The sequence below is a fragment of the Rattus rattus genome, chromosome 9 (genome assembly GCF_011064425.1).
Source record: "Rattus rattus isolate New Zealand chromosome 9, Rrattus_CSIRO_v1, whole genome shotgun sequence".
NCBI lineage: Eukaryota > Metazoa > Chordata > Mammalia > Rodentia > Muridae > Rattus > Rattus rattus.
Genome location: NC_046162.1, coordinates 87,066,130 through 87,137,644, shown reverse-complemented (window position 1 = coordinate 87,137,644; position 71,515 = coordinate 87,066,130). Strand labels below are relative to the sequence as shown.

General features: G+C 44.7%; 2 protein-coding genes and 1 pseudogene across 2 annotated transcripts; all 3 read right to left on the bottom strand.

The window, feature by feature from the left end:
• Positions 1 to 18,216: 18,216 nt before the first annotated feature.
• Positions 18,217 to 22,309, bottom strand: LOC116909909 (C-C motif chemokine 9-like). Its single transcript, XM_032913662.1, has 4 exons — positions 22,231 to 22,309; positions 19,452 to 19,508; positions 18,915 to 19,023; positions 18,217 to 18,574 (listed from the first exon to the last, which is right to left on the bottom strand). Exons 1-4 carry the CDS (start codon positions 22,304 to 22,306, stop codon positions 18,463 to 18,465), a joined length of 354 nt encoding a protein of 117 aa, XP_032769553.1. The 5' UTR covers positions 22,307 to 22,309; the 3' UTR covers positions 18,217 to 18,462.
• Positions 22,310 to 28,807: 6,498 nt separating this feature from the next.
• Positions 28,808 to 29,408, bottom strand: LOC116909364 (annotated as a pseudogene).
• A 1,864-nt stretch (positions 29,409 to 31,272) lies between these two features.
• On the bottom strand, positions 31,273 to 36,870 carry LOC116908999 (C-C motif chemokine 6). The gene is made up of 4 exons (XM_032912467.1): positions 36,750 to 36,870; positions 33,118 to 33,165; positions 32,710 to 32,818; positions 31,273 to 32,369 (listed from the first exon to the last, which is right to left on the bottom strand). Exons 1-4 carry the CDS (start codon positions 36,826 to 36,828, stop codon positions 32,255 to 32,257), a joined length of 351 nt encoding a protein of 116 aa, XP_032768358.1. The 5' UTR covers positions 36,829 to 36,870; the 3' UTR covers positions 31,273 to 32,254.
• Between the last annotated feature and the right edge of the window lie 34,645 nt (positions 36,871 to 71,515).

Sequence of the window (71,515 nt, the reverse complement as noted above, 5' to 3'; positions counted from 1 at the left end):
CCAGTTACTGCTATTGCCTCCGTCAGCATATCTCGCAGGCAGGTCGTTATTAGAGCTCACAGCGTCAGTAGCTGGGTGAGACTAATGATCACTTTTCTCCTCTGGTAGCATGGACAGCACCTTTCAGCACTATGGATGCTAGCCAGAAGAGGGGAAGCATCCAGATGAGTATCAATCCGACTTCTCCATGTTCTATGCCAAGTATGTGGTCTCCTCTGCCATGGCACCTTACTATTGTAAAGGATAACCAAGCTTGTAATGTTTGGGGGAGTCTACAGGATCGATATGCCAAACTTCTCAAAGATGTAACCTATTCCTGGCACTGGGGTTTTTAATTTGGTTGCATGTGATGCCTAGATGGGGTATTATTTCTCCTATTTTATGGTATCTCCACATAAGCTCCATATATATATATATATATATATATATATATATATATATATATATATATATATATTCTACAGTAGTAGATTTCCATGTGGATTATCAAAAGGTTTTTAGTGTTAGTTTTCCCTCACGTTAAAATAAAAGCATAACAAAATAGGAAACAAGACTTTAAATTGCTGTTGTTAAAAGTAGGTCAACAAAACACACACACACACACACATACACACATGCGCACATATATGCACATGCACACAGGTTTTCCCGCAATGCCTGCTGCTCACTTTGACTTCCAACGCCCCTCTGAAGTCTCACTGCTTCTGCATTCCAAGTTCTCAGTCATATTTTCAAAGCTGCTCTTCAGGTTCATTGCCTTTTCCTGTGGAATCATAGTTAGGCATTGTAGGTGATCGGGTCTCTGGGTCAGAAATCTAATCCAGGGAGATTGGTGAATCCAACCCTGAATAGGGTCCTACTAACATTATGCTTCTTGGAGGGTGTGTCCTATCAGATGATACAAAGTCATCCCTTGAGATCTTCACCAGCACTCAATCTGTCTCAGTTTCATGGAAGTTGATTCCTATAATCTCTCTATGCATGCCAGGTTACCCTTTATGAGAGCAAGGTTCCAAATCCATGTCCTCAGTCTAGACCAAAACCCTCAGGTCCCCAACGAGGAGAGACGGGAGGGAGAGGAGAGAAGATGTAGGTTCCTTAGTAACTGGACATGCAGACACACTTGGGGTTCTGTAATGCGTCTGCGGAAAAGAAACCAAGCATGTGGCTTTTAACCACTAGGTGGCACTACCTACCTATATTTCCAGGATTAAGTCAGACCAGTTTCCCCTAGGATTGTTGGTCCTAAGCTCCAAATCCTTCCCATTCGCCAGGACATAACTTGAAATGTTTGTGGTAATACGTCTGGACCCTGACCCCTGGCTTGCAGCATAAAGGCCTCTATGACAATGACTGCCGTGTTCCAACCCCTAGGCTTTGTGTAAATCTCGTGATAGATGTTTCCTGAGGCCTGCCAGATACCAAGGGCCTTGACTAGAAAGCTGTCAGAATGAAAAGAAATGGTTTGTCCCAACTAAGGGAGCTGGGCATCTGGGTTCAGCTGCCTTGAGCCATGCATTGAATACAGTGGATTTACTTCTCTTGTGAGTCTAAGAATGGGGACAGGCTGTGCTCTACCCTTAGGAGAACTGGGAAAATTGCCACTCAAATTCCCTGTACTCTGTGGTGCTCAAGAGAAACCCCATGCTTAGGTTCCAGAGGCAAAGACTCCTATGGTAGTCAGGAAGGGTCGAGTTCTGAGTATGTGTTCAGAGCACAGGGTGTGTGCGGTTCATGGTATTAATCTTTTCCCACCAACTTCTCACGGTTGTCATAGCCAGTGTGGGAACCTCACAGCACCCCTTGCCACTGCCTCCCCTTACCAGGGAGTGCTGCTGGCTAAGCTGCCTTTGGTGGGAAGGGCGTCTGTGAGCATGGCCCCTGTCCTGAGGAGCTTCACATATGCGAACCAATTCTGTTCTTCACAAACCTGCTCCATTTTGGATCTGGCACTTTGCACATCAATATACATTCATACTCTACATTCTCACACCTTTAAAATCCCTCGAGCCTGCAATGCTAACACTCTGAAGGCTGAGGCAGGGGGACCACTGGGCTGTGCAACAACGGTCTATCTCAAAAACCCAAACCAAAACCAACATCCTCCCTTGAACCCACATGGGCTTCTGCCTCCCCTGAAGTTTTGCTTCATTTTAGAAAAACATCTTAGTGTTGTTTCTAATGCTGGTCCAGCTTCCACAGCCCCACTTTCCTTCCCTTCCCTTTGGTTGGGTTTCTGTCAACACTGCCGCTGAATCTTCACTCATCCAGGTCACGGTGGGCTTCGAGTCACTTCCCATGACCACATCTCTCTTCTATATGTCACGGCAATGCCCATCAGATTCCAAGGTTTTGTGCCAGCCACCACCTCTCCCTTGGCTTCCAGATCAGCATACTCTCCTGATACTCTTGTCTCCCGGCCACTCTATCCTTGTGCTGACCCCACTCTCTACCACAGCATGGTCAGATGCTCCTGGGTCTTGTAATCATGATACATCCTTCTTCACTGACCCCAGGGCTCCAAACTCTCTTATTCCAGCTTGACCTTTCCTGGCCCTGCAGAATCACATAGTTCACTCTCTACTCAACATACCGATGTGGTCATCAGGAAGCCATTTTGAAATTAACAGTCTAGTTGGGACAAGTTCCTAAGCCCATCCCTAGATGGCTTCCCCCTCATTTCTATAAATTATACCAACACCCACCGTGCTTAAGGCCAAGTCTTTCTCAGTGCGCCTTACAGTTGTGCTGCTCAACCATTTCTCTAATGTGCTCACACTCTGTCTTCTACGTCATCTCTCCCTCTTTGGTTCAAGCCATCACCATCTGTAGCCTGGATTGCTGCAGGAGTCTCCTAGCTGGTCTCCAGGGTCCTCATCAACCCATCTCTGCATGATGGTCAGTGCCACTTTAGGCATGTGTGTCAGGTGATATACCTTTGGTATGGCTTTGATGATAGCTCTCCATCATTCGGGAGATAGGTTACTCTTTACTCTCGCTCCCAAGCTCCACCATGCCTGCCTTTGCTCAGCCTCCGTGCTCAGGCTGCTGCTTCCCACCATGCCCTACTCACCTCACCAAGTTAATATTCCTGCCCCAGGGCCTTTGCGCTGCCTCCAGTCTCTTCTTCCTCTGGTTTTCTCACAGGTACAACCCTCAACTCACTTAGCCCTTAGGTTAAGGTCATCTCCTCAGAAAGGCCCTGGTCATGAAGTTACCCAATCATATCCCTCGCTTCTGGGACCCGTTTGCGATTCATTTTTCCAGTTCTAGAACCCAGAACTTCCACACAATGTCTGTCAGTCTTTAAGGACTGACATCATGGTTCTCAGTTTCTAACTCCTGGCTCTGGGTGCAAGCTGTGTCCCAGATCATTTGACGCAGGATGAGAGTTATCTCCCCCGTGACCTTCCCCTGTGGGACCTCTGAGAGACCCAGGGAGCAGGGTGTCCTTGCTGGTCACTCCACAGCCTCCAGTTTCTTCCTTGGTCTTCTCATTCCTTCCCCTTAGGTCCCAGGGGCCGATGGCTTCTTCTTCTTGCTCTACTCAGGGACCCTTCTTTGGAAGTCCCTGCCCTTGTCTATACCACATCCTGGGAGGGAGTTTCTTGTCTTACGTGTGGTCACAAATGTGTTTTCTTCACAGGGTTTGTTTCACCCATGGGATCTTGTTTTAGTTTTTAAGAGAAAGGCAGTGTTTTCTATTTGCTTGTAATGCTCGCCCCAGACCTTATATGGGTTACAGCATCTCTGCTGTGCTTCAGCTCCACTTTTCAGATGAGAGCTTAAAGCCATTGCTAATAAATATGAGCTCTGGAGAGAATAAAAAGTCTTCCCACATCAACTAAAGCGATGATGATGATGATGATGATGATGATGATGATGATGATGATGAACACATCGATTAAAGCAGTTAAAGAAAACCCCACAGGTATGCTTAGAGGCCCATCTCCCAGGTGATAGATGATTCTAGATTCTATCGAGTTGACAAGGAACAGGACCTGTTCACTGACCTAGGATCTGTGCCTCACAAGAAAGTCACATTGGAATAATGAGGCCAGTTTGGCAAGCACTTACTATCTACTAGATGAAGGCAAAACACCCATACACATAAAATAGTAAATAAATATAAATCGGTTAAAATCACTGGCTTCAAACTCACATAGCCAAATTCAGATTCAAATTCCAGCTCTACAACTTTCTATGAGGCTTTCAATAAATACTAAGTCCTTCTAAGACTTCGGTTTCCTCATCTACAAAATGGACCTACCTCTTAGTGTTGAAGGGGGTAAGAAGCCATGTGAAGAGGTACTTGGTTTCTCTTGTGTTATACGAATGTTAGGCGTCAAATCAGCAGCTAAGGACATTCACTGCAAGATGAAAGCATTTATCCTCAACCCGACCTAATGAACTTTTCCTGCCCTGCATTGGGTGGAATGTGGGTCTGTGCCTCCTCTTTGAGTCTGGTGTTCCCTGCGTGCCTTCCACCTCAAGGAAGACTGAGTAAGGAGGTCAGAGCAAGACCTCACGATGGTAAAAACGGCTGATGGGAGCAACCTCACCCTAGCCTGCTCAAGGAAAGGTTATATATTTTTAAAGACAAGAATAATGAAGGCTGGAGAGATGGCTCAGTGGTTAGGAGCACTTACTGTTCTTACAGAGGACCCAGGTTCAGTTCTCAGCACCTGCATGGTGGCTCACAACCATCCATAATTCCAGATTCAGGAGAATCCAGGTGTTCCTCCTACCTCCTCACACACACACACATATACAAGCAAGCAAAACTCTCATACACATTAAATAAAGAAATCTAAGATCAAACAAGCAACAAATACTATTGGGAGAAAACAGATTCAGGAGAATTATATGATGGATAGAAAATTCAAGAGTTCTGTGAAGCTTTTAATGGGTAAAGATACAGAGGCTAGAGATGGGCTGTCTGTCTGTCTGTGGACCGGAACATATGGTAGACAAGGAACCGAGTTCACAGCAGCAGGTGAGGGAAGAGAAAGGTGCCTTTCTCAGCATCAAGAATACGTCTTAGGAGGTGTGGAGACGGATGGCCCAGTGGTTAAAGTGCTTGCTACTCAGGCATGTGTACAGGTGTTTGGATCCCTAGGACCCACATTAATGGCTGGTGGGTGTGGTGACTCACCTCTAATTCCAGCCTCAGTAGGTGGAGACAGGGGATCTCAAGAACAACCTGGCTAGCGTATCAGAATCTCCGGGTTTGATTGAGAGACCTTGCCTCAGTGAATAAAGTAGGAGGGTGGTGAGGATGATTCTCCATCTTTGCTCCTTCCCCATACACACTGGAAAAGAAGGATAAAAAGAATATGTTTTAGCTAGGCATGAGGGCACACACCTGTGATCCAAGCTCTTGGGAGGCCAAGGTACAAGGACAAGGCCTTGTCTGGGGCCAACATGGGTTACATAGAGACTTTAAGGCCAGCCTATGAAATACACATAGCAAAATCCTGTCTGATAGAGAGACAGACAGACACAGACAGAGAGAGACACACACACACAGAGACAAAGACACAGAGACACAGACAGAAAGGGGGTCTATCTACTTCCCCTAACTTTGACATTTCCCCTCAGGACCGAGACAACTCAAAGTACAGCTCTTTATTTTGGCCAGCAGCCTGCTCTTCTGCCCCTGGCTGTGACGTCTCATGGCCATGCCTCACAGGTTTCTTCCTTCCTCCCCAAAATGTATGCTTCCACAGGAGCCGATCATCAAGAACTGAGGAGCTGGGCCTGGCCACTCTTCTGATAAATTCTCGGGAGGCGTCACAGGTATGTTGGGATCCTGGATGCACTCTTGGACCCATTCCTCACCTGGGTGGGCGCAGGCGACTCCGTTCTTCTCGGTGACAGCTGTGGAGGCAGAGCTTGACTGTCATGGTTATGGAATAGGATGGGGTCTACAGTTGGCAAGCTCCTGCAACTCACATAGCTCACGCTTTCTAGAACCTTCCTCTGGCTTTCCTGAACGAGTCCCAAAGCCCTCTGAGGCCTCTAGAATTGACCATGCCTTCTCACAGACCCTTATTCACTTAGACTGGACAGTCAGGCAGTGATTTGTTGGGTAGCACAATGCTATGTGGCAGAAACAAGGGTGAGCCCAGGTCCCTGAGAGCCAAAGCCCAAACCTTAGCCACAGCCTAGACAGTTCTAGGATGGAGATTTTTTTCCCTCTGCTTCCCATTCCTGCTCCTGTTTCCCCTCCCATCTCCACAGAATGGAAATGTGTACATGATCTCTGGCAGGTGGCATTTGAGGGACTCTGTACCTTCCCACCAGTGTCTTCAGCAGTGTTTTCTTGCAGTGCTGTGGGTAGAGGGTTCACAGACTCGGGCATTCCTGACAGAATCATTGTGAGTTGAGTCAGGAAGCAGAATTGGAGACCACGGTGCTCACCCCCCTCTTCCATCAACCACATCCCACTCCTATGGTGATGAAAATGCCCAGTACAGGCACTGATGGTTGCATGATGGGTACTGGGAAGACTGCAGGGCATGTGTGCAGGGATGTGCATGTGGCCCCTTTAGCAGCAAGCGACTCAGACACATTTGCCAAGGAGCGGGGAGGAGTTGGCTCGCTTCTGTTTCCTGGTGACTGGATTAAGCAAGTAGGAACTGAGCTCATGTTACATGCCAGGCTCCATGGGGTTAAAACATGAGGAGGCTGCAAATTGCAGCCAATGAGATGGATGTAGCTTGTTATTTAACAAATTCTGACAACAGAGGAAAACACAAGCATATCCACCCATGTCTCTTACAGAGCCTGCTCAGGATGACCGTTCTCCCTTGGACTTTCCCCCTGACTCTACACTCTGATATTATAGACCAATCGGAGGACATTGTTCCCCCTGACTCTACACTCTGATATTATAGACCAATTAGAGGACATTGTTCCCCCTGACTCTACACTCTGATATTATAGACCAATTAGAGGACATTGTTCCCCCTGACTCTACACTCTGATATTATAAACCAATCAAAGGACATTGTTCCCCCTGACTCTACACTCTGATATTATAGACCAATTAGAGGACATTGTTCCCCCTGACTCTACACTCTGATATTATAGACCAATTAGAGGACAGATAAAGTGAGAAGTTAACAGTACAATTGCACGAGGTCCACTGAAGTACAGATGGGCACAAGTTGCCATGGGAACAGAATGAGGGCATCTAACCCGGTGTTGCAGTCAAACAGGAAGTCCCAGAACAGGTGGTGGGGCCTAGGAATGGTTCCCAGAGGAAGAACCATCTTGACAAGGGGCTTGCAGGATCTGGAAGGAAGCAGCTGGGGGAGGCCTGAAGGTGGTGGTGGGGGAGCTTAGCCTGTCTAGTGAGGACTGAGCGGTTGGGGTAGCCAGAACACAAGGAAGGAAGGAGTAAGAAGAGATAAAAGCGGGGTGTGGGGGAGGATGGGTCACACGCCAGTCAAGCTATGGCAGCAGCCTGAGGTCTGGGAGAATGTAAGCAGGTGGGCGCAGGCAGAAGGAGTCAGAGGAGGAGGAGAACTGGAGATCCAGAGTTCAGATCAGCTTTCGTCATTTTGCATTATTTTATTTTATTTGGTTTTTTAAGGACAGGGTTTCTTTGTGTAGCTCTGGCTGTTCTGCAACTCTCTCTGTACACCAGGCTGGCCTCGAACTCAAAGATCTTCCCACCTCTGCCTCCCCAGTGCTGGGATTAAAGGCATATGCCACCAACGCCCAGCTAAATAAAGGATTTTAATCATGGGTAATTTCTTACCTTCTCTAGGCTCTAGCTTCCTCAACCCTTAAATGGATGTAAGAAGGGATTTCTATCCTAGAATCATGATGAGAATATTCGAGAAGATGCCTGACATACAGAAAAACTCACTCAACCATGACTAGTATAATTGAGAAAAGCCCGGTGATGGTTGCTGCTGTTGCTGCTGTTCTTAACGCTCCCTAGCTACAAACCAGCTGAGGGTGCTAGCTAGGAAGTCAGGCTGGGGGCCATCCCTGCACCCCCATTCAGAACACAAATCTCTTTGAAGTGGCTGGTGACTATGCCAAGAGCTCCTCTGGACTGACCAGGCTTTTGTCAGGCCATTTTCTTTTCCTTGGAGCCTGAATCCACTTCTCTGAAGATGGCTGACTTCCCAAAAGGCCACCATTGCTTCTTCCCAACCACAACACACACACAGTTGCTGCCTAAGTGGCTACATGTAGTTCTCCTTGGTGGTCCTCGAGGCTCTGATTATCAAAGCAAGGTTTACAAGCCAGGGTCATCCTGAGAGTGTGTGGATACACTACACAGTGCGCTTGACCTCTGTTCCTCTCTGTGCTTACACCGGTGGAGCCGAGTCTATGCCTACGGCAACCTTAAAGGAAAAAGCAATGACTATGGCCACCTAGCACTGTGTGTGTATAAATGTCTTCAGTGATGACAGAGACAAGGGGTAGCAAGTGGCCAATGCTATTCTCCATAGGTTCTAAATCCATCTCTTTCTCCACAGCATCACAATGGTTCAACTCCTTTCTCATTTTCCTCAGTCTTCATTTAGTCTTAGGCGGGGGAAAGGGTGGATGGAGAAGGGAATCACAGATCCTCAAACAGCATGCCTGATCACTCCTTTGGGACTCAGTTTGGTTGTCCAATAGCTCTACAATCTATGCCAGCACTGAGAGGAAGCTAGGTTCAGACACCTCATCCCTAGGCTAAGAGCCAGGGATAGCTTTTGTCTCCTCACCCCCTGGCATTGTATGCATTCACAATGATTTCTCTTAACATTTACTTCAGTTCCCTCCCAAGTGGTTCCTTCTGATCTAAAGATATTCTAAGACAGTGGTTCTCAACCTGTGGGTCGCAAACCCTCTGGGATGTTGAATGATCCTTTTACAGGGGTTGCCTAAGACCATAGATATTTACATTTTGATTTATAACAGTAGCAAAATTACAGTTATGAAGTAGCATAAAAATGATTTATGGCTTCCGGTCTCTATCTGCTCCTAGAGCTAAGGCTGTCCTATAGCCCTTCAGACCCAAATCCTGCCCAGAGAGAACAGTCTCCCAGGAGTGCTGTCACCCCTAAGATCACAGGCTCACGGGCCCACAGGAGGGACAAGCTCCAGTCAGAGACAGCAAGACCAACTCCGGAGATAACCAGACGGCGAGAGGCAAGCACAAGAACCTAAACAACAGAAACCAAGGCTGCTTGGCATCATCAGAGCCCAGTTCTCCCACCACAGCAAGCCCTGGATATCCAACACACCGGAAAAGCAAGATTTGGATTTAAAATTACATTTCATGATGATGATAGAGGACTTTAAGAAGGACATAAATAACTCCCTTAAAGAAATACAGGAGAACGCAGGAAACACAAGGTCAAAGAGGGGAGCAGAGACTGAAGGAAAGGCCATCCAGAGACTGCGCCACCTGGGGATCCATCCTACATTCAGACACCAAACCCAGTCACTATTGCAGATGCCATGAGTGCTTGCTGACAGAAGTCTGATATGCATGTCTCCTGAGAGGCTCTGCTAGAGCCTTACTGATACAGATGAGGATGCTTGTAGTTAACCATTGGACTGAGCATGGGGACCACAATGGAGGAGTTAGAGAAAGGACTGAAGGAGTTGAAGGGGTTTGCAACCCCATAGGAAGAACAACAACATTAACCAACCAGACCACCCAGAGCTCCCAGGGATTAAACCACCACCAAAGAGTACCCATGGAGGGACCCATGACTTCATCTGCATATGTAGCAGAGGATGGCATTGTTTAGCATCAATAGGAGAGAAGCCCTTGGTCCTGTGAAGGCTTGATACCCCAGTGTAGGGTAATGCCAGGGCGGTGAGGTGGGAGTGGGTAGGTGGGAGGGGGATCATCTTCATAGAGGCAGGGGGTGGGTGCGTGGGAGATGGGGAACTGGGAAAGGGGATAACATTTGAAATGTAAATACTTAAAATATACAATGAAAACAAAACAACAAATAATCATTTATGGCTGGAGGTCACCACACCATAAGGAACTGCATTAAAGGGTCGCAGCACTAGAAAGGTTGAGAACCACTGCTATAAGGAGATGGGACTTGGCGTGTGACTTGAATCACACACCTTTAGAATCTCTGCTTTAGACCAAGCCCAGATGAACTTACAAGGAGAAACTCAGGGCAGTGCCTGGGCATGAAGGGCCTCCAGGACTAATGTGACCTGACAGTGCCTTTGATATCACCCCTGCCAGCTACTCATTCTCCCTGCTCATCTCTGGCTGCCGGGGACACGTGACTCACTCTGCTGGTTGTAGAAAGCTGATGCTATGCTGAGATGGGTGGGGAAGGTGGGGGAGAGGAGGAGGAGGAGGAGGGAGGCCAAGGAGACCTTCATCTTCTCAGTGGGATAGTGCAGCACTTGAGCAGAGCTGAGGGGAACCTGAGGCCCTCCAGTCCCCCATCCACCTCAGCACAGACGATGGTAACAGTTGCTTGCCCTCTCTAAGTGTCTGTAGCCTCGGTGGGTAGTCACTCAGAGGGAGGCCATCTTCACTCTGACTGTTCAGGTCTCTGGGCTCTGACAACTTCAGAACTGGTGGAGGAGAAGAGCTAACAGACCTCTGTGATGGCTGAAAGAGAAAAGTGGTGGAGTTCAGGGCTGGTGCACAGTTGAGGGCCATAGGACTGAAATCATGTCAGACAGTGAAGGGAGGCCTCTGTAACAAGAACATTTTGATGTTCTGTCAGCTTCCTTGAATGTTCCTTCCCATTCAGTAGTGTGGTACCATGATGACCCATGGAGTCCACAGGCACTTTGAGGAGGCAAGCAAGTTGTCAAGGGCCCCAGGAGGAGGAGATTGAGAGGCTGTGCATAGATCAGAACCATTAGTTTTCCCTGTTACCAACATCTCTGTTGAGGTGGATGGGGGACTGGGGGGCCTCAGTTTACCCCCAGTGATTGACCTTTGGGGGAGGGTATAAAGCAGGGTTAGAGAGAGAGAGAGTGAGGACTGAGACAAGGGCAGGGTCTGGTGGCCGTGTGTGTGTGTGTGTGTGTGTGTGTGTGTGTGTAAGTGCACATGTGCATGCAGGCGCCCACAGAGGCCAGACGAGAGCATTCAGGGCTTTGGGATCCTCCCAGTGCAGGTGCTGCCATCCCAAACTCAAGTCCTCTAGAAGAGCAGAAAACACTGCTAACTGCTCAGCCTTAGCTCCAGCTACTGGAGCAATTTTAGCTGCAGCTAGTTAATGTCTCCTGGGGCCTGCAAGTACACGGCTATGCGGCTGTATTGGTGGAGGTTTTTGCTACCTCCGTCTGTATTTTGGTGAATGGAGGACTGGAGAGCCAGTCGTGCCCACAGAGGACACCATCTAACACCATGCATCTAGCACCTAGTTTATGAGGTCCAGAGCTTGCATTTTGCTCCTAAGTCCTGCCGATGATCTCCATAGCATTTTTGCTCTTTACTGTTCCAGGGTCCAGTCCCAAGTCAAAGGCAGCATCCAGAGATGAGGAGGAAGATGCAGCAACTTTGCTGCGGTTGGATTGTGAGGTTCAGAGGCACAGGGAGGTGTTTCAGGAGGTGATCAGTGGGAAGCAGGGGTCGAATTGGGACTGTGCAGACCCTTAGAGGGCTTGTATGAGAGCCTGAGGACCAATACACATTGCAGGTTAATGGGAGATCAAAACTAGACCAAATTCCTTGCAGGTTAAGGGTTCTGTTTGTAGTTAAAGAATAAGCCTGTTTGCTTCATGTCCTTGTAAGTTAAGATTTCTGTTTGTACTAAAGACTATACATGGACTGACCCTGGACTCTGACCTCATAGGTAGCATTGAATAGCCTAGTAAGAGCACCAGTGGAAGGGGAAGCCCTGGGTCCTGCCAAGACTGAACCCCCAGTGAACGTGATTGTTGGGGGGAGGGCGGCAATAGGGGGAGGATGGGGAGGGGAACACCCATAAAGAAGGGGAGGGGGAGGGGCTGGGGGATGTTGGCCCGGAAACCAGGAAAGGGAATAACACTCAAAATGTAAATAAGAAATACTCAAGTTGGGGGTTGGGGATTTAGCTCAGTGGTAGAGCGCTTGCCTACAAGGCGCAAGGCCCTGGGTTTGGTCCCCAGCTCCGAAAAGAAGAAAAACAAAACAAAGAAAAAAAAGAAATACTCAAGTTAATAATAAAAAAAAAGATTTCTATTTGTAATTAAGAACAAGTTCCTGTTTCTAGGATCCAATGTAAACTACAAAACATGTTTTCTGCCTACACTTGCGGCCCCATTCACATGATGTGCATTCTTACCGTCCTTCATTGCGTTCTGTAACAATGTAACAGCTGACTCATCCCTGCTAACACTATTGTCTCTCCCATAGGAAGGACCTCAAGAGGGTGACAGAGGTTGCTCTCTCAAATACCAACTTAGGGCGAGACAGCCAGTTGGCCACTCCCAGTGCACCCCAAAACACAGCTTGCTTTAATTGGACAATTATGGATTTTCAGGTTTAACATTTGCTGCCCCAAGAAGCACTTAGTCCCCAGGAGTCTCAGGGCAGTTAGTGGTAGAGGCAGTTAATGCTCTGTTATGACGGGGTTTGCATAGGTTAGACTTTCCCTTAACCTCTGTTTACTAGTGGTGAGAGGGTGTGAGGAAGCCTGGCTGTATCTTTAGTATTCTGGTCCCATTGTGACCCTTGCCTTACTTCACAAAACCTTGCCTGTTTAAGTTGGGACCAGAGGAAGATGCTTGGTAGATACAACTTGTTTAAATGGAATAAGTTTGGTTGAAAGGTGAAGAAATGAGTTATCTTTCAGATGAGAGTTTTCTTCTCAGGCGAGCATTTTCTTGGGAGAAGTGTTAAGCATCACAGTCATGCCCTAGGCACCATGATGGAGTCCTGAAGGGATGTGGGGGCAGACTTCAGTGCCAGGGACAAAGAGAACTCCTTGCTCTTGTAGGCTTCTGGGAACTGGGCAAGGTTTTCATCGTTCGACCTAGCCTATGAACTTGGAGTCCTGGAGACTCAGTGTAAGCCTTGGGGGAGGTCCAGAAGGCACCAGATAAGAGAGTTAAGTCACAGTTCAAGGTTGCCTTGGTCTGTGCATCAGGGCTTTGGGCTAGCCTGCAGCAGCATGGGTGGAAAGGGACACAGTAGGTGTCCCTCAGCTCCCTATAGAGGTGCTTTTGTAGGCCAGAGGATTGTAGGAGGCTGGATCTGTTCAGAACCCCAACTTGCTGTCTAACACGGTCATGGTCCCTACGCTTGACACACAGACTCCAAACACACCCAACTCTTCTTTTCAGCCTGTTCTGGAGCACAGACCTCCTCTCCATTCCTGCCTCCCACCCACACTCATTCATCGGCTTTCTATGTCTTGAGCACCAGCTATGGGCCAGACACATTCCTTCTCTCAGGCTGGGCCTGGTTGGCCTAGCAGGAGACTCAAATCAGAGTAGAACAAATACAGCACAACTTTTGTGTGTACACAGACGGGGAAGATTCGGATAAATATGCAGCTTGATGACTTGGGATCTGTTCATCTGGTGATCTAGTGTCCATGAGTCTGGACTCCTCCAAGTCAGATCAAATCCAGCAAACCCAGGAAATCCTTATTTAAACCCTGAAGTAGAACCTTTGGTTTCCAGCCACATCATGGAGTGAAGAAATGCTATGATACTCAGTAAAGGATTCCTTCTGGAACTCCTGTGGTGTGCTCCAAATGGTTTATAAACACCAGCCCATTTTATCTTTACAAAGGCAGCCTGGGGAGACTGAGGCTCAGAAGCAAAGCCTTTGCTTTGATAGTTTGTAAGTGAAACTGGGGTTCCAAGTCAGGCAGTTTGATGTCCATGAGTTTTAAAGAAACACAGGAGCCCCCAGGTAAGTTCTCAAATGAAAAGAAAGAAAAGAAAAAAGAATGAAAAGGGAAAGGAAGAGAGAGAGAGAGAGAGAGAGAGAGAGAGAGAGAGAGAGAGAGAGAGAGAGAGAGAGAGAGAGAACAGACCTGTCCTGGCTTGGTTTGGGTGCTCCGTAGCCATGTCTTTAGTTAGCTCTTTCAGAGCTTAGGGAATAGATACCTTTAGGGTCTTTTCCTGGATTCTGACTTTGTCATAGAGAAACTTTATTTGGAACTTTATTTGAATACCTAATAGGGATGGGCAGCTGTTTTCAATGAATGTTGATAGCCTAAAGCTCTGTTTGCAATACCTAGGGTGAAGTCCTCACTGGGGTAGAAACTCTAACTGATGTGTGATTTATGTTCCGGTGTAGCTTGTGTGCTGTGTATTAAACTGGCCATTCATTGAATGAAGCCAGGGAGCTCAGAAAGGAATGGTGATTTGTTCATGTCCACACACTGATTTGGATGCAGGACAGGTTCTACTTCTGCAGACTCTCCATCTAGTGGCCATTATCCTGATGTTTAGAGGGCCATTGTAGTTATGAAGTTGTTTCATTTCCCCTCCCCAACTTGGATAATTAGTGAAAGAAAATCTACTCCTTGTTGTTCACACAGAACCTAGCATATAGCAGGATGTCCCATTTCTGTGTGCTGTGTGTGTGTGTGGTGTATGTGTGATGTGTATATGTATATGTGGTGTGGTGTCACAGTGTGGGGTGTGAGAGTATAGGTGGTGTATGTGTGGTGTTATGCGCAGTGTGTATGGCGTGTATGTATTTATGTGTGGTGAAGTGTGTGTGTGTGTGTGTGTGTGTGTGTGGTGTGGTGTGTGTGTATGTGTGGTATATATGTAGTACAAGTGCAGTGTGTGCATACATCAATCAACAAATCAATGTTGGGGACCAAACCAAGGGCTTTATGCATTACTGGAACAGAACTCCTGCCCTAAATAATATTTTTAAAAGAAGGAATAGAGTTGAAAACACTTCAGACAGCGGAGTCAAAGCCTTCTGTAAACAGGATTATAGTGAGTGAAACATGGACCATGACTGATGTGCCACCAGCTGTATTAGTCAGGGTTCTCTAGAGTCTCAGAATTTACTGTTTGTCTCCATATACTAAGGGAATTTATTGGAATGACTTAGTCTCAGTCCAACTTACCCAACAGTGGTCAGCTGCGAATGGGAAGTCCAAGAGTCTAGTAGTTGCTCAGTTCCATGAGGCCAGTGGGTTCAGCTGGGCTTCTGTATAATCTGGAATCCTAAAGAAGTAGGCTCTGACAGATGTCCTAGCAGGCAAGTGCAAGCAGGCAAAGAAGAGTGAGTCTTCCTGCTTCCATTCTCCATATGTAGGCCTCCAGCAGTAGGTATGGCCCAGATTAAGGTGTATACGACCATGCCTGGATTTGAAACTTACTATGTCTGAGGCTGGCATTGAACTCAGAGATCTGCTTGACTTAGTCTCCTGCGATTAGAGATGTATACTACCTTTCCTGGGCCTAAGCTTTTCATGGCCACTGTGCCTCAAAATCTGAATCAAAAGTGTGTGTCATCCCATGTCGTGATCTGGGTCAGAAGCCTGTGTCTTCCAGCCTCAAGATCTGGATCACAGGTGTGCTCTCCATTCTGGATTGTAGTTCATTCCAGGTGTAGTCAGGTTGACAGCCAGGACTACTTATAACAATCCACCCCTTATCAACTCGACCTAAATCATATCTCATGTCCAAATGAAAGGTAGCCAGGTCATAAATACGCTTAATATGATGTAACTATCCCTCGTACAATCACAAAGGCATTGAGAATTTAGAATAAGTCATGCACCTTGGGAAAGATCCTTTTAGTATCTTAATTTAAATACCAACTGATAGTCTTTTAATTGATGTTAAAGAAATTGGAAGAAGGTACAAATATCTATGCATAACAAATATGCTCTTAACAAAATTCATGCCCTTTATAATCCTTGTTCCTGCAACTAGGCACTGGAATTGGTGGTGCTGATGCTGGGGGTGTAGGCTACCTGATCTGGAAGCTGGTGCCACCATTAGTGTCTCAGAGTAAGCCCTTTCTTTTTGTACTTGCCTGTGACCCTGGTACTGGGCTTGAAGCTCCAGAAGGAAGTCTAAACAGGGCCAGACAGGGAGTTGAATGTTCCTGGCTTGCATCCCACAGGGGCAAGGGAGAGAGTTTGCTTTTGTTGTCTTGTGCAGAAGGAGGAAGTTCAAGGGTAGACTCTAGCAAAATTAAATATGAGCTCAAGGAAGAGAGAAGCTGTGGGCTGCCTATCATGGGGAATGAATGCTGGCATGTGATAAGGGGACATTCCAGTATGGCAGGTTTGGTTTTAGCAGGTCTGGGCATAATTTCTCTGACTTGAATAGAAAGTTAGGAGATCTTGGAAGAACTTTTTCTAGAATGAAGTAGTTATCATGAAGTCAATGGTAAGACTGGAAACATGGAATAATATTAAAAAAAAAACACCCCAGGATTCTCTGTTGGTTAGTAGAAAAAAATTGCGAGGAGATCAAAATCTATATGAGATTTTTGATGGATCAAGTAGGCATCAAACTACAACAGTGTGATTTAAGCAAACAAAAACTAAGAAAGATTTGTTTTCTGAAATCCTAAAGAGCTTCATCCCAGACTTGCGGGGATGTTCAACATATATAAATCAACAAACATGATGATCGACTGGATAAATGGACTCAAGCTGAGAAATCACAAAGTACGATCAGAAAGTGCCTGTGACGTAATCCAACAGCTCTTCATTATTAAAGCCCCGAAGACAAGAGAAATCCAAGGAAAACATCTCAGTGTAATAAAGGAAATATACAACAAGCCTGTAGCCAATGTCATGCTAAGTGGAGATAAACTGGAAGCATTTCTACTAAAAATCAGGAAAGAGACATGGATACTTTCTCTCTATACTTCCTTTCAGTAAAGTGCTTGAAGTTTCGGCAAGAGAAGGAGACAAAATGAATTTAAATAGGAAAGGAAAAAGTCAAACTATATTCTTTGGCAGATGATATCATTTTTTCTATATATAAAAGACTCCAAAGACTACACTAAAAAAAAAACTCATAGAGCTGATAAACACTTTCAGCAAAGTGGCAGGACACAACCTGTACATACAAAAAACCAATAGTCTTCCTATAAGCAAATGACAAACACACTGAGAAAGAAATCAGGAGGAAAATCCCATTTGCAATAGCCACAAAAAATATCTTGGAAGAAACCTAACCAATAGAGCAAAAGGCCCTTACAATGAAAACTTTAAAACAAAGAAGAAAAGAAATTGAAGAAGAGTCTAGAAGATGGAAAGACCACCCATGCTCTTGGTCTGCTTTAATATTGTCACAATGGCCAGTCTATCAAAAATAATCTGCAGACTCATTGCAATCCCCACCAAAATTCCAATGCAATGCTTCACAGATTTTAAAAATAACAATCTTAAAATTCATATGGAAACACAAAATACCTTAGATAACCCAAACATCCCTGAACGATAGAGACTCTGCTGAAGGGGTTATTGTTTACAGAGCTATGTAACAGGAACGGCATGAAACCGATGTAAAAACAGGCTGATCAAACCGAATAGAATCGAGGATCCCGTCAAACAGGGAGAACCTCCAAAGACTTATAGATGAGTTTAATGGTTCCCTCTCTAGTGGGTAAAACACATCCTTGCTATGAAGTCTACATTGGAATGAGCTATGCTTTTGGAAAATTAAAAATCGTACCATGATGTCTTTTGTTTTGAAGAAAATATTCGAAGGTACATGAAAGTGAGGCACTTTTCTCCCTAACAGCCCAATTTCAGCCCATGGTCCTATGAAACTGAAGAAAAAAAGAGGCAGACAGACCTGTGGCTGCATGGACGCACTTTATTAGTGGCTTACTGATGGAGGGGTGGTGGGAAGATCAGCTGGGTCCTCACAGCGACAGGCATATTAATGGGCTAAGGCAGAATGGATTTCATCCTACTTGAATGTATCCAGGTTGTCATAAGTGACTATCAGAACCAGACATGTCCCAAAGCCCTAAGGGCCACTCTCACAGTTTATCCACTTATAATCTGCTGGGAAACTAAATAGAAGAACTTGACTTATTCTGAGGCAATTGGGATGGTTACAGCTCGAGATGGTCATGTCAAACTGAATTTATAAAAAATACTGTAAATACTACTAGTTAAAGGGCAGAATAGGACATCGGTTCTCCCTGGAATTGGAATTACAGATAGTTTGAGCTGTCATCTAAGTGGGAATTGAACCCAGGACCTCTGGAAGAGCAGCAGGTGCTCTTAACCACTGAGCCATCTCTCCAGTTCTTGCCCTTTTATCTCAATCAAATATTATGCGTAGTCATTGAGGTCAGCTTCAGACCTTCCAGGCATTTTAGAGTTTTCAGATGCCTGAGGTTAGCACAGACAAGTTTCCCCTCTGTGACGAGGCTAGGTGTGCTGCTTTAAAGTGGAACAGAAAAATAAATGTTTATCTACACCTATAAAAATGAATGCTTCGAGCCTCTTATAGGTCATCATTGGGGAAGACCAAAGAAAGTAGCTGGCAGTTTACACGCTTCTCCTCAAACAAACGTTATTGTTTGTAGATCTGTGGTTGTGAGTTTTGCTCCAATCTTTTAATGCACTTCTGAACTCTCAGCTCACTGGGGTTGGCACAGACCAAGGTCCCCTTCTTGCTGACAAAGCTGAAGAGAAAGGAGAAGAAAGATTACAAACAGAGCTCTCTAGTAAAGAGGGAAGGGGAACCCTATTCTCTGGACCCTCTGATTTTCCACTCAATGGTCTGTTCTTTCCAGAAGGTAGCTTAGCACCATCATCCCCTCTCTGGGGCATCCCCTAGACCTATGAGGTTCTCGAAGGACTCATGGAGTGACTGCTGTCTCCTTCCCTACACCCTGAAGTATCCTCCCCCTCACCTGGTGAGATCCAAGGAGGGGCCTTTTCTGGAAGTCTATCCACCAGATCATCTAAGCTTCTGGAGGCGCCCACTCCCCATAACACACAATGAGTGAGTTTGACACTTACATGATGGCTGGCTTGATGCACCCACCACTGGTTGGAAAATAATCTTTATATCTTGAACAATGGACCCGTGAGGTATAGGATAAGCAGCAGTCTGAAGAGTCTTGAAAGCCTGTAAGAAGACAAAACGTCACCCAAGGGCCAGGTCATTGGTCTCAAGAGTGCTGAGGGGGGTTAGTGGTCCCATGGGAGGTGAGAAGGCTCCGGGACTCAGGGGAGGCATCCTGCATGCATTGTCATCTCTTTCCACACCCTTGAGTCGGCCTAAGGTGGCCCACAATAGGCTGGGAGCATGTCCATAGGGGAGCCATGCACAGTCACCTATAGGCGACTTCTGCCCCCAGTTGGCAGACTTGGTGCATAGAAAAGGCGTCTCTTGGGGGGATACTAATGACCCGTCCTGATCTTCCTGGAATTTCTGGATAGCATCCTCAACCACCCCCATGACCTTTTTCTGTTCTGTCACCAGGGAGGGTGCTGCTCTGGTGGTAACCTGCAGCCATCTGGTGCTTCTCAACATCGCTGTAATGAGATATTTACCCAGGCTAAAAATCTGATGTCCTTGCTCTGCCTTCAGGACTTCTCTTGTCTCTGTCGCTGGAAGAAACAGGGGGCAGAGGTCAGCGTCAGCGGCTCAGCATCTCCACTCACCATCCTGTCCCCCATTATTATTTTTTTAAGATTTATTTATTTATTTTATATATGTCAATACACTGTCACTCTCTTCAGACACACCAGAAGAGGGCACCGGATCCCATTACAGATGGTTGTGAGCCACCATGTGGTTGCTGGGATTTGAACTCAGGACCTCTGGAAGAGCAGCCAGTGGTGTTAACCACTGAGCCATCTTTCCAGCCCCTAGCCCCCATTCTTGCCAAGGCTGAGACAGACTCCACTGGGGGATTGCCATCACACACTTGGAGTCTAAGGTCTGCCTCGAGACCCATTTCTCCCCTTTGGTGACTTGAGATTTTTTGGGGGATCTTAACAAGACAAAATGAAGCAAAACTCTTCTGATTCTGAAGCACAAACACCTTTGGTGACACAAAACCCCTTGACGTGAAATGAGGTTCCTGATAGTCTAGGTTTATACACATATCTGATTAAAGGACACACTGAAGAAAGCCATCAGGGATGTTCAGTGACACCCAGCAATGTGTCACTTCTTAAAATCCATAATAATCCTGCATCCCCAAATATATCTAAGCCCAAAGATTGTTGCTAAAGGATTGCTAAGACAAGACTGCTAACCTCTCATATCATGTCTTCAACAGTTGCATATGAATTATGTGTAGTATGACTATTTTTTTTAACATGCTTGAAGTGATGTGGGTGGTTTCCAAAGTAAATCTTAAATATCATCGCCTGTTCTTAAACACATCGAGATGCCAAATCTTTTAAAATCAGACTCCACTTTAGAGAACCTGACGTAAGTTTGAACTCAGGTAAACTAATAGGCTGGTACCTAGCATTAGTCTCCAAGTTGCCTCCCAACAAAACCTGAGCCTAGCTCGTCTCTAGGCTAATCGCCAACATAACCAGCTTTTCCAGGTTACACCCTCAACAAGACCACTGTCTCCAGGCTATTCCCCCTACTATCCTGCACCCCCAGGTTACAAGCCCACTCCCTGCCTAACGACCACCAATGCAGAGGAGTACAGAAGTTAAGTTTATGATATGGCTCCCAGCACCAGCCAATTATGTTAAAGGGCGCAGTGGTTTTCCAATTAGACGCTTGCACACGTACTTCCTGCTTGCTGCTTACTATAAAGCCTTGCCCCACAGACATTCGGGGCTCCCCCCAAACCGTCCTGCATGACAGCGGTACATTGGTGGGGCCTGAGCTAGCTGGAATAGAATAAAGACCCTGCCGTGAATTAGCATCAGATCAGCTCCTGTCTGTTTTTTATTTATTTTTTTTTGGGGGTGGGGAGGAATCACTAACATTTCCCCGGCACTATGGCATCATCACTAATCTGCCTCTCAGTTTTACCCGTTACTACTCATGTAGTCTTAAGTTATTGAAGGCTTCTCTGTTTCAGTTCTCTGGTTTGTAAAATGAGCATGGCACTAATATATACGAGACCGTGTAAAATTGGTTGTCTTCTAACTTCTTTTTTTCCACAAGAATGAATTTCCATTTGTCTGACTCCCCAGGGATGCCAGAGGAGGAAGGAATCATCTATAGCATCGAGCAGCCGCTAACTCGCAGCCGCTAACTCTGCGAACGATATTTTGTTTTCTGCGTCTTACGGTATTCTGACATACTTAAAATCTTGACCTCAGGGAGGGGTTGCCTGCTTCCTAACCAAGCATTCAAACCAACTCTTGCTGAGCCCAGTGCCCAACCACTGCCTCTATCTCAAACACCATGCTGGTATTTCCCTTGCCCTAACTCATCTTAAAGCTAGAGCCTTTAAGACCGCCCGTAGATACAAAGTCTGCTAGACTTCTTCAGTCTAGGAAGGAAGTTTTAACTGAACCCTGCACTGTGCCCTGCCCCTTTTCCAGTATTTCCAATAAAGAATCTGACACAGTTTCTCTATTTCTATGACTTATGCCTCCTGACCCAACTCCAGTATTCTCCTTGTCTCTGTGGGGCGTGATGTATGTCTTCTCCTTAGAAAAGTTGAGGAATATATTCTTTTATTTCACAGGGTCTCTCTCTGTTGAGCCCTGGTCACCTCCATAAACTAAAATCTCATAGCTTCAAATAAGACAGTGACCTCAGGTGAGCCATTGGCCTGACTGGTCCCAATGTTTTCTTTTTTCTTTTTTTTTTTTAAATGATGGTTTTATACTAACTGACATCTAATAACTCTAGCATCACAGAGTCTTGTGTATATTTCTACAAATTTATGATTTAATTATAGTTATTTTGATTTAACTAAAAAAAACTAGCTAAGATTAGCTAGGAAAAGTTATCAAATAACTCTGGCTATGAAAAAGGAAAAAAAAAATTACTTCTCCAAATGGAAACAAAGCCATCTATGTGCCAGGATCCAGACCAGTGCTTCTCACCCTGCCTAATGCTGTGACCTTTTAATATAGTTCCTCCTGTCTTGGTGATCCCCAACCATAAAATTACTTCATTGCTACTTCATAACTCTAATTTTGCTACTGTTATGAATCATAAAGTAAATACCTGTGTTTTCTGATGTGTCCTAGGAAAGCTCTGTGAAAAGATCATTCGACTCCCAAAAGGGTGGCAACGGGTGGTTAAGAACCACTGATCCAGAGGCTATAGACAGAGGCAGGTCTGTCTAGGATGGAGATTATTAAATACCCACCCCAGCCTTGCAGTTACCACAGGACTCACCATGTACGATCTGGGCCTGGATTCCAAGAGTAGCTGCAAGAATGAGGAAGGAGAGGGCAGTATGAAAGGGCTTCATCCTCCTGGTGGGCCCACTCAGCTGGCCTTCGGACTGCTTGCTGTTCCGGGCTCTGTCTTGCTATTTATAAATGTAAGAGGATCAGGAAGTCCCCGTGTTACAGCTCATAATGACCTTCTTTAGCTACATGACACCCAACATGCTAGTTCTAAGAGAGGGAACAGGGTTCAGTGTACCCTGGGAAGTGGAGGGCAAAGGTGACTTGGGGCTTTCCAAACTTTCAATCGATTCAGAGAGAATAAATATTTTCAGAAGAATTTCTCCTCCAATAAAATTCATTCGCTCCTTCAGTTCTGACCACAGAGTGGGAGTGGGGGAATTCTTCTAGACTCCTGATGAGGGTTAGCTTGGAGGACCCTGGCTTATGTCCATTTCCAGTTGACCAACAGATACAGAGAAAAGTAAATTTCTATGTCTTACTAGAGATATATAAAAGTATTATCTACTCCTTCTTTAACGATTTTTCTTTAATTTTTAAAGATTTATTTTATATTCATGCTTTGCCTGCATGTATGTATGTCTACCACATACATGCAGTGGGCTGTGGAGGTCAGAAGAGGGTGTTAAATTCCCTGCTACTGTAGTTATGAATGGTTGTGAGCCATCATGTGGGTGCTGAGAACTGAACCCAGCAAGTATTTTTAGCCACCGAGCCAACTCTCCGGCCTCTTTAGATATTTTTGATATACTTTAGTTTCAGAGGAAAAAAAATCTCTTTAGACCATCCATCAGAAGAAACATCTAAGGCTGGATGGGATGGTGTTCACCTTAATTTTAGCACTTGGGAGGCAGAGGCAGGTACCTGTGTGTGTCTGTTAGTTTGAGGCTAGCCTGGTCTACACACTGAGTTATCCAATCTCCATGAGTTTGTGAATGTTTGCTGTTGATTTGCGCTTTTATTCTGATGTGGTCAAATAGAATAAGAAGAGAGGGCTGGAGAGATAGCTCACTGATTTAGAGCACTAGTTGCTTCTGCAAGGGACCCAGGTTCAGCCTTCCTGAGATTCATTAGCCTGTTTCTATCATAGGAAGATTGCCTTTCTCCTTGAATTGGCAATACTGGTCTGGGCTGGAGGTTGATAACTTCCACGACTTGAAGGACAACATTCTAAGCTCGTCTGCTATTCTGATGGACATCTCCTGACATGTGACTCAGTGGTTCTCTCTTGATGCTTTTCACACACTTTCACTGTTTTGAGTATTTAGTAGTATAATTTTGATTATAATATGACAAGAGGAAGTTCTTTTTGGGTCTTGTCTATTTGGTGTTCTAAATGCTGTCTCTATCTGATTAGCTGTTTGCCTAATTTAGGGAAACTTTTTTTGCTATGATTTCACTGGGAACGTTTTCTATGCACTTGGAAAGGAATTCTCCACTCTTACACCACCTGTGATTCTCTTCTTCCCATGTCCCAAATAGCCTGAAAGTCCAACTCATATCTTTTCATTAATTCATCTTTGTCCTTGACATGTTCTACTCCTTGTACCTTGTCTTCAACCTCAGATATGCTGCCCCTTTCTTGACTGATTCTGCTGGCAAGACTTTCTGCAGCAGAACCTTTAATTCGACTTAATTATATTTTGGATTTCCAGTGGTTTGTTATGGTTCCTCCCACCCCCACCCCCGTTGGTTCTATACCCTTATTGACTTCCTCTTTCATCCCATGTATCAAGCTCCTTATTTAATTCAGATGTCTACGCTCTCTTGGGATGTTCCCTTCATGCATGGAGGTGGGCCAGTCGAGATGTAGATTCTTGTATTTCCTGTGGTTTATGCTGGTGTTAAATCTGTATTGGACAGGAGTGTGACATCCATCTGTAAGGTCTTCTCTTTTGCAGTTCCCATTCGTCACATGACAGAGGTTCTGCAGGCCTCATAGGTTTCCTTCTATGGTCTCGGCAGATTCTCCCATCCTCCCAAGACTTGCCAGATGGTGACACTGGGTGCTTTATGCTTTTTCTGGAGGGTGTTTTCCAAGTATGTTGGGAATGTGGGAGGAAACCACAGCACTGAGTTGGTTTAAGCGGAGGACCTATTTCCATACTTTCAAGACCTCTTGAGTATGAATCACCCTGCTGGGGGAATGCCACCTCGGGTTAGTTTAACTGTCAACTTGATATGACCTAGAATCACTGGGGAAGAGAGTCTTAAACGAGGTCTGTGGGCATGTGTAGGGGAGATTGTCTTAATTGTTCATTAAAGTGGGAAGATCCATCTGGAAAGTGATGGCCCCATTTCAGGGGCTGGACCCTGGACTGTGTAAAAGTAGAGGAAGCTAGCTGAGAATTAAACAAGCAAGGAATGAACATGCATGCATTCGTTTCTCTGTTCTTGACTGAGGATGTGCAGACGTCCCTGCTATGATGGACTGTAACTTGGACTGTAAGCTAACAATAAATCCGTTCCTCCCCCATGCTGCGTTTCCGTCAGTACATAGGTGTCCTGCACACACTTGGAGCCTCAGAGTTCTTGGGCCCTGTGGCAGTGTTCAATAGCTGGCTCTAGGATTTGATCCATCTGCCTGCCTTAGGCTCAACACTACCAAACCCTGGATTGTTTTCAGTTGAGGGATCTGTCTGTTTCTGGTCACTGAGGGTAGAGCTCTCAGCCTGAGGTGACCTCTTGGGACTTGGACCTTTAGTTTGCCCGTAGTCATCTCTCCAGCTCTCAACAACTCATTAACTTCCCTCACCTAGAGGTTGTGGCCAAGCCAAATTATGGCTCCCCAACTGGTAGGACTTCTCCCATCTCAGGCCCCCAGCATGGCTCGGTTCAAATAATAGATCTTACCTCAAGATGGCACTTGGCTGCTGCCTTCCTACTCAGGTATGTAAACAAATGATATCTCTTTCCACCACTGACCCATGCAAATGACGAATGACTGTCTCGGCAAACCTACACCTGGATTTGAGCATTCTGAGAGGAGCAGGCTTGCCCAGGGGATGGAAGCTGCTACCCTCCTCCCACTGGGGAACAACACTCTTAGGCACCATTCACCAGTTAATTCTCACACAGGGTGTTTTATTTTCTGCCCGTTTCCCACCAGGTTGCCATTCCAGGTCCTGCTTCCTCCCTCAGAGAGTCCAGACGCTGTTACACACTAAGCTGGAAGTAAGAAGTGAGACCTGAGACAGGAGGGTCTGCAGGATCCCAGCCCAAGTGGGAGTGCTGGGAGAGAGTTGGGAGGGACAGTCCCCGAGGATTTTAGTGTTATAGCTCTTTTTAGACAGTACTCAATGAAACAGCTCTCATAGATGATCTTCAGTGAAACAGCTCATGTACATACACTTTATTCAGGGTGGACCAGGGCTATTTATGAATCTTGGAAAGTGGGAAGGAGATTTCAGGCTAAATGCAAATCATTGGCTGGAACTTAAAGGACTGGGAACGCCTCATTTGCCTGGAGAGGCATTGCAGGAATCCCAGATACTGGCTGGTCAGGTTCTTATAGGGAGGGGTTGGGGAGGAAATTGAACTTGTTGGTTTGGCAAGGACTATGTCACCCTTCCTCAGGTAAAGAGTCTTGGGGTTGGGCTCCCCAAATAAGGTCAGGCAGAGAAAAGGAAGCCCCGCTGGAAAAGAGAATTCTCCATCTTCTACCAAGCTCAGAGGAGCTATCTGGACATGGACATGGACATGGACTTCGATCTTAAATAGCAGGGTTTCTCAATCTCTCTCTCTGTTTTATTTATAATAGAGAGGTGTTATAGTAGTCCTCAGCCTCTATGTTGGGAACTGTTTGATATTGAACCAGAACCCTACTGGAAGTGATTTTTGAAATGCTACTTAGCTCCCATTTTAAAAATTGGGTGGGGGCTGAATAGATGGCTCAGTGGTTAAGAGCACTGACTGCCTGTCCAGAGGTCCTGAGTTCAAATCTCAGCAACCACATGGTGGCTCACAACCATCTGTAATGAGATCCGATGCCCCCTTCTGGTGTGTCTGAAGATAGCTACAGTGTGCTTATATATAATAAATAAATATTAAAAACACAACAACAACAAAAAAAAAAAAAAAGAAAAAGAAAAAAAAAAAAAATTGGTGAGGTAGGGTGCCAGGAGGAGCAGGGCTCCCATGGCAAGTACAGGGCTAAGAAGCCATGTTACAAGGTGTGAAACGGGCTGACTCCATGACAGGCTTTAAATTGGCAGTTCAGGAGACCAGGCCTAACTTTCTGTTTTCAAGAACTGGGCAAGTCTAGGCAAGTCCAGGCCTCAGAAGCTGCCTTGCAAGGACAATGGGTCAGCAGCAGTTTCCAGAGTTCCTCAGCAACAGTTTCCAGAGTTCCCCAGAAATGGTTCTGGAATGTCCCTGGAGATAGAGCCAGCAATAGAGATCACATACCCCTCCCTGGAATTCCCCTAATATGCTTTAAATTGGGCCTGCAAACTCACTTGGGTGTCTCCATCTTGGAATGGGAGACCCCAGCATGCTGTGAAAGACCTAAGTAGAGGCCCAGAAACATACACCTAGGCAAAGAACCAGATCCCAGGGTGAAAAATATCCTGCCAGCTGCAGCTGCTGGGAGTCGCCAGTCCTGCTGCATTCTTTTCTGCATTCAGGAGATACTGTTTTCTAGCAACCCTCCCACGCAAATGATCCTTGGGAGTCTCATATCACTGTTCCTGGAAAAACCACACATTGCTCATGACTAGATGGTCAGGCCAGAGGCGTTTGTGGCCTTGACACCTAAAACAAACCAAGCACTTTAAAAGTCAACTTCCTCATAAACCTCTTACCCAATCATGCAAAGCCAAGGCTGAGCAGCCTCGGCTTGCATTTTTTTCCTTTAAAAACTTCACCCCCTTAGATCTGGGCACACTGTCCTATCCTGTGGCATCAGGAAGGTTTGTGGCCCAAGCTCAAGAGCTTGAATAAAGACTCTCATGTGCTTGCATCGGAGTTGTGGTTCCTGGTGGTCTCTTTGGGGTTTTCGCAATGTGGATACAACACCTGGACTTCTGCAGAATAAAACACTCTTTGCTTTTAGATACCATCTGAGTCCAGGGTATCATTCTTCAGTGAGTCATGGACCCTTACAGAGGGCTTGAGTACCATGGGGTTGGGGTGTTGGGTGCATAGCATGCTCGGAGATCCCAATGGAGATCTTTGAGAATTTGTATGTTTTGACCAACCAGCCCAGATTTGTTAACATAGAAACAACATTTCTCCCCCGACCCAATGCAAGTCCCTCCCTGTTTAACAGTCATCAAGTCCAGAGCTCTACAGTTTTAGAGAGCAACCCACTCTAGGGAGTTTGTCTATCATTGGAGGGACTGTCTATAGTGGGAGTCACCAGCTGGTCAAGCTTATCCTGAAAAGTCACTGGCCAGATGGTGTTTGGACGAGGGCTGCCCCAGTTGCTTCCCTGGAATCTAGTGAGACTGTGAAACTCAGTCTGATGAGCAGGGGATGAAGAATCCTCTCTCTCTCTTTTTTTTTCAGTCTCCTCCCAGATGCAAGGTGGGTTCTTTAGGCTTATAGTAAACATGGGGAACTATTGATTGTCACAGGCAGAAGCCTTGAGAAGGGGATTTAATGCAAGAATCAGTATAGTGGCTTGGTGATGGTGATGCAGAACCTGTGAGGCAAATGGGGAGGGGAAGGTCAAAGGGGGGAATGTTTTGTAACTTCTGTGTGGATAAGGACCCATGGCGGTTCATGAAGTTAGATGTTAATGGAAAAAGTCGTCTATAGGAGCCAGGAGAGGGAAGCACAGGAGATACATTGAGGGGTTGGGTTGGGTGGTTAGGGGAAGGAGGGGAAGGCTGTATATTTGATGTACCTGGGCCAAGAAAGGATAGTTTGAACCTCCCTCCCAGTTTGACTTTTCCCTTGAAGAATGCTGACATGGGTAAATATTGACTTGGAGGCAGAGACAAGCTGGCAGGAGATGTGTAGGTCAGCTATGGGGCACTTAGCAAATCCACTGGGGGTAGAGCTTATCCACAATTCCCAATCACTATTGTTTATCCCAGGGATCATCGATGGGAAGCTGAAAATGAGTTTTAAGGTTGGTGAGCGTGGTGCTACCACAACTGGAGGATTCAATGTGGCCTTCCCAATGAAACCTCCCTATGTGGAGGCCTCCTGGATGGAGGCAGTCACCTGGGTTGCAGTAAGGAAAGCAGAGGGAAGGGAAGGGGTCATTTATGTCACCTGCTTAAGGTAGCTGAGAAAGGAAACGCCATGTTAATTATGTGTCTGGAATAGGCGGTAACAGCGTGTCTGGGAAGAACAAACTGGCTTAAGCAGTCTTATTTTTATTAATTAAAGAGTAAATAATAGCTGTTGATGTAGTCCATTTGACTCGTGACAAGGGGATCTTAGATGAGTCTCTGAAGTTTAAAAGAATTTTTTTTAGATCAACACAAATGTGTATTTCAATATTCAAAATATACTCAGAAACACATTTTGCATGATAAACAGTGTACAATCTTTTAACAAAACCCCAGCAAAATGGAAACCAGGCAATATAACTTTCACCCAAGTCTTGCCAGTGGTTTCAAGAAAGCCAAACAACAAGAAGAAACCCAGACACCGTATTTTTTAGAAGTGGCTCTGGCAAAGTTTTATTAAAGGAGAACTTTGTTGTTTACCTCTCACCAGTCTGTTCTGGCATGCTTCTAATAATATCAAGGTCACCTAGGTCAATGATAGCCAGTGTGCATGCTCTGTAGTATTTTCCACACGCTGTGCCCAATTCAATGTTATTGCCACTGTAGTGATGGACACCAGTTTTAGCCCACATGGCATAGTATTCTATTTCAGACTTCCTCAAAGCTGGGCAGTTGTTGGCAAGGATAATCAACATCGCTTTGCCTTGTCTGAGCATCTTCAGAGTCTGTTTGCGCCCCAGCATCTACTTGCCACTTTTCATAACAAGATGGAGCCTAGAGTTGATCGACTCCAGAGACTTTTTCGTCTTCTTTGCAGCCACCATCTTCTTGCCTTAGGTGCGGGACAACCCCCAACCAAGATCAGATGCCAAGATCTTAAAAGAATTTTTAAAGGAAATAGACACATGTCTTTTTGTCATAGTAGAGGCCTGGAGAAGAATTCTGGGTTAAAAGCATGAACAGTCTTCTAGTTATTCCTGTTACTGGGGGGAAAACAAGCATTTAGACAGATTCAAACAAAGAAGCAGAAGCATTCTGTTTTGGACAGGCTACATTGTCCCAAGCTATGCCCCTTCAAACTGTAGCAGCAAAACTCTGCCCTTCATTTCTGCAACTTAGATCTCCCGGGTCTCCATTGGCTTTCGGAAGCAGTCCTCCCAGAGGGTTCAACTTGGTAGTCTGCATCTGGCTGTGCCATCAGCCAGATCTGGCAGGTCCCTTCTGCATAGATGCTTTGATGCCTGGTCAAAGAGAGGCGCCTGCTTCACAGCCCCACAGCTGCCTGCCCTGGCTGCGCACGCTGTCTCCCTGGTTGTACATTGGCCCCCGACTGTGAGGCACCATAGCCCAGAAGGTGGTGTCAGGATGTTTGCAACTCTAGAAAGCAGAAAGGGAGAGGGAAATAGGCATAGGTGTCTGGTGGCACCCTGCTGGTGGGACTGGGAGTCTGAACCTAAGAGCCAGAGGGCCTGGCGACTCTGTCTCAAGTCCAAAGCAAGTGGAGTGCGTGGCAGTAGGACCTTGCAGGCTGGGCTATGGAAAAAACCGTTTAACTCGGTGATCTGACTTTGTGAGGTTGCAGCCCAGGTGAGGCCTTTGTCCAGGGATCCAAACTCCTGGTGGGGACACAAACAGAGAAGGCGGAGCCAGCTGAGAGATCAGCAGGTACTCCCTCTCCTCTTGCCTGGAGAGAGGAGGGCATGGGGTTATGAGGCTCTTCCTCCATCTCCTTGGTGGGTTCTTGGAGAGTGTAGCTATGTGGCTCAAAGGAAAGAGAAGCAGGGGCTCTGTCTCCACTTTGGCAGAGATAGGGAAAGTGGCAAAAGCCATGAGGTGGTGTGGTGATTCGCCTGTGGTTATAAAGGCATCCTGTGGAGTGTTGTCTTGATGGGCCAGGGAAAAAGGGGTGGGGGAGGCCACCACGTGGCATGGCTGTTCTCCCACCACCTCTACCACCTCTTCAGAGTTCAGGGCTGCTGAGCAGGAGGGGAAGCAGATGGGGTTGAGAGCCCACATGGCTTTTTGGAGAGCTGTTGTGTCTTATTTTTGTTTTTAGTAGGAGACCTTAATAGAGCCTGTATTTTTCCAATCCAAGGGGGTGTTTTTTATGCAATGAAGTATACTCCATGATTAAAAAAAAAAAGATACACATTGTTCAATGCAGCATTTTGGGCTTCTAGGGTTTCCACAGAGGTCCAAAGACGTTAAGCCTTCCCAAAGATCTTAAGAGTTCCACTGGCCACCCTAAATGGTATTTACTGGCCGCTGTGTTACCGTTTACTGTTTTAAATTTTTGTTTTAAGAAAAAATTAGAAAGAAGGTCTTTGCCAACTCTTGTATGGGCTGTTGGCTTTCACACAGAGGTTTAAGGTCCTTATGCCAACACCAGAGAATGCTCTGGCTAGAAGATGCTGTTGAATCCACGTGGGCACCAGCTGTGGTTGGGCACCAGCTGTGGTTGGGCACCAGCTGTGGTTGGGCACCAGCTGTGGTTGGGCACCAGCTGTGACTGGGGGCACCAGCTGTGGTTGGGGGCACCAGCTGTGGTTGGGCGCCAGCTGTGACTGGGGGCACCAGCTGTGGTTGGGGGCACCAGCTGTGGTTGGGCACCAGCTGTGGTTGGGCGCCAGTGTGGTTCTGCATTCTGCTTCTTCGAGTGTCCAGGCACCAGCTGTACAGCAGCCTGGAAGGATGAAGAAGAATCCAAAAGGGTAGGGTTTGCAGGATCCTGGTTCTGATGGGAGTATGGAGGTTGGGGATGGATGGGGGAGAAGGACTTCTCTGAGGACTTTAGACAGTAGTCAGTGAAGCAGCTCTCTTAGAGGATCTTCAGCAAAACACTTTGTGCATGTACACTTTATTTGGGGTGAACCAGGCCTTGGAGTGTGGGTAGGAGTTATCGGGGTAAAATGTAAATTATTGGATGAAGTTTAAAGTATTGGGAATGCCTCATTTGCATGGAGAGCCATTCCGGGAATCCCAGGTAATTGCTGGAAAGAGGAAGTTGAACGATTTGCCGACAGCTATCTGAACTTCCTTAGGTAGAGGGTTTGGGGGTCAGGCTCCCCAGAGAAGGTCAGGTAGAGAAGAAGATGCCCTGCTGGAACAGGCATTCTTCCATTTTGCACCAAGCTCAGAGGAATATATCGGAATAAACTGTGTTTTTAAATTTTTAAAAAATTTATATCATTAGAATATTTAGAATATAATATTTAGAAATATTATATATTAGAAATGTATATCACTTAGACTATTCAGTTATATGATCCCTTTCTCCCTGCTGTATTCAAGGTGAGCGAGCGAGTGAGTGGGATACTTTCATGCTAATAGCCCGATTTCAGACTGGCCCCACAGCCCTATGAATCTGAAGAAAAGAGACAGACCCATAGCTACATGGAGTGCACTTTATTGGGGTCACTTACTGCTCTATGGTGTCAGGAAGAACAGCTGGGTCCCCACAAAGTTGGACATATGTATGGCTTAGGGCAAAAATTGATTTCATCGCAGCTGGATACACCTGGCTTAAGCTTCCATCAAAACCAGACACATTCCAAAGTCCCAAAGACTAGTAGTTTACCCATTTATAATCTGCTGAGGAACTATGCAAGAAAACCCAACAGTTACTCAAAGACACTCATGATGGTTACACCTCGAGACGGCTCTAATCATGTCAGGCTGAATCCATGTGAATACCGTGGACTACATGTGCTGCTTTAAACCTGTACAGAAGAATACGTGCTTTAAATATCTATAAAAACAAATGCTTAGTGCTTCCTAGGTGGTCACTGGGGAAGACAGAAGAATGCAGGTGGCAGTACGCCCTCCTTCTCAAGCAATGGCACTGTTCCCAGGTCTTCGGCCTAGCTTCAGGGTGTTTATGCACGTCTGAACTCTCTGATCACTGGGGTTGGCACAGACCTGCTTCCTCTTCCTGGTGACAAAGCTGGAGAAAAAGGAGAAGAAAGATTACAAACAGAGCTCTCTAGTAAAGAGGGAAGGGGAACCCTATTCTCTGGACCCTCTGATTTTCCACTCAATGGTCTGTTCTTTCCAGAAGGTAGCTTAGCACCATCATCCCCTCTCTGGGGCCCCCTCTAGACCTTTGAGGTTCTCGAAGGACTCATGGAGTGACTGCTGTCTCCTTCCCTACACCCTGAAGTATCCTCCCCCTCACCTGGTGAGATCCAAGGAGGGGCCTTTTCTGGAAGTCTATCCACCAGATCATCTAAGCTTCTGGAGGCTCCCACTCCCCATAACACACAATGAGTGAGTTTGACACTTACATGATGCCTGGCTGGGTGCACCCACCACTGGTTGGAAAATAATATATAAATCTTGAACATGGGATCTGTGAGGCATAGGAGAAGCAGCAGTCTGAAGAGTCTTGAAAGCCTGTAGGAAGAGGAATGGCCAGGCTGTTGCTCTTAAGAGTGCTGCAGGGGAGGGGTCCCATGGAGGTCGAGAAAGGTCAGAACTCAGGGGATACTTTTGCTCTTAGCAAGTGCACTCAGGTCACCCAGGTATATTTAGAGATGGCATCACTGGGGGTGAGTCCCCATACCACATGCCACTTTCTCCAGAGATGTTCAGCACCTTCAGGGCCCTTCGGTCCTGTCCTGCCATGGGGGAAGGTGAAGCTATAATGCCATATCCACCCAGCCCTTTTAAACATGTCCTATCTGGTCGCTTACCTTGGTGAATTATTGTAGGATTAAAGGGACGATCTTCTTTTACCGTATCTGGAAGAAACAGACAAGGTGAGGAAATAAATTCATGGTTGCAGCATTTTATGTGCTCCACCATTCACCACATATTCCACCCCCAGTTTTTGGTGAACAAGGTGTTTTAGTCAGGGTTTCTATTCCTGCACAAACATCATGACCAAGAAGCAAGTTGAGGAGGAAAGGGTTTTTTCAGCTTCCACTTCCACATTGCTGTTTCATCACCAAAGGAAGTCGGGACAGGAACTCAAGGAGGTCAGGAAGCAGGAGTTGATGCAGAGGCCAGGGAGGGATGTGTCGTACTGTCTCACTTCCCCTGGCTTGCTCAGCTTGCTTTCTTATAGAACCCAAGACCACCAGCCCAGGGACGGCACCACCCACAGTCGGCTGGGTCCTCCCACCTTGACCACAAGTTGAGAAAATGCCTTAAGGCTGGGTCTCATGAAGGCCTTTCCACAACTGAGGCTCCTTTTCTGTGATAACTCCAGCTGTGTCAAGTTGACACACAAAACTAGTCAGTACACTAGTATACTGCACCTGTTCAAGCCCAGGGTGGCCTTGAACTCTCTTGAATTCTACAGCATCGAACTGCAAGTGCTGAGAATACTGTGCGCACCAACATGCCCGGCTCCCCTTCTCCCATCAAGAGACAGCAGGCTCTGTTGTTGGATCTCTGTTAACCACTGGGTCTGCCTCAGGCTAGTGTGTCTTTTTATGGTGAGATTTACCCCACCCTGTGACCCTTTGAAAATATTTGAGAAATAAAAACATTCTGTAGACTCTCAAGTACTAAAAATGAGCTGTAAACTTAACATAAGTAAGTTACCTGGAAATACAGTTTGTGATAGGCCAGTTGTGTCTACATGTCTGCAATCCACAACACTCTAGAAACAAATTTCATAGCAACCCAATTGGTGGTATGATGTCCTTCATAGTGTAGTGAAGTTGTTGTTGTTGCCGCTGTTGTTTTAACAACTGTTCATCCCATCAGTATAAAGATATTGTTGTAGGAACGTCACTTTGTTACTATGTCTTCTAGATCGTATCCGGCATAGCAGACAGGAGCAAGCTTGTGTGTGTGTGTGTGTGTGTGTGTGTGTGTGTGTGTGTGTGTGTGTGTACGCAAATGGAAGACAGCTTAATCTTGTGGAAGTAGTTCTCTTCTTCAACCTTTACCTAGGTTCTGGGGATCTAACTCAGGTGGCTAAGCTTGCAAAGCAGAAATCAACTTGCCAGTCTCCTTTAAGTAATTTTTAAGTGTCCAGTTTAATAGTATCAAGTACATTCAAGCTACTGTGTAACAACCACCTCATCCACTCATAACCTCTCTAGCCTGAAAAACTGAAAGCCAGAACCCACTGAATGTTACCTTTCCTCTTCCTCCCTGTCAGCTTACTGAGCACCACTTGACTCCCTGGGTTTGATTTTTTTTTTTAAAGACAAGGCCTAAGTTACTGTGTTGCTCAAACTGACCTCAAACTCATGATCCCCACCTCAGTTTCCCAGCAGCTGGAATTACAGGCATGCACCACCGTGCCTTTTTTGTCTTTACAAGTCCGCTCCTTTGAAGTGACACATAGGAATGGAACCAGGCAGTATCTGCCCTTCCTGACTGGCATATTCCCCTGGCGATACCGGTTCCTCCGTGTTCTTCCCTTTTGCTGCACACCCCAGAATGCCTTCCCTCTTAACGGTGAGTAATATTCCTCTGTCCAAGTGTGCCTGTCACACTTTACTTACACACTCATCTACTGATGGATATGAAGTGCCTTCTCCTTCTGTGTGGTGGGAATGAAAATAATTGCAAGAAAGTCTTTCCATGTATCTGTTTTGAATCTTTGGGGCCAATACTTGGAAGTGAAATTGGTATGTGCTGTGTTAACTTATCAAAACTCTACTTATGCACTGCAAAATTCATTATAGCGCCAAAGATTCTGGATAAAGTCTTGTAAACCTGCCTTGTGATAATTAGGCAAATGCAACTCAAACAACCTTCCCTCCCTATTTCTCCCCCTCTCTTTCCCTCCCTCCTCCTTTTTCTTTTCCCCTCCCTCCTTCTTTCTCCTTTCCTTTCTCCCTCCTTCATTTCCCCCCTTTCAACTTGTAGTTAGGTTAGCATAGCTGAAAATATAGCTTTAACAGTTGATTTTTAGTGGCTGGAGAGATGGCTCAATAATTAAAGCACTATTTGCTTTTACTGAGGGCCAGAGTCCAGTTCTCAGCACCCATGTCAGGTGGCTTCTCCTGCCTGTAACTCCGGCTCCAGGGGATCCGACACCTTCTTCTGTCCTCCAAAGGCGTCTGCACACAGGCGGGCATGCACACACTCAGACACATGCATGCATGGAAACAAAATAAATCTGACTAAAATACTGGCATTCGCTTCTCACACCATAGCATAAATTAATGATTTTGGCAGTAAGGATTAAGCTATAACTCATCCAGCAATTGTTTCCATTGTTCTTAGCGGATTTCTTTTATAGAGTTGGTTTGCCATCTTTGGAGTGTCCACATGCACAGCCAAGCAAGGAAACATTTCCTGAACTCTAACTGGAACACTAGAGACTTTTTGCTGTGGTTCCCTGGACAACAATACAATGAGTATTCATTGACATTTAAGTTGTTTGAAGTCTTACAAATATCTAGTAGAGTTTTTTTTTTAACACACAGATGAAGATGTGTTAAAACACACAGATGACATCTGTGGATTTTGATGTCCACATGGGTGGGTCTAGGGTCCCAGGACACCAAGGGATGGTATAGTCAGTATGACTTACATTAAGGAGTCACGTGGATACATTGTAACATGCTTCATGTGTTCCAGGCAAAGGTTGCAAAACCCATAAAAGATCCCAATGACCATGTCTTTGTAGACTCCATTCCAGTTTCGCCCCTACCCTAACTCCACTACTTACTAGCCTTAATCTTGAGGCTATGACTTCTGATTCAGTTTCTTCACTTATAAAATGACAGCAATCATGGTAATAGAGGAAAATATAGAAGATCACTGATGGCTTACTATTTTCTCATACAAAAAAAAGGCAACTTCCCATTATTTAATATGACACCTGTCCTACAGGGCTATTAGGAGGAATCGGTGTGCCAACAGCCATGAGATAAACAGAACTGTAGCTGTCCAGCACATAAGAAGCACTAGTTAATGCATTTGTCAAGTAAAAGAATAGTACAGTTAAACGGTCCTGGGTTGAATTGATTACCTGCCTGTCTCACCTCTTCAAAATAACAGCGTTGTTAGAGGTGGTGTCTGACACTTCAACCATCATGCCTCCTGCAAATCTGCTTCTCTCCTACCTAAAATTTTACTCCTGTTCTCTTGAGAGCATATCTTAGTCCTGTATCAGCTAAAGGAACTTATCAAGCATAATTGGTTCCCCAAATGGGAGCCAGCTTCTCCGTCGAGTTTCCTCCAGGGCCTAAAGGCTACAGACAGGCAGATCTATAACCTGATAGTGTTTCTTAGGAAATTCCATCACCATGTCAAGGATAGAGTATTTCCAGGAGGGCAGTTGTCTCCTTTCCTAGCTCCACTTCTGCATTTCTCACAGACTTACCCACTGGGTGAGAGAGCTCAGTGAACTCACCTTGTATGAGCCCAGCCTGGGACCCAAGGACGGCCACAAGGATAAAGAATGAAATGGCAGTCTTGGAATGTCTCATCATCCTGGAGGACAGGCCCAGCTGGTCTGAGGATTTCTGCTCACTCCTCCCTGACTGTCTGAACTGCCCTGGTATTTATAAGCTAGGAGGTTCAGGAAGTGCCCAGGGTAGAGCTCAGAATGCTGTTCCTGGCTACATAATACACAACAGGCTAGTTCTAAAAGAGGGAACAAGATTGAAAATGCAACAGGAAGTAAAGGGTCAAGAATGCAACAGGAAATGAGTGCAGAGGTCATGGTGGGCTAGAAAAATAGGGACAATGAAGGGGGTGTTAGAGAGAAAGGTGCCCCCTACTCAAAGGTCTTCTTGATGATTAAAGCCTGTGTTGGACCACGTAGCTAGTAAGTGGTGGAATTAGGTTAGGAGCTAGCCTGGAAGAGAGTATGGAAAGACATGGTTACTTGCAATATTTTCTGGTTTTTGCAAGCTCCACCCAGAACATGTGAAGCCCGTTATAAGCTAAGAGTCAAGAATTACAGCATAATTAATATTCCCTATAGAGACAACATTCCTTGTATACAGAGATATTTTTAAAAGAATGTTAATATAGCAATGGATTATGCTACATATGTACTTATTAAATAGCAATGAGGTATGGCCCAATTCCCTTCCCAGATGTGAACATGTAATTTTCTGAGAATCTTACAAATAACACTATACATTTCATTATAGTGAAAACATCCCTCAACTTCCTTGAGGGATCCTCATGACCAAGGACGATCTCATATGAGCTGCAATCCTCCTCAATGAACCTCAAGAACCACCCTCTAATCTCATTTGCTCAAAAAGAGAAAATAAACTTCTTAGTAGCCCTTTGGGATATAACTTCCAGAGGCTACCAAAGTTATATATGTGGCTGTTGTAACTTTTTCTAAAAGTGTTTATTTTATGCATGTGAGTACAGTGTCGCTGTCTTCAGACACACCAGAGGAGGGAATCAGATCCCATTACAGATGGTTGTGATCCACCATGTGGTTGCTGGGATTTGAACTCAGGGCCTCAGGAAGAGCAGTCAGTGCTCTTCACCATGGAGCCATCTCTCCAGCCCAGTGGCCGTTGTAACTTAACTGTGGATCTCTTGGGAAGTCCATGCCTACACCTGAGTGTGTAGTGTCCATTTCCGAAGTGTCTCTATTCACATTCATATATAACTTTATGTTTAACAAAGAATCTCTTTCTAGTAAATTCCAACTCTAGGGTTGGAGAGGCAGCTTGACTGTTGTGCACAAACTGCTTCTGCAGAGGACCCCAGTTTGGTTCTCAGCACCCATAGTGGGCAGCTTGCACCCGCCTGTAACTCCAGCTGCAGAAAGACCTGACTGATGTTTCTGGCCCTTGCACATGCACATGTGTGTGGGTGCATAACCACCACACACACACACACACACACACACACACACACACACACACTAATAATTGCAAATACATCTTTATTCTTAAAACCCTCTCATGCTGCTTCAAATTGTCTGCCTTGAATTTCTTTTATATGGTCAAGCACCCTGCTTCATCTGTGCTAAGGCCTCTGGAAAGAACTCTCCAGGCAGGTACATGCGGCAGCATGGAGCTGTGCCCAGCTCATGCCCTACTGATTACTGATACCGACATCTTTTCTGGTGGTCACAAATGGACCGGCTCCCAAGCCGTGTTGGTGAATTTCCTTGTTGGCCATTTAGCTGCTCTCCTCTACCCTTTGGCTTACTGATCACTTTCCTTTCTCTCTGTTTCTGAGCTGAGACCCACACAGTGTTTGATGAGTGACATTGGCCTTGAATAGACGACTCTCCTAGGAGCTGTTTATATCCCTCTCTTGGGTCAGAAGGAACAATCATGATAGTCCAGAAGGTTACCACTATAGGGAGTGTTCCACCACGGTCTTACATGGTCTTCGCCTCTGGGAGGCCTGCCTGAGACCCTGTTGGTGTGAACTGACTCTGGTATGACACCCAGAGTCTCGAACCTCGTGTTGTATCCCATGTGATCTGGATCTGAAATGCACCAGGGAAAGCCGTTTCTGTGCGTGACAGGCTCCAGTCCCGCTCTTGAGTCTAAAAATCTTCCTATTGGTTCTCCTAACTGTTCCTTTTTTGCCTGCTTGTTTTGAGACTTGTCCCCTCAGGTGCAGGGAACTCTGTGCTCTCTTCCCCCGTGCGAGCTTGCTGGCTTGCTTTTACAGCCAAAGCTTTCTTCTCCTGGAGATGCAGATCCTTTTAATTCCAGAGTCTCACCAGAGGATGCTCTGAGGCATCTAGAGCTTGCCAATGTGCCAATAAGCAAAATTTAGACTCCATGTTTCTCATCTCAGGAGGAGGTTAAAACCCCACACCTTGGGTGTAGGCCATCTCTCTAAACTTGCACTGAGACACAGTTATAAATCCAGAGAAGATCTCCAGGGAAACCTGGGAAGAAATTATTCACCTGCACCGTCGTCCGTTAATGACTGTGAGACAGGGCACTAGGGTCTGGTCCAGGTTGGAAACTCAGTGTGATATCCCAGGACATTTCCTTTTACAGGAGCAAACAGAAAGAAGGAATATAGCTTAGTCTCAGCGTAAGTTAAGAAGTGGAGGAATATGCCTCAAAATAACATTTTACGAAAATTTATCTTTAAAGGCGCTATCTCTCCCTCTGGCTCAGCATCCAGAACAGGAAAAGGAAAGAAAAATTAAGTAAGTTCTGCACAAGCTTCGTATTTTAGTCCCTACCACTGCCTACATGAGCCCTGCCGGGTGCACTCTGTATTTTTTATTATTGAGGGGCTGCTGCTTTTGAGGTACACATTTTAGACTAGGGATTGTTTAGTGTCGTGGAGGAAATAGTCACATCAACATCCCGATGTCACCACGGCCTAACAGATGACACACATAAATGAAAGCTATGGAACCTTTGGTCTATTTTTTATGGACAGCTATCCTGTGTACCTAGGTTTTTAGATTGCTTATGTGGCACCAAATGGTCTTGGAGGATAAAATGATTGTTCAAATTCTTTTTAGCTCTTAGTATGACCAGAGTTGGAGAACAGAGTCCTGCCCTTGGCAGCAGCAGCAGCTTAACCTCACCTATTGTTGTCCTCCAGTCACCAGCTAAAGGGATGAGTAATGGTGAAAGCCAGAAAAGGGGAACTAACAGAGAGGTCCAATGTCCTCGTGTTCATCTGGGAACTGACATGAACTTTAGGTTTACGTGGAAAGGGCTTACAAACAATAGACACAAAGTTATTTGTATCTCGGTAGTCAAGGTGTGGTCTTGTTGATTTTCCTCTCTTCTGGTCCTGCAAGTGTGGTTAAAATAACTCGTTATTGCTTGGAGGGACAGATGGCTCTCAGGGGATAATTGTTCCCATTTCAGGGTGCGGCCCTACCTTATGGACGGTTGCTCTCACCTGTAGTAGCGTCTGTTACGTGTTATGCTTCCTGGAATCCAAGGCTTTGGACAATGGCTTCCCTTTGTGCTTTCAGTTTTCCTTCAGTGGTTAATATGTTTGCCTGTGAGATACTGGGAAGAAAAGGAAGGCCTTGTCCTGCCATGGGCTGCATTCTGGGCCCAAACGAAAAACTGGTGCCTTTTGACATAAGCAGTTCCTAAGGACCTCTGGCAGCAGCATTGAGATTCCTAACAAATTCATTAACTTAAATCTGATAGAACAAAAAAAAATCAAGTGTCTGGAAGGTTATAGCTTAGAGATGCATGTTTGGTAAAGAAGCTCAAAGGAGAAGGAAACGCTTTAGAGACAAACAGGAGTTTAGGTGGTAACTTTGACCTAAAATAAAAGGATTGCTCCAAAGCGAAATGGCTAGAAGTGTGCACGAAACCAGAAAGGGGAAGCACATGTGGAAGTAAGTTTAAGTAAGTCGTAAGGGAAGAACGTTTAATAAAAAGAATCTTTAAAGGTCACATTCAGGGCCACATTTGGTCAGTTGCTCTGAAGTCAGACAATGGGACCCCAAATCATCTTTTAAAATTGTCATTTGAAGTTTTCAACCACAGAGAAAACTTTTTTTTGCAGCTCACAGTGCCCAGGGGAAGCAGTTATAGTCATGGGAACATGTTCAGTTGATGCCTTTAGCCCTGGGGAACAGCACATTTCCCCAGGCAAGTAAGGACCTGCCCCTCAGAGAAACAGCAGGACAAGAGGACTCCAGTGGGCCCATGCTTGCCACAGCTGTTGTTAGCCTGAGCACTGGAAGAGATCTGGTTTTGGCAAGGGTCTAAGAAACCACCAGGGCTTCCCCTCCCCCCGCCCCTCTGCTGAGCAAGCATCTGTTGTAAGGATGTCCTACTCCCAGAGAGAAGATGAACCTTCTGAAAATGCCCAAAGTGAATTCCTCTTTAAACCACTGCAGACGATCACTGAAGGGCCTCAGTCCCTTAGCAGATAAAAATATTCATTTTTCTGGAGTCGGAGAGGTGGCTCCATAGTGGGCCTCAATTTGGTTCCCCACAACCGCCTGTAACTCTGGTTTCCAAAGTTGGACACCTTCCTCAGGAGTCTGGGGCACTTGCACTCACTTCTCTTCCCACATATAATTTTTTTTAAAAAAAATTTAAAATGTGAATTTTCTTTTCGATGCTGGGCCTTTGTTGTATTCCTCCACCGATGAGTCAGGACCCCCAAGCAAACTGTGACGTTGCATAGTAAGCAGAGACGGTGGAGATGCACCAGAGCCCAGGCACTGTTATTGTCAGCTCCAACATTGACTCCTAAGAGTCCCACGCAGGGCCGGCAAAGTGACGTAGCAAGTCAGGGCCCAAGTAGCCACCCAGGTGTAGCTTGAAGATCACGTGCGAAAGAAGAAGACCTTCTCTACAGAGATGTTTCAGATCTCCACATATGTGCCATGGAGTGCACACATGCACACATGATGATGATGATGATGATGATGATGACGATGATGATGATGATGATGATGATGATGACGACAACAATGACTCTGTAAGGTGGCTGGTGTGCTTACAAACTGTAACAACACCACAATAATTCAGGGTCACACATGGGTTCTGAAGCCTTCTACCCTGAATCCTTAAACACAGAAGCAGAGGAAATAGGCCATCCAGTGAGGAGTGAGCCAACTTACTAAAAATGGCTCGTGAGATTCCCCTAGGAGAACAAGAACCTTGTGCTCTTGACAATCATTGAGAGATTTCATGACTCACTGCCCCTCAAGAGACAGTCATTGATTGTCCTAATCATCTGTGTTGTTGAGGGGAAAACCCATCAAATTCCAGAGTCCAAAAGTGCCCTAAGAATCTATGCTTTTTCTCTGTAAGAAGCAAGGAGTTTAAGCTAAAGGACCACCTTTTCATAACCTGGGACAGAGACCGGAGCATTCCAAGAAAAAGGTTCCAAGCAGATTTCACTCGCGTGCTTCCCTGTCAAGGATATAACTGTCTTCTGATGTTGGCTGGTGCCCTTTCAGTCTAGATATGGGCCCACCCAAGCCAAGAAGGACTGAAAAGTCCAGCAAAGCTTTATTCTCTGGCCATGATTAGAGGGCTGTGTATATGCACCGGATAACTGGGCCAATGTGTCCTCGGTCCTCCAAGATTTACATGCCCAAGTTTTTTCTGTCATATTCTGCCTTAAGTTTTAAATGGTTTACAGACTTCATAATGCAAAGGCCCCGCTGTTCTCAGTGTTAACTTTAGGATCAGGTATAACAATGCATACTGTTTATATAGCCCAATGTCCCAGTAATAAATACCCTCTCTCTAGATTCCCACAGAAAAGCAATCCAGACCTGCAAGCCCAGGTCCTTCCTGTACTCCCTTCCACTTTAGACCACAGTGACTGAGACTTTAAAGAAAATTTGTGTGTGTGTGTGTGTGTGTGTGTGTGTGTGTGTGTGTGTGTGTGTGTGTGTACATGTGGGAGCTCCCAGAGGTCAGGAGAGAGAGCATTGTGCCCCCTGGATCTGGAGTTAAAGGTGGCTATGAGCCATCTCGTGTGAGTGCTGAGATCCTAGCTTCCATCCTTTGGAAAAGCACCGAGCATCCTTCACTGCTAACCTCGGCCCCTCTTGGCCCCTGGCTAGCGGAGACTTTTGAACCCTTGATGGGCAGGGTTCACATTGATGTTTAGCAGTGAAGAAATTAAGAGCATGGGTCTTTGTCAATAACCCTTAGGCTTAGAAGCTCAAATTCTCCCAAGGGGAAACTGAGGCAGGATAGATAAGGAAAATTAAGGCGATAGGGAAAAGAGAGAGTACCTCACTGTGGAGTCTGCTTGATACTTTTGCCAGCAGAGATGAAAGCATTTCAACTCCGCTAACCTTTGCTGGGAAGACTGCTTACACAGAAGCAATACTTCTGTATAGAGATACCTCAAATAAAAGTGTGCCTTCGTCCCCTGTGACCCACAGCTTTACCTTATCGGCTGTAATGCCACCCCCTTGTGCCCCAGGAACTGAGCCACTATCCCATTTAGTGGGAAAGGAGTTCCTTAGCAACGCTTTGATAGGTAACCTCAGAAGCCACCACAGCCAGGCCTCACCACTGAAGCCACGTAAGCCTGACCCACTGGAGAGGTGCACACCCACACTTGAGCGTGGTCCTATCCTTTCCCTGCATGTCCATCTTCCTGTAACAACCAGGCTTAAATCAATGTTAGACTTCTTTTTTCTCTCTGTACTTTTTTATTGAAAAATATCCATACAATATTTTTGGTCATGTTTCCCCCTCCCAATTCCTCCCAGTTCCTCTCCACCTCCCTACCTACCCAAGCAAAATATCAATAAGACAGATTGTCAAAACAAAGCAAAACGAAGCAAAAAGTTCATAAAATGCCACTGACTTTGTAAAACCTCTACTTTATAAACTCCTGCTCTGCTTCATCTTCACTCTTCCCGGAATTCTTCCTGAGGAGAGTCAAGAAGGGCAGCCCCTCCTGACTGGAACAACATTGAGAACGAAGGCTGAGACTCTGGACCCAACTCCCACAGCTTCTGAGAGGGTGGCTCGACAGTCCGTTTGGAGTCCCTCAACTATCAGGTCGGGTACAGGCAGAGTAAATGCTTTAAGGAGGGGCTGGAGAGATGGCTCAGCGGTAAAGAGCACTGACTGCTCTTCCAGAGGTCCTGAGTTCAATTCCCAGCAACCATATGGTGGCTCACAACCATCTGTAATGGGATCTGATGCCCTCTTCTGGTGTGTCTGAGGACAGCTACAGTGTACTTATACATAATAAATAAATAAATCTTTAAAAAATATTTTAAGGAGGATCTCCTTTCCAGAGGTTCACTTGGCCTCTAAACAGAGTGGTTCTTTTCACTTCTTTATGACTTGACCGATTCCAAGTTCCCAGTAGCCAGTATGCATAGGGAGCCCATTATGGGAAAACTCACTAATTTGTCGACCTGCCTGCGTGATTCTCCTCATGCTGTCCATAGTGATTATATTTAGTTTCTCCACTTGTCTATATTCCATATCTGATTCATAAACACATTTTGACACAACCCTTAAAAACATATCGAAAGAAAAACCTGTTTCTGATAACTAGAATGCCCGAGTGCCTTGCTTCCTGTCACTTACAGATTCCAATGAGTAGAGACAGGAATTTAATCCTTAAAACCGTGCTTTAGTTCACGAGGAGACCCAGCTGCTAAGATCGCCTGCTGGGCTTGCTGAGGACCGGAGTTGGTTCTCAGCACCCACATGGGGTGGTTCACACCTGCCAGGTTCCAGGGGCTCTGACTCCCTCTTCTGGTCTCCATGGATACTGCATGCATGGGCATAGACACCACCCCCCACATACATACACATAAATTAAAAAAAAATTTAATAAATGGTGCCTAATTCAGAGAGCTGACAATCTGAGAATAGTGGATTAACACCCTAAAAATATCCTGAAATAAGTATTTCTTATTGCATCATAACGTCACACTGCTCAGCACTACCTCTTCCTCTCCCTGGCAGAAGCCACCCTTGTCGCTCATCAGGATTATTGCAAAAGTGCCCTAGCTTATCTCCAGCTCTTTTCCTTCCTTTATTATCAGTGGTATGGCCACGACGATCCTGTCAAGGTCATGGATCAAAAGCATCCTACTCAGAACCCTTCAGTGGATTTTACACACAAAACAAAACAAAGCCCCCATCACTGTGGAGGGCTGGAGAGAGTGGTCAGCAGTTAAGAGGGTGCTCTTTCAGAGGACTCGGGTTCAATTCCCAGCACCAACTCACAACTGGCGGCTCACAACTGTCTGTAAGTCCTGTTCCAGGGGATGTGACACCCTCACACAGACATACACACAGTCAAAACACCAACGTATACAAAACAAAAATAAATAATTAATTAAAAAACCCTTTCATTGTAAAGCACGGGTCTTAGGACAAGCTAACGTCCCTAGTGGTTTCTGTCTTGTCTGTTACTCTCCCCAGCCTTTGCTGTGTCCTGATCATGCAGGCTGACTCCAGTCTGGTTTCCCTGGATACACCGCTTGGTTTTCTCTCCTATATCCTCAGGCATTGCTTGTCTCAACATTATTTTAGTAAGTCATTATTTAACCAAACCATCTAAAATATCAGTTCTCCTACCCAGTCACCTATTTTCCATATATATTCAACATTTCCTAACATGCTATGGGTTTTACTTCTGAAGCCTTTAACACCCACCTCTCCCACATGGCACATTGTGGTACCCCTAGTTCTCTGTACTCTAGGTTTCATTGAAAGCAGAGTACAATAACTATTCGGTGCACTTAATTTACATGGGAAGTATTTTAGGGAGCAGGGAGGGAGGACTGGACCAGTTAGGGGGATTTGTATCAGGTTGGCCTTGAACTTGTTATCCTCCTGGATATCAGCCACCCAAGTGCTGGGATTATATTCATGGGGCACCACACCTTGCTGGGTTTTTAAAGAGGATTGTGAGGTGCTGGAGAGATGGCTCAGTGGTTAAGAGCACTGACTACTCTTCCAGAGGTCCTGAGTTCAAATCCCAGCAACCACATGGTGGCTCACAGCCATCTGTAATGGGATCTGATGCCCTCTTCTGGTGTGTCTTAAGACAGATACAGTGTACTCATATACATTAAATAACTAAATCTAAAAAAAAAAAAAAAAAAGAGGATTGTGAGGTTTCACCTGGGAGAGTGAAGAGAAAGCATTTATCACCTGGGTTTTGCTCATGTGGTATTTTAAAAGAATAGCTCCAGGGACTGGGGAGATGGGAAGAAGAGCATTGCTGCCTTGTGGGAAGTCTTCTTAGATCCCTAGCATCTGTATGGGGTGTTCATAACTGCCTGTGACTCCAACTCCAGGGAATCTGATGCCTCTGATCTCCATGGGCACCTACATTCATATATGCACACACACACACACACACACACACACACACACACACACACACACACACAAATGCCAACCAACCAGAGCTTCCAGGGACTAAGCCATTACCCAAAGACTATACATGGACTGACCCTGGGCTCCAACTGCATAGGTGCATAGGTAGCAATGAATAGCCTAGTAGGGGCACCAGTGGAAGGGGAAGCCCTTGGTCCTGCCAAGGCTGGACCCCCCAGTGATGAACTGGATTCTTGTGGGAAGGGTGGTAATGGGGGGAGGATGGGGAGGGGAACACCCGTATGGAAGGGGAGGGGGAGGGGTTAGGGGGATGTTGGCCTGGAAACCGGGAAAGGGAATAACATTTGAAATGTAAATAAGAAATACCCAATTTAATAAAGATGGAAAAAATAAATTAAAATATATTTTAAGATTTATTTATTTAATATATACGAGTACACTGTAGCTGTCTTCAGACACACCAGAAGAGGGCATCAGATCCCATTACAGATGGTTGTGAGTCACCATGTGGTTGCTGGGAATTGAACTCAGGACCCCTGGAAGAGCAGTCAGTGCTCTTAACCACTGAGTCATCTCTCCAGCCCAATAGAATATTTTTTTTTCAGGTTTATGCATGGCTATAAATTCTTTGTCATATCTCTTATTGGGCAATAGAGTTTGTGTCTTTTCCCTTGAAATTGAGAAGACTTATGACCTGTTTAAGTGTCAGAGTATGTCACATGGCCTCTGAGGCTCATTCATAGAAAGCCCTAGAACATCAGCTTCTGTCACTGTCACTCAATCTTGATGCATTCTGACTAGGCAAGGAGGCTGCCTAGCTTGAATAAGTCACATGATTGGTAGACAGTAGTTCTAAATGAATATGGCCTTCAAGTCATCTCAACCTATGTTCTAAAATTAAGAGTAAGGAAGACTCTAGGTCTGTGGATCCGACATTCCGATGATAAGCCTAATGTGGCTACTGAGCACTTTGAATGGTGTCGTCTAGATCAGATTTCCCTGAAAGCGTGAATGAACTACATTCATGAAGATGTCAAAGATTTAGTACCTCACATAAAATAAAAAAATTAATAATTTTGTACTTTGATCATATACTGAAATGGTAATATCTTGGATATATTACATTAAATACAATATTATTAAAACAAATTTCATCTGTTTCCTTTTACTTTTAAAACAAGAAAGCTGATGTGGCTGATGATTTGGTAGGATGCTTGCCTATCATGTAGGAAGCCCTGGGTTTGTCATCCAGCAGCACATAAAACTGACATGGTGATCAAAAGTTCAAGGCTAGCCTCTGCTATACAGCAAGTTCCAGCCCAGTCCAGGATTCATGAGGCTTTGTCTAAACGAAACGAAACAAAATGAAATCAAACCAAACCAAACCAAACCAAACCAAACCAGCAACAATAAGACTACTATAAAAATTTAAAATTCCATGTGTGATTTGCCTTACATTTTTACTGGGCAGCACTGGTCTAGATGAATCCAGTTGCCGGTCGTTTGTCTTAAATAAGGACCCAACAATCATGAAGCAGAGACAAAGTCCATCCTGCTGTGCCTCATGGGAACTTCTTTCCCACCAAAGGGATGAGCATGAAGAAGCCATTGTTCAACACCACTGTGCTTCGGGTAGTCTGTTTCATGGAGAAGGATAACGGAGCCCCCACCTTAATTTCTCCGTACTTCTGATTTATTCACCCATGGCTGTAGGGTACGTTTGTGAAGGTTCTATATCTCAGTTTCGGAGAAGCCCTGGGACAGGAAGTAAGAGTTAGAAAGTACAGACTTAGGCAAGACATCTCTAGGAGGGTCATTGGAGTCTAAGAAGACTGATGACTGAGGCACTGGCTTTGGCCTCAATGGGAGGTGATTCATGATTTCAACCCACCCTGTTTCCCTTTGGGGTGTTACCATCTGAATTATGTCTAACCCTTCCCAAAGCCTCCATCAGCTTAGATGCATTAGTTCTGCCAGGGTCAGGGAACCCAAATTGTGTCCTTGTCTGTCCACTGCCTCCTATTCAGGTCAGGAACCAAGAACACTAATCCAGTAGAGTCTAATGCCACGAGCAAGAAAACTGCAAATAGACCACTGGGAAGAGAAGGGTTAATCTACATCACTCTTGTGTGTGCTAGAGATTGGAGATATAACATAGTATGCCAGCCTCTCTTTAGAGCATGTCCTGAATCCTCAACTACAAGCTCCCACTCTGAAATTTGCATTATTACTAAATTACCAACACTATGTGGCAAGGTGCTACCCTCCCAGCCTAACTACCGCCATCTTTGTGAGATCAGCTAGGCCTACTTGCATGACTTTATCATGATAGAGCCTGGGGACTGGAGGGCCATTGGACCTGAGTATCTAGATACTGCTCCAACCACTTGTGTGCAGCTCTGTTGACTAGAGAGGGAGATCCATCTGTGGGATTGTGGGAAAACTGTCATCCATGCTGGGTGATGGCTTTCCAGTGTGGCTCTCTTGGGGTCCCCACACTCCTGCCAGTAACCCCTTCCCCATGTTTTCTAAGTAAGCCATAGACACACATTGGTTTCTATTGGGTGGTGGAATTGTACCTCGGCTTGTCTTTGAGACCCTAGAAGCTATGCTGCAGGACTTGAAGAGATCTTACATCTTTCCTGTGAGTTGTTTACTGCAATTGTTTCATAATGTTGCCTAGCACACCCCACAACTTCTGCCTTTACAGAAATACCAAATATCCTGTCAACACGGCCCTTACCACATCCTATGACGTGACCTTGCACAGAAAACTATCTTAGAGCATTGCATAGGAATATAGGGCAAGGGTCAGAGCACACAAGTGAAAATGTCTCCACCTTGAGTAGCCTACCTTCCTTCTCAGACCTGTAGTCAATCTAGAGTTTTTCTTCTATTATTTTTCTTTCAAAAAATTTTTATTTATGAGTCAGGAGTGGTGGCACATGCCTTTAATCTCAGCACTCTGAAGGCAGAGGCAGGCAGATCTCTCTGAGTTCTAGGCCAGCCTGGTCTACAAAGAGAATTCTTTGGCTGTTTCCCATAGAAATACTGTCTTGAAAAGCAACAAACAAATAGATTTATTTATGTGTATTAGTGATATGTGTGTGTGTGTGTGTGTGTGTGTGTGTGTGTGTGTGTGCGCGCACGCGCGCGCGCTGTGTATACCTGATGCTTGTGGAGGTCAGAAGAAGACATTAGATCCCCTAGGAATGGAGTTACAGATGTTTGTGTGACAGTGAATGGGTGCTGGGAACGGAACCCAGATCCCTTGCAAGAGCAACAACTGCTCTTAAGGTCCAAACCATCTCTTTAGCTCTTATTTTACAATTAGTTTTTATTTTATTATTTTCAATCTCACCACTCATTCCTTTCTTGTTGACTCATACATTGGCTATCTGTATCCCTGACTTGTCATTGAGTCCCAGAATGCTTGTCACCAGTACAGCTCCCTGTAAAGGAAAGGAGCTGGCTGGCACGGGTCCTCCTGGTACAGGCTTCTGTTCCTTGGGTTGCCAACTCAGGTTGGCAGGGCTCCTTGGGTGAGTCAGGGATTATACAGAGGCCCAAGATGCCTGTGAAGGGTGGAGTAGGCTGTGAGTCACGCCGGATCCTCTGAGATGACGTAGGAAGAACTCTTTCTATTAGGCAGTATCTGTATTAAATAGTGACACTATTGCCTAAACAATGCTTTCATCTGTGAAGTCAAAAATCTTGGCAAGAAAAGTTCCTTTGCATTCAGATTGTTGTCCCGATCTAAGACAAAGTCTTCCCCTCTCTTGCGCCATCACCACACTCTATGACAAAGGAACCACATGCACACAGGCTTTGTACCCCCGTGCAGTGGACACATATGAGGGTCTTGGTTTTAAAACCCTTCCTTACCAACAGATAGAGCCTCACAGAGTGAAGAATTAGTCCTTTGTTCTTTTTAAATGCCTGTATTTTATGGTTCCCGGCCAATGCCATGACTCTGTCTATTCCTAATAAGAATAGAGCATTGCCATCTACTTTTAGATGGGGCCATTGCCCATGGGGCGTCCAGACTCACTACTGAAGTTGATCCTCCTGTTTCTTTTTCATGTGAGTGAAGTACTGTTCCGTTCAGTGCCTCCCTAAGCAATGCCTTTCTTGGCGCTCCCTCAGTGGTTAGATATCATGAGATTGCAGTTTCAGCCCTGTCCCAGGAATGCTTTAGGGCACTCTTTCTATCACAAACAAACCACTAGATGTTATAACTAAGTCTCTGAGAAAAGCAACCTAAAGGGGGGGGGGAGTTGCCTGGGCTCACAGTTTCATAGGCTTTAGCTGGCTTCATTCCTGTGAGTCTGTGGTGAGACAGAGCTAGAGCGTGCCCCAGAGGGGGCTGCTCACTTCATAGTGGATGGCAGGTGGAAAGCTATGAGGAATGGTCTCACATCTGCCTATCAACAAACCGTGCTTTTCAAAGACACGCCCCCAGGACTCACTCCTTCCACTTAAGCCCATCCTCCGGATCGCCATTGATCTATGAATTCTTTAATGACTGATAAGGTTAGTTCGCTCATGTCCCAGTGCATCAGTAGCTAGAGACCAGGCTTTCAACACATGAACTTTTTTTTGGGGGGAACTTCTTATACCCAATTGCCGCCCAGGCATAACAAATATGTCAGCGGGCACAAAGGACCTAGCACTCAGGGCAGTCACAGCATGGCTCAGTGTCCACACATATACTCCTGGGATGAAAAAGGAGCTACTTTTCCACATCTCCTGCACCGTGGCCATGAAAGGAAACGCCTAATGGATGGCAGGAGGGTTTCTGGGTGGTGAGGACACATTGTTATATTTTGGACTGAAGGGAGGAGCTGAAAACCTGGAGTGGAAAGGTTGTCCAAGAAGATGCCAGAGTCTCCAAAAGGCAGGTGTGCAATCTATCCTCGCACTTCAGAGGCTTGCCCTCTGGCGTGCTCTCCGCTCGTTCCTCTTTTTTTCTGCATTCCAATTTCTGCAGCAAAACTCATAAATCAGGATGTTTGATATTAAGCAATCCTTTGTGTTTTAAAATAATGTGCTAGTTTCATTGAACATGGGAACCTCCTTTTGGATTCTTGCCCTGGATCCTGTAGAGACGGGACCAGGGCCTATGAAGATAGGGTGGCTGGTAAGGAGAAGCCTTGGGCCACATCATTCCCCATTTGTCCTTACTGAAAACCTTAGCGAACAGAAATCATCCAGTGCCCTTTCTTCCCTGCTTGTGATTGTGAGTGAGCTGACTATGGCATAAGGAAAGCTTTCTTCAGTACGAAGAGGAATCATGGAGCTAACCAAGCCATCTTTCTGTTTCTCTTGCTATCTGTTAATCTGGCCTTCCTTAGAGAGAAGCAAAACAAACCCAAAAGGCTCTGACAAAGGCCCGTACTGGCTAAGCTGGCCCAGACAGGGAGATCTAGCCACCGAATCCACAGAATTTCAAGGACAGTAGATGTTCACTGGTGTTAAGCACCAGACTTCAGGGTGATTTGTTCTCCAGCCACAGCGAACTGATCATCATCTTTTGTGGCCATGGAAGATGGATTTGTCTTATCTGAAGGTTGGCAAAAGGGAGTTTTTCATTCAAGAAGTTGCTTCCTGCTTTACATTAAGAACTTGCTATAGGGGGAACCACATACCCGTTAGTAAGGATGCTTTATTCGAGTTCAAATAGACATGAAGAGGAAGCAGGAAGCCTCTGCTTCCAGAGCTGGGTAGTCTCTGTGACCAAATGACCTGTGAGAGAGAGAGAGAGAGAGAGAGAGAGAGAGAGAGAGAGAGAGAGAGAGAGAGAGAGAGGAGTATGGTGTGAGGTATGTATGGAGTGTATGTGATATATGTGTGTGTGTGTGGTATATGGGGTGTGTGTGGTGTGTGTGTAGGGTGTGTGTGGTGTGGTGTGGTGTGTGTGTGTGTGTGTGAGGTATGTGCATGTGTTGTATGTGGTATATGGTGTGTGTGTGTGTGTGTGTGTGTGTGTGTGTTGTGTGTGTATGTCATGTGGTGTATGTGTGTGTGTGTGTGTGTGTGTGTTTGAACCTCCATTTATAAACATTTAGGAGGCAATCACCACTTAGCAGGCTTAGCTCTTTAAGAGCTGTTTTGTGAAGTGCTGGACATGTGTTTATTTCTTCTTATGCCCTCTTTACTCTGGAGAGATGTGGTTCTTTTTTCCAAGGAAAACTCTGCCCATGCAGTAATTATTTTCCCAATGTCTGCAGCCAGTCACAGCGCTGCTTCTTTGCTGTGGCCCAGACCCACTTTCTGAGGTGGCAGATGCCTTGGGGGCAATTGTTCTGATTGTTACAAACACAGAGTGGCATCACCTTAGATAGTGAGGTTTGGTGACAGCAACTGTCTTGGTCAACCTACAGATGTACAAATGAAGCTGGCCCTAGAGTTCTGTGGAGTGCTTGTCTTGAACTCTCTACCCCCATGTAATCCCTGTTGTCCTCAGAGTATGAACCCATAAACTCTTTTCCCCCTTAGTATATTTTGAAGGTGGCTTTATGACATGATATTAAAAGTCAAGGAGCCCCCATTCTCCACTCCCGAACTCTTCCCTAAGCCCTGCTCAGAGCTCTGACTCTTCTGTTAGTTCTGAGGCTCGGATATTGAGTTGACTCTGAGGCCTGGAGTCCCATGACCTCCGTGGGTTCTATCTAGACAGTTGGAAGGCAGAGCAAAGCTCAGAACAGAACAGAATTCAGGAACCTGAGTAAGAGCAGAGAGAAAGGTAAGGTGTGTAGGGTAAAATTCAGGGCAAGGCCATTCCCAAGGTCCAAGAGAGGCAAGGGGTAGAGGCAGGAAACTCAGTTTTCCCCCTTGCTGCGTCCTAAGCTGGGGTTCCAGCTGTGATGATGTCACAGGATTTGAATTGCACACTGGTGCACATGACCTGTGCAGCTACACAGGTCCTGCTGTTTCACATTATTGTTAACCATCATCTTGAAATTCCTAATAATTTTTGAAAAGGGCTTCCATGCTTCCATTTTTCGCAGGTCCTGCTTCAGATCAATGTGTAGTCATGGAAACTGGCACCATGGAGGAGGCATGCATTTTTTTGCAGCCTACATTAATGAACCTTTAAGCTCTCTTCTTCCACCAGAGGTGGTGGAAGAGAAAAGTTATTAAGATGTGGGGGAAGTGGACCTGCTTATCAATAGTTCTTTGGGGGTGAGTTCAATCTTCTTTGTCAGCAGTTCTGTCCTGTAGCAAACATCCAACACAAAACAAGAGCTGCAGTCCAATCCTGAAGAATCCGCAAGGCTCACCAACTGACCCGAGGCCACTGAAGAAGCAAGAAGCCACAGGAACCTCACGAGCTGGTCTTTGGTGAGTTTCTCTCAATGGCAGTTCACAAGAGGAGCTCAACAATACTATGTAAGGTGAACCGATACATGTGTGTCGTCAATACATGTGTGTCGTTAGGGACGACTGGCAGGTGGAGCAAAGCAAACCAGTGCTCGTCTCCCACTGTCTGTGGGGTCATGTTTATACTCCTTCATCTCCAGGCCTTTCGCGTGTTTGCTAGAGCAAAACATCCTTTCACTTGTGTCTGCTTCAGGAAAACTTTCTTTTGAGTGTCTGATTTAGCAAGACATCCTTTCACTGGTGTGCCCAGCAAAACACCGTGTGGCATAATTGACTTTCCAAAAAATCTAGAAGTTTCCATTTTAGGCATCTGCGTGTTGGCCCCTTTGCATGATAGAGCTGAGGAGCAAGAGAAGATTAGAAGTTGAACTCCATTAAGATACCCATGTTCTTTACAGAGTCCTGGCTGTCTACTGCCTGGGCTGAGTCTCTATTGAGAGGGACTATTTCCTACTCTTCAGGACCCAGACACACCCAACTCAGTCTTCCTCTCTTTTACTGTCTTCCTCCCTCTCACTAGTTCCAGTTCCCCTCTTCTCAATGCAGGCCTCACCCAAGTTAAAAGCCTCCTGCCTATCACTTTGTACACCTGACAGGTGTTCAGAAGTCTGTACACCCTGCTTCCCTGGAAAGTACCCAACACTCCCTGCTGTTCCTAGATCCTGTTGTCTCCTTATCAATCCCTGAGGCCAGCAGGTAAAGACAAATTTACCTCTCTCTAAAGCCTGTCATTGTCCTGATAACATATCTTGTTCTTGATACAGCAGCAATTGTTTTAATAATACTTGTCATTATGAAGTCCTCCCTCTGGATAGGTCAGAACCAGCTAAACCAATTTGGTAATCAAGATAAGCAATAATAATTAAATGCAAAATGATTAAATGCAAAAAGTTTAAGTATCAAAATCATTGCTACAAATTCATAAACAAAATATTTAAATAAACTTACATTTTATTATTTAAATAATGAACTTTTTATTATGTAAACAATAAAAAATAAGTAATTTAAATAATAAAAAATTAAATAAAGGTGAATTACTAGCAGTGCCATTCTAAACCGTGCAAGAACTTGAGGCAAAAGGAAAACCCAATGAGATCTTCCTGTTAGAATGATAATGTATTTCTCTCCTGTCCACCCATGATCTAGTCCATTTTCTATCCATCATCCATCAGTCATCCATCCATACACCCTCCATCCATCTATCCATCCTTCATCCTCCATTCATTCATCCATCATTCATCTAATCATCCATCTATCCATCCATCCATCATTCATCTAATCATCCATCTATCCATCCATCATTCATCTAATCATCCATCTATCCATCCATCCATCATTCATCTAATCATCCATCTATCCATCCATCCATCATTCATCCAACCATCCATCCTCCATCCATTCATCATCCATCCATCCATCCATCCATCCGTGCTCTATATAATTCACTGAAGGCTTGCTTACATGTGCTAGTCATCCTATTTAGGACCAAGTATATTATCTGGAATCTTTAAAAAAGTATTCCTTTTCTCACTGAAACAAATGTGAAATGGTTCATGTAAACAAATATGTGCTCATATAAAGAATAGCACCTAATAATACAAAATAGACAATTTTAGCTAAGTTGAAAAACAAGGAAAAGGGAAATACAAGGAAGAGAAAACATGTGTGCAAAGGTGTTGAGTCAAGAAATTGTAGCACATGGTGAGAACTGGTCAGTGTTAGTTGAGAGCAACTAGAAAAATCATGGGGTCTACCTTGGGTTTTAGTCATGAGAAGTAGCAAAAAAAATTAGTAGTCCTCAGAAAAATAAAAGACACTGTGGGAGACCCAAACTCCACCAGCTCTATAATTTATTCTCAAGGTTCTTCCTGCTTAAGGAGTCAGCAAGACATTCACATACGAGATCTAGATGTGTCTTCAGTCACCTGGCTCTCTTCCTAGCATCGCAAGACTGTTGCTACAAGTATAAAGTGGGCTGGGAGGTAGCTTTCTCTAGGGATGACTCTGGACATGCACTGGTCAGAGGTGTCCCTTCTAAGGGTCTCAGGGTACTTTGTCTAAGGCAGAGCCAGGCCAGCATCATCCATGTCAACTTTCTACCAATCTTTTCTCTCCTGTTCCTTCTGTTGCCCCCAAAATTTGTAATAAGCTTCTTGGATTTGTGCCTCCCAGAACTCCAAAGAGGAGCAGAGCAGAGTCCTTGGTTCGTCCAACCTGTCCTTGCTCTGGCATTTGTCTTCCCTGACCCTTTGACATCAGCACCCTCCCAATTAAAAAAAATAAACCGATACAATTAAAAAAGACATGACTAGATTATTGCTTCTGCTTTTCCCAAGGCCACAGATAGAAGCACCCAAGGGTTTGGAGGCTGAATTTTATGGTCTGTACTTTTTCTTTGGCAGCTGGGCAGGACTTAGGGGAGGAGGTCCCTGCTATAGAATGTCCACAGCCCCTGGGGAGCCTGGGCACACAGAGAGGAACATTGTACAGGACTGGGGCTGCTTTAACTTCATCTGAGGTTAGGATTTACAAGAGCCATATTAGGTAACAAGATATGGATGTTAAGTGAGCAGCATCTTCCATTCTCCGGTTCACCTGTACCTATCAACTAGTTGGTTCTCTTAAAGAGGGTAGTCAGTTGTCCTGTCCATTTTCACTGCCGCCATGCTACTGCTGTCTTTCCTTTGCTTAGACTATGGCTCTCCCTACTTTTATTCTTACTCCTCCCAAACCCATTCTCCACCCTGAAGCAAAAATGTTCTGGGTCCTTCATCAGACCTACTCTAGTCAGCCAATAGCCCTTGGCTGACGTCACTTGACTTTGAAGCCTCATTGGACTTCTTGTCATTTGAGGAGCACCCCAGGATCCTGTAAACCCCAGGACCTTCACCTTTATTGGATCTCTGCCTGGCTTTACCTTTTAGGCTTCAGGAAAGCTGTGGCCTTCTTACAGAGGCTTCCTCTGCCCTTTCCCATGAGGCTGCACGCTATGGCTATTTAAGGTTGTTTAAGGTCCCAGCGGCCATCTGTGGTCATCTTGATTATCTATACACTTAAGACCTGGCCCCCTTCCTTCCCAGGAAGAGGGAAGGGTGGTAATTGTACCTGTGTAGGTACAACACTGGAGACACCTGGATTGGGACCAAGTAAATATGGATAGAAGTATCCCAGGAGGCTGAGGTGGGTGGAGGTGGGTGGTGGGTTTTTAGAGAAGGACAGGGTTTAAAAGATACCCTGAAAAGCACACACAGAGTGTGAAACTGGCAACTGTGGAGAAGACAGGAACCCCAAGAAGCAAACATACAGAAGTACGAGTCCAAGGTTTGGGTTCAGACTTCTGCAAAGAGCAGAATGATGAGCATCTAGCATGCTGTGTATTAGTTCATGGCCACTCCAAACCCACACAGTGGGGTCACTTCAGAAACCCCTGGCTGCTCCTGGCCTCAGGCGCCAGTGTTCTCTGCTTCAGTCTGAATTGCTGGAGTCCAATGACCCGATTGGGTCCAATACAGCTTTCTCATGGTTCCCCTCTGCTTCTCCAACGTTCAGATAAGACATCAGTAGATTAATGCTGCAGTCAGAGACTGCAGTCAAGGACGGGAAGACAGAGCACCAGAGCAAAGCTTCAGAGCCAAACAGAAGTCAGCACACTAGGAGCTGTTGAGGAAAAGCGGGGATTCATCTATCTCAGGAAGTTTGGTTTCCAAACAGTATGGCCCTGTCCAGGCTCCCCCTGCCCCGGGAGCGTGACATCATGGCTCATCCTCTTAACTCTGCTATGAAGACAGTTTCAACGAACAGGTGGCAAGAAGTTTCCTGGTCTCTAGACTGTGGGCTCCAAGGTGAGTTAGTGAGGTGTAGGAAAGCTGACCCTAGTCATTCTGGGTATCTTTGCTCTGCTTTTGGAGAGGGGAAAGGTAAGCCTGAAGATGAGCAAAGCCAAAAAAGATCCCAACATGTTTCAGTGTGAAACGAGGCATCCCACAGTGATGCATCAGCCAACTGGAACCCGTCTAAGAGGTATAGCAGCAGTTGGTAACGTCCTTTTAAAAAAAATAATTAGAAAGAAGCAGGCAGAAGGAGGCTAAGCCATTCCCCCAAGGGACTCAGACATACCATCTTGTTCCCCCAAAATGACTGGAGGTGACTTACTTTCATATTACAAATGGGTTTCTAAAAAAACAAAAAACAAAAACAAAAACAAAAAAACCAAAGAAATGAAATAAAACCCAAGCCAAAACAACAGCAAAGCCAGAATTGGCCTGCAGCCTCCAGAATCTGCCCTTTCTCTCTGCACACGCGGCTTCAGCCTCCTCTTAAACTTAACCAAGCACAGCACCCTTCTTAGGGGACAGTGAAGCTTTGTAAGTCACGAAGGAGTTACGGATATGTTACCTGAGATTATGCTGCCCTGGCATATAGATTATTTTGAATTAAAGGCACTTAGAGAAATGCTGACCTTCATTTTGGTTCTCGGAAGCAGGTAAATTCCCATGTGAAAGATACTCTCCTCTGCACACACTTTGTTATTTTAATCTTTATCTTCAGAGTCTCTTTTCCGTTCCAAACCACCTGCCTATGCCAACCCTTTACTTCATTAGTTTGTGACTTCCATCCTTTGCCTGGCTAAGCCTCTAAGTTCCTGACGACATATTGGCCTCCTCAGATCTTCATTTCCTCACCATCCCTGCATCACGGAGCACATGCATTAAGTAAACACACCTCTCTCCTCCCAGTAATGTATTCGTGCCCATTGCACTCCGAGGCCAGCTGGGATCCCCAGAAGGAAGAGGTAGAGTTTTGCTTTTCCTGCATTGGTTAGACATTTCTACATAGTGGTGTTTCATGCTCCCTCAAACTCTAGCAGGCTTGATGAGGAACATACAGTCATGAGGGTTAAGGATCTTGTCAGTGGCCTGGTTTGGTGGGGGTTGAAGATGGTGTGTCAATTCTGAGGCCCTAAAGTTAACTCCCTGGCTTAACATCACTGATTCATTTGGCTATATAAAGGTTATTAAATTTTTCCAATGAGTTTTCACACTTATGAGAAGGTGATTGATTCTCTCTCTCTCTTTTCCTCCCTTCCCTCTTCTGGTAGGGCAATTGTGATAATTAGAAATAATATATATTTATTATATATTATACATTATAGATTCCATATTATACATTAAACATTATACATTAAATTATATTTTATACATTACATATTATTTATCATATATCATACATTATATTGTATATATAATATAATATGGTATATATCATACATTATACCATATACTATGTTATATGTATCACATATCATATGTATCATATATTATATATTCACATATTACACACTATATATTTAAGTATTATTATTATAATTAATTATATTATTATGTATTATATAATCACTAAGTGTAATAGAATCACTAAGTCTAATACTCAGCATTGTGAGCATCCTTGTTAAGTGCTTACGTCACGGCTGCTCTTGTGGGAAAAACTTGGATTCTTCACTTGGACCTGCAGCTATCTGCTAGGTAACTAAAAGCAGGCTAAATCTTGGAATCTCTGTCCCATTTTGCGTCTGGCTCTACTGTCCTAGAACCTTAGATTAGATTCCCACTAGATTTTGCATTCTGATGTGTTAATAATTCAATTATTATTAATTGTATAACAATTAAATTATATGACTATATTTGTAAATTAATACTTTAGTAATAAATTAAGGAGTATCTGTCTACACACTAGTGATATAAGGTTGTTAGCTCCGAACAGACCTATCCTTTCTCAACCGGCCTTAAGACTGAAGAGGTCAGGTAAGTGTGACTAAATCCTTTCATTGTTGGTGTTTACAACATCCTTCGCTGGATCCCTGGAAAGAAGGCATTGCCTGAAACAAGTCATCGTGGATTCCAGGAACAGTGGGCTCAGACACAGCAGCACATGATAAGACTGTTGTACCCAGTGGGGCAACAATCTCATGATGGAAATAGAGGAAGGGTCATCTCAGGGCACAGAGCTGCCTCCTGGGGTGACGCAGGAGTGACACTTCCTGAGCCACCACTGTTTGCCTAAGACTGCTGACTTAGGCACAGCTCTCACCCCTTGCTCCAATCTTCCTCTCTGCAAGCCTTAAGTTCATGTCAGCACGAGAAGATGTCCAGGATGCCTGATCCGTCTTTCCAATGTGCCAGACTGATTCATACTTCTCACCGCTAATTTTCCTTTTGATTTATAGATGTGTTTGTTTATAAATATCACAGTGCCTATATTCACTCATTGAAAGACATTATTTTCAGTTTGGGGTTATGGGTAGTGAAGCTTCTATGAATTTAAAAAATAATAAATATCAGCTTCAATAGCTATTTAATTTTCTTATATACAGAACTAGATCTAAATCCTACAGAAAAGGAGCTGGTCAAAATACTAGAAAAAAATCTTACTCTCTTCTTTGCTAACAATAAATAAAAACATCTCAAGTGGGAAGTCATTGAGAAAAGTATACAAGTTATTGCTTGGATATTAAACTTTAAGGCAAAATTTACAAATGAAACCCAGACATAAAACTCATTTTTCCTTCCAATGCAGAATCTAGTGTTGAAGTAGTATTAGTTGTCTATTGGGTTATTGATTAGTGAATGGATTAGATTGGTGATTAAAACTGACACATAGTTATTGAGGCCAGAACAAGAATAATGGAATCTAGTGGTGGATGAGATGGATAGACATTTCTCATGGCAGTGAGGCGGTTAAGACATGGCTATTCAAGACTCTCAGGTAAGAATCTATGATGGGTGGCTGGGAGGAAAAGCCCAGGATGTGTTACAAGAGAATAACAGAAAATCCTAATGTGGATTTCTGGGGCAAGGAAGATCTCTTTCTCCATTTCTCTGTGTTTCTCTGTTTCTCTGTTTGTTTCTCTGTTTCTTTCTGTGTCTGTCTGTCTGCTTCTGTCTATCTCTGTCTCTCTGTTTTTCTGTCTCTCTCTCACTTGCTTTCACTCTGTCTCTGTCTGTTTCTCTGTCTGTCTCTCTGTCTCTCTGTCATCCCCCCCCCATCTCTCTCTCTCCTAGGAACTGCCTTTAAGCTAAGAGTTGCAGAGTAGAAATAAGCTAGGGACAGAGTAGGGAGAGCCCTCCAAAAGGACAGTTAGTAAAAAAAAAGAAAAAAAGAAAAAAAGAAGGAAAGTGAAAGACTTTGAACTGAACCCCACCCTTCCTCAAAAGATCAATGGCTGTCCTCTGATTTCTCTTTGTCTTTTCTTGTTCTATGAAGACTCGTCCCTTCCACTGTCTTAGAATTCTTTTAGGAAGCTGTGAATTGTAGAAACTCACCGTGAGGTAGAAAGGTTTGTCTGGAGGGAACAATTCTGCAACTGTGTGCAAACGTATTTCAGCTTTCCTGATTAATAGAAAAACCAAGTGTATGGATTCTCCTCTGAGTTAGTTTTTGCATATGAATATCCAAATGTTCCACCAAAGACTGCTCAAAGGCCTCTCCTCCTTCCCCCACACCTCTGGCTGGCTTGCATACTTGTTTAAAATATGCATATTGCTTTGAAAAGAGAAGACCAGGTACTATAAATGTAAAGGTTTCCGGGCTCCTCTTAATTCTGTTCCATTGATTAAAATCTTGGTCCTTATGCCCTCACCACACCATCTTGATTCCTGTAGCTTTGTGGTAAGTTGCAAAATCAGGAAGGGTGAGTGTTCTGGCTTTGTTCTTCTTTTTTTATGGTTCTTTGTTGTTTTATTTTTTTCTTGGTTTCCTCTGTTTCTGTATGAATTTTGTTCTGAACCAGCAAGAATAAGGGTCCCAAATGGCTCTGAAGGTGTTGAGTGTTGGGGCCAGGGATTGAGAAATAGAGAAAATGAGAAATAAAGGACACGAAAGCAATAGCTGGGACCAGCAGGTCTTGCATAAACCGATGACTTGTTTACTAGGAAGTTCAGCATCTTATAGACTATTTACGGGGAAGAGCTAAGTCAGACAACATTAGGCAGCAAAAACAGCAAGAGGCGCCTCAGAAACAGCTGCCCAAGACTGATAACCACATTCAGGGTTGGGGGAAGTCTGGTCCCAGAAACTGTAACCTTGATCCCTCCCAGGCACTGGCTCCAGTGTCAAACCAGCCTTGCTAAGTCTGTTCCTGGGCAAGGACATTTGTTTGTCCTCAGAGAAAGTCTTGGGTCTGTCTGGCACCCCACAATATTTTATGCTGAGTCTGTTAATTTCTGAAAAAAAAAAGCTAGGATTTGATAATAACTGTGTTGCTTTTGTAGCACAATTAGAACACCACTATTTTAATAGTATTGTCTTCAAGTCCATATATTTACTTACTTATATTTACTTAGCTTTTCTTTAATTTCTTTAGAAGGATTTTTTAGTCTTCAGTATACAAATCTTGAACTTCATTTTATAGATAATTTTAGAATTAGCATAAACAACAATGCACTTCACCTCACACATGCATCATCATAATCAGTTTAGGTCACTCCCTTCTCCTGTTATCCTTTCCCGTGTCCCGTTTCCCCTCTGCCTGGCCCAAGACCCTCTCACCTCTGCTTTCCAGCCTTGTCTCTCACCCTCTCTCACTCTCCCTCCTACATTTCTTTTCCTAAAGTTTTGCATGTATATTTTATTCTTTTCGATGTTATTATAAATGAAACTCAATTTCACATTGGAGTGTTCATTGGTATTATATAGAAACACCATTTTTGCAGATTGATCTTGAATCGTGTAACCTCGCTGAATCCATTTATTAGTAATAGTAATTTTTAGTGGGTCCCTGTGGGTTTTCTATGTATAAAGCTAGGTCTAACTTCTCTTCTTAACTAATTGTGCCAGCATATTTTTTACCTCATAACTTAAAAATAATCTTTTAAAAACATTTTTAAATTAATTTTTATTCATACGAATACACTGTAGCTGTCTTCAGACACACCAGAAGAGGGCATCAGATCTCATTACAGATGGTTGTGAGCCACCATGTGGTTGCTTGGAATTGAACTCAGGACCGCTGGAAGAGCAGTCAGTGCTCTTAACCACTGAGCCATCTCTCCAGCCCCTAAAAACAATCTTAATACTTTCAAAAGTGTCCATATGGGAATTGTTACGTTAACTGACAGAAATGATTACTCTTTACCAGGAAATAGCTTATTCAGAGGATCAGATGAGAAAGCTGGTGAATTTGTGGGAACTAAATTTGGGTTGCTTGGAGAATTGGGAAAATGGGGTAGAGGAGATGGAGAGAAAGGCAAAGGTCACAGTGCATTAGACATCAGAGAGCAGATTAGATAATTTGCTTCAATCTTAAAAGCCATGGCATGTAATGGAAGTGTTTAAATCTAGGATTACTCTCCAGACAAAGAACTGGAGAGAGATCCTCATGTAGTTGGAAGCTGTGGCTGGGTGCAGATGAGAGAGGTGATGCTGGCTGGACTAGAGACATCAGTGATAGAGCAGATTCGTGGATATGAGGTAGAGGGTGTTTTGGAAAATAAGCAACTTGAGAATTCCCTTGTTGAGAATCAAGGATGCGGGGGGTTGACTACTAACTTCTTCGGCTGCTGTCAAGCTGAATGAGATTTAATGGTTTAAAAACCATTAAACACGGCAGCAAGAGATCACTCTTCTTGCTAATCCTAAAAAAATAACACACAGAGTTGTTTCCACCTAAACAGTCTTCATACATGAAGGGAAATGAAAACATGCTGTTTTTTGTGTTCTAAGAGTTGCCAAACATTATCTCACTTAATCCACAAAACAAACCAAGGCATGGTATTATAAATATTTGCTCAAGGTCACAGAGTCCATAGTAAGGGTGAAATTGATACCATAATGTTCCGTTCCACTCTCACGCTTCAAATGCTCATGACTGGGTAAACCTGGGTAAGGATATTATCTTTCCTTGATCTTGTTTTTCATACCTGTGAAATGCACCAAGTAATATCTACTGTACTGAGTTGTTCTGATGAATAGAGACAGTGTTTAGAAGAGGATCAACATGAATTTCTAGTACATTGTTGGTACCAGGAAAAAAAAACCCAGCCACACAGAGCTTTTTGATAAGTGATAATTATGGCGATGACCTTTCAACACACTCAGGGCCTTTTGGTCTTCTTCTGAGGTGCTCTTGTGTTTGGATTAGGTAATTGTGGTCTACTTATAAAGGGTCTCTCTTGATGTTTCGATACACACGTGCCTGTTGCTGGGCCCACACCCCTACATCTTCTTATCTCCCCATCTTACTTATTTACCTGAGAATGCAAGGATCATCCCTACAAAGATCCTCCCTCATCATCTCATCTGTCTGACCCTCTGTGCCCCTGGACATCACCAGCTGGGAGTGTGGAAGGTTCTAGAGAAGGCAGCATCCCTCATAGAGTGTCCACAGTTCAGTGTACAACTGCTTCCTCCACCAGTGCCATGGGAGTACCAGCAAAGGGGTTTCTTTTTTAAATTTTTATTCTTTTATGAAAATTATTTTCATACAATATATTCTGATCATAGTTTCCCCTCCCTCATCTCCTCCTAGATCCACCTCCACCTTTTAACTCCACACCTTCTGTCTCTCTTAAGAAAACAGGCAAGTAAAAGAGACAAAGACGGATAAGGAACAAAGAAACTAGAAGGAGAAATGCACACAATTCCCCGTCTGGGCGCTGGGACTCTTGCTTGAACCTGTGCAAGTCTTATGCATGCTACCACAATTCCTGTGAGTTCCTATGTATGTCTGTCCTGTTGTGTCTGGAAAACACCAAGTCCTTGCTATCATCTATCTCCTTTGGCTCTTACTCTCTTCCTACTTCCTCCTATAATTCCCTGAACCCCAAAGGGAAGGATTTGATGAAGACATCTTAGTTAGCACTGAGCGTTCAAAGGTCTCTTACTCTCTGCACATTGTCCAGTTGAAGGCCCTTCTCTTTGTTCCCATCTAGTTCAGGAGAAAGCTTCTCTGATGATGGCTGAGCAAGACGGTGATCTATGGTTAAAGCAGAATGTCATTAGATGTCATTTTATCGCTAAGTTCCTTTAGCAGAATAATAGTATTTGACTTTTCCCTGGGTCCATAACCTATCTAGCCTTAGATTCTGGGCCACCCCAACAGTGTTGGGCATGGGGTTCATCTCATGGGGTGGTCCTTAGATCCAATCAGATGGCAGTTGGTTATGCCCATAACATGTGTGGCACTATTATACCCGCATGTCATGCAGGCAGGTCACCATTGCAGATGGAAGGGTTTGTGACTTCAAATACTATTGTGACTATGTATGGAGAGAGTGGACATCCTTGTCTTGTTCCTGATTTTAGTGGGATTGCTTTGAGTTCCTCCCTGTTTAAGTTGATGTTGGCTGTGGGTTTGCTGGGAGTCACCTTTATTATACTCAGAAATGTCTCTTGTATGCCCAGTTTCTCCAGGACTTTTATCATGAAGAGATATTGGATTTTATCAAAGATACAAAGGGGTTTCTTAATAGGAATGGGAGTCTAATTCTCACCCACTGCCCTTTGGAAGCTGATTCCTTCCTGCTGTTTACATGCCATCGGTACTCCATGTCCTGCCTGCCTTCCAAGAGTGCACAGAGTTTGGCACTGTTTACCATGCGTTGTCTCAACTACTGAAAAATGGCTCTATCTGCACCAGTGGCCGAAACACCACCTTTGTCACCACCTTTTGTTCTCAGTTGTGAGTATTGTGCTCTTTACAACTTATACTGTGCCCAGAAAGAACAAAGGACAATGGAGATCAAACTTTCTTCCTGGTTCTCATTTACCTTTCAATGGGAAATCTTCATTCAGTGATTAATCCACTTACTTGTACACAGTTACTCATCAGAGTGTGCTGGGAACCAGTCCCAGGACCCTGATAGACACTAGAGTCTGGAGAACCTCAAGTTTCTTATACAAAATGGCACAGAATTTGCATATAACCTATGCATATCCCCTTGGGTACTCATAATACTTTCTGTCTTTTTGAATAGAGTCTTGCAATGTAGCTCAGGCTGGCCTTGAACTCTCCATCCTTTGGCTTAGTTTCCTAAGTACTGGTGTGAATTACCGGTGTGAATCACTGTACTCAACTTTCCTCCTGTGTAATAAAGTTTCCGTTATTTATCACACCAAATACCATGGAAATGGTGGATAAACAATCTTGGTGCTGTATTGTTTAATGGCTAATGACAAGAAAAAAAGTTTGTACATGTTAAGTAAAGATGCAATTAAACAAGTCTTCAATGTGAGCTTATCGAATTCTCATACATAGTTACTCGAAGCCACAGTATTCTGAGACCATTGGGAATTCAGTCATGAGTAAAAAGCATCGGTATTCTCAGTTAAACGGTAGGCTTTGGGGACTTTCTCCTTAGGACAAAACAAGCGTTTTGGCTGTCATTCATTCATTTAAAAGCAGCTAGAGGGGAACCTAGAAAATATTTAAGCGAAAGGGAGAGGTAGAAATTATTTTCTCTCTGCACACTTTCTTTCTGGATGGGATTATAACACAAAAGTCCTAAAGCCCCTGTTTTGATGTATTATGAGTGACTCCATTTCACTTTTATAATGCAATGTAAAATTTATTTATGGTGTGTGTATGTGTGTGTGTGTGTGTGTGTGTGTGTGTGTATTCCTTTCATATAATTGTGGGGATATGATCCACATGCACACATGCAGAGACCCATGCAAAACCTTGGGTGTCATCTATCGCTTTCAGCCTTGTTGCTGTCACTGAACCAAGCTCACCTTTCCAGCCAGGCTGGTTAGCTCAGGATAGCTCTTGCCCTCTGGATCTGCCTGTCTCCAGCCCCCATCTGTATCCCCGCTCCCACTCTCTGCCCTGATTTCTATTCCCTCACTCTAGGGTCTGAGACATGCACAACATGTCCAGCTTTTAACGTTAGTGCTGAGGATCTGAACTTGGGTCCTAAGGCCACTGAGCCAATTATTCTGTGTGAGCTATCTCCAGCCTTTACGTAGAGTTGTTAAGAAAGAAGAGGAGGGGGAGGAGGAAGAGGAGAAGGAAGATCACTGCTTATCAGTATCGATATTGTGATGCCTAATTTTCTAGAGATTTTTAAAAATCTGAAAATTATATGGTGTCTGCAACTGACATCAGATAGGCTCTGGTTTTTTGTATTTATCATGATTATTTTGAGAAGCATAAATATTTACGTCTTAAAATAGTTCTTATTCTCCTTTCCTCTTTTTTTGTTTTGTTAATCGGATATCTTTCACTACCCCTTTTTTCTTATTTCACAACCTTACAGGACTGTATAAATGGTGTGAGCATCTTAGCACACTCACCAACTGGTTCCCCAGGCTGTGTTTGCACTTTCATTGTGTACACTTTCCCTTCTTTAAGCACCATTTGTCTCACAACTATTTACTTTTGCTTAAGTGATTGATATCATTATGGGCTAAATTATCTAACCATAGTAAAAGGCTGGAATGTAGCTGAGTTGGTGAAGTGCTTGCCTAGTATGTAGGAAGCCCCGAGTTCAATCCCCAGCACCCGGCAAAACTGGTCATGGAGATACAGACCTGTAAGCCCTTCACACTGGAGATAAAGGATGGAAGATCAGAGGTTCAAGGTTGTCCTTAGCTATATATGGAACTTAAAGTATATGGGCCACTTGAAGCTGTGTCCCAAAAGAGAAAGAGAAGGAGTAGGAGAAGGAAGAAGAAAAAGAGGAGGAGGAGGAGGAGGAAGATGTTAACACATTTTTTCCTATTTTTCCAATATTTATCATTTTTGTTTCTCTTCATTACCCTTCTGTGGGTCTAGCATTCTGTCTAATATTTTTTCCCTTTTGCCTTAAGAACTTCTTTAAAAAATACTTTGACATCAAGCCATTGGAGAGATGGCTGAGCGGTTAAGAACACTTGCTTCGCTTCCATTCCCAGCATGGACATGGTGACTCAAGTCCTCTCTAATTCCAGCTCCAGGGGATCTGATGTAGCAAACGGGAAGGAAAATGGTCAAAGTTTGTCAAAAAGTCCACAGCACAAAATGGAAAGAGGAGTTTAAACCTAAGTTTCTAAGAGAACAAGTAGGAAGCTGTTTTAATTAAATGTACAGGTGAGGGCTGTAGTAAGGAGGTTGTCAATAACAACAAAAAAATAGAGCTGTAGAGACCTTCATGGAGTCAGGCCAGCAGAGGGTTCTGGGTGAAGTCAAGGTAGGGGGCTCAATTCTGCCTGCACCATTCTGGGGCTCCAGCCTTGTTCCCTAGTCAACTATTGACCAGGAGGAACTAAGGGATAGGAATGACTGGAGGAAATGACTTAGTGCACATCTGCAGTATGGTGCGGACCATGGACTGAGGTTGTACAGGAAAAGTTAGCTCAGTTGCTCACTCGTTGACGCTGACTACATGGAAATGTTGTTGGCGGTGAGAAGAGGTGGGATCTACTGATGAACACTTCCTTCCACAGAGCCAAACTCTGACCCACGCTGGGCTAGCACCTCTCTGCCCACAGAGAGTAATGCGAATGGTGCATTGTGGCGTGGGCAGAATAAGTAATGTTTCGACCACACCCTGGATGTGAAGGATTGTGACATCACATAGCTTGAACGCTTCTACGAAAAAAACCCTCATGAACCAGTAAAGTGGACATCGGAGATTGATGTGCAGGCTGAAGACGAGATAAGAACAATGAACTCGGACCTTAATCCCAGCATTGTAGAGGCAGAGCCAGGAGGACTTCATGTTAGAACGACTTTAAGGCTAGCCTGAGCTACAGAGCAAGACTCTGCCTTAAAACAAGACAAAAGTGATGAGCTCAGCTTTTGAATAGTTGTTTAACTCATCAAAGCAGTCACAGTTTTTATGAGAGTTTTGACACTGGATTATAATTATGAATATGCATTAGATTTGGGACACAGATCTTTTGAGAAAGATCCCTCTGTATACATATATACAATACATATGCACATATATATCATACATATACACAATATATACATGCACATGTACATACACATATACCAGACTGGCCTCAAACTCACTAGGTAGCACATGCTGGCCATGGCAGTCCTCCTGCTTCAGCGTCCCAAGTGCTAGGATAACAGACACGACATACCATGCCCTTTGCCACCCTCAATATTCCTTCTCCTGCAGCTCTGGTTTCTCTAGTTCTGCTATCTCCATGCAAGGCATGGTCTTAGCTTGAGCTGTGCTTTTCAAGACTCAATGGCTTCAGCCTCCATGGCACGTGGTACCTTTGGGATAACTGGGGTTAACAGAAGCCTCAGCTCTGTGGGAAGAGTGCTTGGTATGCAGATCTGTTCTGAGAAGTCATTAGCTACCCAGTAACACAACATCACACCTCCTCACACTGTGGAAACCATTTCCACAGTGAGCAAGCACTGTCTGTAACCTTGTGTTGATTCAAGGCTCTCTTGGTGCATTCAACGTGGGTACCAGTAACATGGTTAAAAGTCCCTTCTCTGTCTCCCTGGTGTTTCATCTTCCAAAGCCCTAGAGTACCTCTGAAGAGCAGCTATGTCTTAGATCTACGGAGTATCTTCTTTACTGAAACCCGTTTTTCTTACAACTCCTTTGCCTCCTGTGAGTCTGTCCTTCATTTCTCTGTCTGGCTACAGCTGGGACCACAGTGCTGAAGTATGTGCCTGACACCCTCTAAATAGGGAACTCCACAGGGACTTCTAGTTTACTTCCCAGAGGATTCCCCGTCAAGAAAGGTTTTAGTAATTATATTCTGTTCTGGAAGGTACAGAGTCCTAGTTTCTGGATGGGAAAAGGGAGGCCTAACAGATTTTGACAAGAAGTAGACTATTGACAAATAGTAGATCCTACTAGGTTCTAGCAGTGTGGTAGAGCTTGACTTCCAATGGGTCCCTGGTGGCATTTCTCAAGCAGAAGTGGAAGTAATTTGATCAGAAAATTAAACTCCCTGTAGAGAGATGTAGAGTCTCAAAAACCAAAACCAAGAAACACCCAAAGGAATGAAAATACAGAAATCTAGCAAAAATGTCCGGGGAAATATGTGCCATTTTCCTTTGTCCTCTGTGAGTGCTCTCTGCATGTACGTCTGCCTGTTCCTCAGGGCCAGGGAACAGAGTGGCTACCCTGACTTATCTTCTGCACAGCTCCTTAGGCGCTGCCATTCTGTCTCTCACAGAGACAACCCTGCTGCAGATAGTCCAACTACCTGCTGCTTCTTAATGATCTCATGGAAGATCCCGTAGAGGCTGTGAATGGTTATCACGTGGCCAGGAAGCTGGTAGGGCTGAGAGAGGCTCCCTCTAAATACCTGGTTCTCTATAGTCCTAGGTGCTCAGACTTGGTCTAGGGCCTGCACAATCCCTGGGCACTGTGAAGGCAGGGAGTATCGTAAGGAAGCTGGCTTTTCAAAGACCTCATAGACTCTTAAAGTTAGATACTTGAGCCCTAAGATTGGAGAAAATTTGGGGGGTCATAAGGTCAGGCCCTGAGATAAATAGGGAGAGAAGAATGCAGGGTCACAGGAGCCTCCTGGGGATGTCCTCAAGGTTCCACCATTCCGCCATTTCCTGCAGCTTCCAGGTCAAGAGAAGCTGGCAGGTCTGAGCTGACCCCAGCTAGTACTGGGTCCAGCAATTCATCACTGACCTGGGACTGAACTCTTGGAGGTTCTGGAAGTAGCACAGAAGTGTAACATCTGTGGGCTGAATGAGGAGGAAATGCTTGTCTCTGCTTAAGGCTGTCTCTTGTGTGGTCCCACCCTAAAACTCAGCCATATTCTGAGTTTCTCCTTAACTTAAATCTTGCTTATGTATTCCATTTTGTTTTTGCACTGTATTTTTATTTTTTTAAATGGTGTTAGGCATTGTGGCTATCTCATGACTTCCTCTTCATCTTCCCCCACCCCAGCTCTTCTCCAATACCCTCTATGAATTGATGAGGGAGAAACCGAATCACATGTATCAAGCACATGTATCAAGTACTTACTGGATAGCTTGGCTTATGTTGCATTTAGCACACTGAAGACATCACAATAAAGTGTCAGGAAGTGTCAAAATCGCAGATTGACAGGGACACTGCAAGAGGACAGGGACACAAGAGGAGAGGCCGAAGCCACAGGGATGGGCAGGGCACTTCACTAGTATACTGGATGTTTCCCAGGGATGGCTTCCTGGGAAGTTGAAACTGCCACTAGTATCTTATAAATTATTGTATTTTGTAAATAATTGATTATAAAATCAATTTTATACTTAATATGGTCTAGGGCAGCGGTTTTCAACCTATGGGTTGTGACCCCTTTGAGGGTTGCCTAAGACCATCAGAAAACATGGATATTTACATTATGATTAATAACAGTAGCAAAATTGTAGTTATGAAGTAGTAACAAAAATAATTTTATGGCTGGGGAGGAACTGTATTAAAGGGTAGCCATTAGGAAAGTTGAGAAGCACTGCTCTAGGGAAACGCCCACTGGTAAAAGTAGTGCATTCTGTGTGTGCCCCTAAGCTCATCTTCATACGCAAACCATTACTGAACCACAGCTGACATTTGCTGAGAGCCTGTCAGGTGCTGGGGTCTGTGTTCATACTTGGCCCATGAGTGCCAGCCTAGCAAACCTGCTGATAGCTAGTGAGGACTCTGCTGGCAGCTGGCTTAGAAACTTGACTACATCCTCTGTTATTCACCTCTTTGTTTTCTGGGAGAATGCTTTCCATGGTTATCTCTGTGGTGAGTCTTAGGTGACAAGAGGATGGCCTTGTTGGGCACCAATGGGAGGAGAAGCCCTTAGTCCTGCCAAGGCTGGAACCCCCGGTGTGGGGGATTGTCAGTGCGAGGAGGTGGGAAGGGGTGGGTGGATGGGTGGGGAGGAGAGATGGGAAAATTTTGTTTGATTATAAGCTTAAATAGATGCACAGAACACAATGTCTGACTTATTGTAAAATCTTTATATTTGTAAATTAAAATGTTAAAACATTCTTTAAAAGTTTCCTTAAAAAGAAAAAAAGAAAAGAAAATACAGAATGAATACTTTTTAAGGATAAGTATGGGGCTGGAGAGATGAC

What these genes read in the sequence shown, in the direction of transcription:
- LOC116909909 (XM_032913662.1), bottom strand. Translation starts at nt 22,306, where the DNA reads ATGAAGCCCTTTCATACTGCCCTCTCCTTCCTCATTCTTGCAGCTACT. An exon ending in ACATCAGATTTTTAGCCTGG is followed by an intron (nt 19,024 to 19,451) that starts GTAAATATCTCA and finishes GTCTTCTTACAG; the next exon opens with GCTTTCAAGACTCTTCAGAC. An exon ending in TGCATCAAGCCAGCCATCAT is followed by an intron (nt 18,575 to 18,914) that starts GTAAGTGTCAAA and finishes CTTTCTCTTCAG; the next exon opens with CTTTGTCAGCAAGAAGGGGA.
- LOC116908999 (XM_032912467.1), bottom strand. Translation starts at nt 36,828, where the DNA reads ATGATGAGACATTCCAAGACTGCCATTTCATTCTTTATCCTTGTGGCC. An exon ending in TCCTACAATAATTCACCAAG is followed by an intron (nt 32,819 to 33,117) that starts GTAAGCGACCAG and finishes CTCTTCCTACAG; the next exon opens with GCTTTCAAGACTCTTCAGAC. An exon ending in TGCACCCAGCCAGGCATCAT is followed by an intron (nt 32,370 to 32,709) that starts GTAAGTGTCAAA and finishes CTTTTTCTCCAG; the next exon opens with CTTTGTCACCAGGAAGAGGA.